The sequence below is a fragment of the Equus asinus genome, chromosome 17 (assembly GCF_041296235.1).
Source record: "Equus asinus isolate D_3611 breed Donkey chromosome 17, EquAss-T2T_v2, whole genome shotgun sequence".
Classification (NCBI taxonomy): Eukaryota; Metazoa; Chordata; class Mammalia; order Perissodactyla; family Equidae; genus Equus; species Equus asinus.
The window spans coordinates 14,610,539-14,682,627 of record NC_091806.1 but is presented as its reverse complement, the minus strand read 5'-3'; the positions used below and the strand labels follow the sequence as shown (position 1 = coordinate 14,682,627).

Sequence of the window (72,089 nt, the reverse complement as noted above, 5' to 3'; positions counted from 1 at the left end):
TGTTGTACCCCAAGCACTTAGAACAGTGCCTCAATAAATATTTCTAAAGGCTGAATTTTACAGCTACCAAGACTGGGGCACAGAGACATTAAATAACTGGTTCATGATCATTCTACTAGTTAAAGAACAAGTTCCCATTTTAACCCAGACAGTCTAACTCTAGAGTTCATATTTTTCATCACCACTCTATGATAGGACATTTTTCTACAAAATTATCCTACTATTATAATAGTTGAAAAATAGAGTTTATTATTGTATTAAAGAAAGTATTAAACAAATTACCAGGGGCTATCCAAAGTTCATGTTGCTGGCAGACATTCTGTAGAGCTGCTGATAGAGGACAGTGAGATTTGGGAATACTAGCTAAATGTTCTCAGACATACAGGTACAGTTTTATTTACAGGAATAATACTTATGTAAAAGAAGGCACCATTTATTATGTGATTGTATTCTTCTGGGGAGAGAATCTGTATTACTCAGAGTACAGACTGCCCCGGTGTAACAAAGGAATTCAGAAACTGAATGGCTCAACAAAGAAAAAAGTGTCCTTGGTCATAACCTTGCAGAGTTCAGCTGACTACCACTTGTGGATGGCTCTTTTTTACAAGGTAACCCAGGGAACTAGGTTTCTTCAAAGTTGTTCGTCTGTTATCTCCCAGATGTTGTCCTCTTCTGCATCATTGAAGAGTTCATCCAGCACTCTGGGCACATTCCAGGCTGAGAGAAAGGTGAGATTATCGCATTGGAAAACAATTCCCAAGTTTTTATTCATACAGATGGTTTTCAAGAAATAATTCAATTTATTTAACAGATAAAAGACTACTCATGTCATCCATTTCTTCTGATGTGAGCATCTTTAAGCAGATGCGTATTTCCTTTAAGTATCAAAATTATTAAAAAGAGTTGTTTATAACGTTGTATTATTATCCTTTTAATGTTTTTGGAGACCAAGCGATAGCCCTTCTTTTATTTCTGATATTGGTAATGTGGGTCTTCTCTCTTCTCAATGGTGACCATAGGAATTATAATACGCATGTATAATATGAATGTTAGTGTACAAGAGTAGACCTAAAATAATATGCAACATAACTGGTAATATAAGAGCCATATATTACATATAGTAACTATCTAATTCTTCTCTCCCATTCTTTGTGTTATTTTTGTTATATATTTACTTTTGTGTATGGTTTAAACTCATAATGCATCAGTAGAGGGTGACTTTAGTCATTTATTTTTTAAAGAAATTAAAATTAAAAATCCAATATTTGCTATACTTATTTTCGTTGTTACATTTTAGGTGTTATTTATTTCTTTGTATAGACCCATATTTCCTACTATCATACTCTTTTTACTAGAAAATTGTTGACGCATAAGTCTACTGACTAAAAATGATTTCAGTGTGTGTGCATGCACACACATGTATGTGATCAAAGCATGCACTTAAAAACAGAAAGATCAACAACAACAACAAATCAAAACAAAATTTATATTAACAACAGAGTATAACAACTCTCTAGGTGTAAATCTAAGAAAGATGCACAAGTACAACCCTACACCTGCATAAAAAAAATAATCTTTCCAAGTGTTTACACACGTATTTCATTTAAATATAAAGGAGAGAATAAGATTCCAAAGAAGCCCTAACTATTCAGAAATATTATGCAAAAAAATGAGAAATATCTTTTAAATCTTCATTGATAATAAAAGTATATCAGAAAAATATACCATAAAGCAAACAAATACATACTGATTAAGAAAAGTCTAAAATATATTAAGTGCACCTATGAAATATAGACAATATCAGAATGTCTATGTGTAAAAAATTGAGATTTCGCAAAAACAGTTGCTTGAACTCAATAAAGAATTGGGGACAAAATCATTGTAGAAATGAGCACTAAGAATTAACCCAAGAATGAATAGATGCTTCAATACTCTCTCTCCCATATTGCTAAATTTGATTTGCTAGCATTTTGTTTAGCATTTTTACATCGATAGTTATGAGTTATTAGTCTATTTACAATTGGATTTCTTTTCTTTTGGTGTCTTTGTCTGGTTTTATCAAGATAATACTGACATCATAAAATGAGTTGATGAGTGTTTCCTCTTCTATTTCCTGGAAGAGTTTGTGAAGGATTGATATTGATTCTTTTTAAATCTTAGGTTGAATTCACTAGGGAAACCATCTGGGTCTGAGCCCACTCCCCAGTGTCTACCCAAGATAATTTAAAGCAAATGTACACTTAAACTCTTGCATACAAATTTTCATAATTATGAATAATAGGCAAAGAATGACAACAACCCAAATGAACATCAACTGGTGAATGGATAAACAAATGTGGTATATCTATGCAATGGATTATAGTATGGCAATAAAAAGAAATCAAGTACTTATACATGCTACAATATACATGGATCTTAAAAACATTATTCTAAGGATTCCTATTATATTTCTCTTCTAATTCTTATTTCTAGGGAAATAAGTCAGTCACAAAGCACAACATATTGCATGATATGATTCATTTGAAATTTCCAGGATGGCAAATCTATAGAGACAAAAAATCTATAAAGACCGTCTAATTGTTCCTTGGTTTGGGGGTGGGAGAATTGGGAATGTGTGCTAGCTGCTACAAAGTTTCTTTTAGGCATGATGAAAATGCACAATCCTTTAAATTTATTAAACATAATGAGTTATGTATTTGAACAGGTGAAATTTATGGTATATAAATTATTTCTCAAGAAACTTCTTACCCTAATGTATCTGTAAGTATTATTTACACTAGATAAAGAAAAGGGTCTTGTGAAATTTAAAAAAAAAAAAATGGAATATATCCCATGAAAATACAGTAAGGAAAATAGAAGAAAGGAAGAAAATAAAGATAAAGAAGACAGAACTTGCGTATAATTTGATCCTTCAAGAGGAAATCCAAGTGAAAGAAACAGGAAAAATATCACAAACTATAATCCAGATGTTTTATTCTGTAATTAAAGAAGATTTGAAACTTTCTATTCAAAACATATGTGTTCTGAGTTAGTCGACAAAGAATGATAAAAGCTAAATTATATTTATTAAAGTTAATATTTCCTTATACAAAACCGGATGAAAAGATCTAGTTACTTTTAAGGGCTAGCACTACAGCTCTTAGGTTTTTCAATAGTGTTTCATGGCAGGATAAAATGGAAACAAGGAAATACAACCAAGGACAAATATGAATATAAGGTTAGAGTAAACAAACTCAACTAACTAATTGTGAAAACCAATATTTCTCCTAGTAGGAAACCAAGAGCTTGCACCTAAAAATGTAGAGACGATGGAGATAATATAGAGGGAATTATCAAAGCTAAATATATTACTTAAAAACAAAAACAATCTAAAAGTAAGTACATAATGGCACAGGGAGTGATGAAGACAGACCACAAAAGGAAAGGCTTTGCATATGTTTGTGTATGTGAATATGACTGTGTATATATGCACATTTGCATTCATAAATACATGTTTGTCTATGATATGTTTGTAACATGAACATTATGACAAAGCCACACTAAATACGTGTTTAGTGATGATTGTAAATGCTCCTAAAATATCTTTAAAAAGAAAAGGCTTTCAGTAAAGTTTTTTGAAAGCTAAATATATTACTAATTTTTTCAGAAAGGTGAAAAATAAAAGTATAGGCAGATATACTTTTAGGCAATACCCATGAAAAGAGCATGGGTTGTAATTTTAACGTCAAGAAATACAGAGTGCAGGAAGGGGAAGCAAAGTAAACAAAAAAGTAAATTTTGTCTTGATAAACTTTAATTCACAATGAAGACTTAAAAGTGTTATCTAGGCAAATAGTAATCTTGCAACAAATATTCTCAAGTTGAAAACTTGTCATACAGGTAATTCAAAGAGAGGAATGTAGAATCATACTAACATTAGGAAGACAATACATTTCTGTTAAACATTTTTAGTCAAGAAAACATCGAAAAGGACATAAAGACAAAGTATACATTCAAAAAGAATATTTTTACAGATAATTATGTATTAAGCTTGTTCACAAATAAGAGAAAATTCTCCTTCTTTTCATATGTTTATGCTGCCATATATTGGTGAAAAAAAGATCTCCATATAGAATATTGTAACATTTCATTCTGTTAAGAAACAAATAACAGAAAAATAAACTCTCTATTGCAGTTAGGCATTCTTAAATTGTTATTAAACTACTGTTAAGTTAAAGAGAAATAAGGAAAAAACAAGATATATTGATAATGAAAATATGACATATTTAAAAATGTGGGATGCTACTGACATTATGTTCATCAGAAAATCCATATCTAATGCAGAAAGCTATAAAAGAATAGCAAAATAGACTAATAGAAGGAAAAGGAAAAATTTTAAGAGGAAAGAACAAAGTAGATAATCCAAACGCCAACTAACATTTGCATGAAAAATACTGTCTCTGTTTTACATGTGTCCTTTAACTGAATTAAATAAAATGCTTTTCACAGTTTCTGATCTACGATATTCATTCATTAAGGGCATATTTGAGTAACAATATGTGTCAGACATTGTTCTAGACTCTGAAAAATAGATTAGAGAATAAACAACATGTAAATAAAAATTCATATCATGTAAAATAGTGAAAAGTGCAATGGGTACATTTAATAAACAAGGAATATGAGGAGATAAAAGTTGGTAAGTTGCATTATCATAATATAGCAAATGAGATCCTAAGACGAGACATTTAATGAAAGGAATCATGTGAATAACAGTGTGGAGAGCCTTTCAAACAGAAGAAAAGAAATACAGAAAAATTATGATTGGAATATATTGTGATTAGAGATGCTCCAAATATGTAATGTTGATGGATTATTTAAATTTAATAATCCCATTTTTGGAGGTGTCCATAGGTTATACTCTATGTTTTAAACAGATTGCTCTATTGTAACTAAAGGAATTTCAGATTAAAGAAAAATATTAATGAAAGGAAAGAAAAAACCAACTACATGTGATTAACTTTGAAGGACACATGTCCTTGCAATGAAAATGAGGTCAGCTGGAAGCAGGGCTAAACATGAGCGTAAGAGAGACTCTCTTTTCTACCCTGGTTCTTGGTCCTGGATACTGAGGAGAGGTGGCATCTTCAAGAACATCAATCACAGAAGGATAGGGGTCAAATGAAAACAGAGCCCAAGCTTAGTCAGGACCAGCCTGGTAGGGAAGACCACAAAGATTGCTGGGGCTAGTTCTAGGAAGAGCCCAATCTGCCAAAGCTGAACCTTATTCTCTGAATCGTGTTTGTCTTTTTTCATTCTTGAGTTTAAGTATAATCTTGATAAATGTTAATGCCTAGTCTCTGTATTCTTTGAGGAAATAAAGAATGGGTTCACTGTCCATGCTGTGGATGAATAATGAAATAATAAAATGGGAAGAAATGCACTCCCACTAAAAGCCTGGTAATGACACCAGGAATTTGAACACATTCTCCAAGGTCTCCTAACCAAAGGGTGTGATTAGATTGCTGCCAATGCCTAGATCTGAGGACAGAGCAGAGTGCTTTGAACTGGAATCTGATACCAATGATTCCATAGAAAGGGCTATGAGAATATGTCAGCTTAGTTTTGCTGTTGATTAGGTGGTATTTGGTTGAGATTGTCTGATATAATTATAAAGTACTTGTGATTGTAACCTAGGATCCTATCCAATTTGACTCATATTGAGATGAAAGTTAATATGATACATTTTAAAGAAAGGATTACATGTATATGTGACTCTCTCTGGGTGTAAATGTATATGTATATAACACATACTGATATTCATATATTGGAATCCTAACCCTTGTATCTCAGAATGTGACTATATTTGGAGATAAGTTCTTTCTGAAGGTAATTAAGTTAAAATGAAGTTTTTAGGGTGGACTCTTATCCAATATCACTGATATCACTATAAGAACAATATTAAGAAATAGACATTCAAAGAGAAAAGAACAGCTGAAGACACAGGGAAAAGACAAGGCCTCAGAAGAAACCAACCCTGCCTTTAACTTGATCTCAGATTTCTAGTTTCTAGAACAGTGAGAAGTAAATTTCTGTTGTTTAAGCCACTAATCTGTGATATTTTGTTATGGCAGCATTAACAAAATAACACAAGTATCAGCATACATGTACACATGTGGATATATACATATTTGTACATATGTATGTATGTGTGTGTATATCTGAGAATGACTTAGGTAAGAAGCAAAGAGATGACACAGTTTTTCTGCATGTGATGAAACCACACAGCTGGAGGTATGACTATAATCTTTATCTAAAAATGTCTAAGAAGAATAGAAAGACATTAATAAACTAAGGCAAAACATTTTTAGCGTAAATTCTTGTTACGGAGGAAAAGAACATCACTCTTAATTTTTTTCAATTTAATGGTTAGTGTGAAAAATATATTTTATTGATACACCCAATTTCACCAAACACTCTTTTCATTGCCTCTTTTACATCTTTGTTCCTTAAAATATAAATGATGGGATTCAGCATGGGAATCACAATCGTGTAAAATATTGACACTATCATGTCTTGGTCCAAAGAGTAGCTGGAACTCGGTCTCACATACATGGAGAAGATTGTTCCGTAATAAATTGACCCTCCAGTTAGGTGAGAGCCACATGTGGAAAGGACTTTTTGTCTCCCTTCAGCAGAATGCATCCTCAGAATGGCCAACAGAATGAAACCATAGGAGACCAGGACAATCAGGATAGTAATTATCTCAATAATGCCTGTAAAGTAGGAAACTAAAAGCTGGTTTGTGTGAGTGTCAGAACAAGAAATAGCAAGGACAGGAGGAATGTCACAAAAGACATGTCTAATTTCATTAGATGCACAGAAGCTTAGAGTAAATGCAGTCCCTGTTTGCACTGAAGCAGACAAAATGCCACCAACATAGGAAACAACGATGAGTGGCACATAGAGCCTCGGTGACATCTTAACTGAATACAACAGAGGGTTATAGATTGCTACATAGCGATCATATGCCATTGCAGCCAAGAGAAAGCATTCTGTGGTCCCAAATGTAACTATGAGAAACATCTGTTCTGCACATCCAAAAAATGAAATGACTTTATTCTTCGATAGAAAATTGACCAACCTTTTGGGAGTAACAACTGAGGAATAGCAGGCATCCAAGAATGACAACACACTGAGAAAATAGTACATGGGGTTGTGGAGCCGAGAATCCCCAATAACCAATACAACCAGTCCCAAATTTCCCATCAGAGTAAATAGGTAAATTGCCAGAAACAGGGAGAACAAGATGATTCGCAGTTCAAGCTTGTCTGTGAAGCCCTTCAGTACAAATATAGTAACTTCAGTGACATTCTTCATGTTGACACCTCATGGAACAAACGTGTAAAATTATACTTCATATTGCTATGATAATACTTAGCAATACTCTGTCTCAGGGAAAGTAACCTAGGTCCTCATATTTATTTCTTGGCAATGCATAATTTCCCAGCAGCATTTCAGGACACAGTAACAGATGATGGCTCAGACTTTGATGCCACTATCTACAGAATCAAGTTGAAGATTTGAGTTTTACTCACAAGCTCAACTCATGTGATTTTTAAAACCATCAAGTCAAATGGTTAATTTAACACTGAATTTTATTAGCTGTTTTGCTATTAAAAACCATTGAAACACAAAGTGAACAGCTAAAACATTTCCTTATATAATCATGACATTAATGTCTAGATCAAAACAATAGAATAATGATTGAAAGTCAAATTGTGTCAAAATTAGTTTTAAAAATAACTTAAAAATAGAATACTGTATTAGATTTGTTTGACAGTCTAAAAGCCTAGTGAATTGTAATATTTTATGAGTTAATCTCTCTCAAATTTTTCCAACTCCATTACATTATCCTGAAAAGAGCTAACTAAGACTTTTTTACGAAGATGGACTCTGATTGAATTTAAAATTATAGGACAACTTATGTTTCATTTAATTTGTTTTTCAAATACTTAGTATTTTGTCTGATGTGGGTAAATATTTGGTCATTGGTATCGTTTTTGGAATCTTAATTCTTGATAATCTATGTTTTTCCGCTTTCTCAAAACTCCATGGTAAAAATGAAGGAATTATAGGAAAAAATAACAAACATGATTTTTCTTTCAGAATATTACACTTGATTATATATTGTTGATTTTGGACTCAGTGAAATAACAGCTAAGTAACTATTATCTAAAAGCAACAGATAAATATTAGTAATCAAAAATACAACAATTAAAAAACAATATTTACATCTAGAAATAAAACAGCATTAAGAGTAAATAAATAGGAGCAAAATTAAAGTTAGAAGGCACAGAAGAAATCATTTCTGCATTGTCCCACTGATAATCAAATTAGTAGTCAAAGTGTTACCTGAACCTGAATTCAAATTTCCATTTTTAGTCCAAAGCATAGCACAAGCTGGAGAATAGATTTTCTTCAAGTTATTCACTATATCTATATTTTATTTTTATATATGCCCCCTTTGAAAATTTGAGTATGTCTTGAGGGCACATATCTGCTGGAAACAATTTTAAATAGTACATTACCTAAATTCAATACATTGACGTGGATCCCACCAGTAAGAGAAAGAGTCATTTGGATTAGAAATAGTGATGGAAGGAGAAGAAAGCACAATCAACAATCTTCTGGGAAAGATGAAGTCAGGATTCCTTAGAAGAATTGTCAATATCAGGAGAAATTTTTTTCATAGAAGTATTGGAAAGATTAAAAGCAGAGAAAATAAAAAATACTCATATGTGACATCATAAAAGGCAGAATTTAGGTTGAGTCTTACATATTGGATATAAAAGATACGTCAAAACAAATTAGGACACTCAAACCACTTATTCTTATTAACTGAATATTTTTGAGTGGCTATAATACTCTAAGATGCTTCTAAATATATCTTTTCATTAGAAAAATTCTTAACGAATTGACGGGAAACCCCACACTACATTTTTCTTATTTTAAAAAAGCCATGGGGACGGATGGCATGAATATCAACCAATGGGAGGTTCAGACAAGAGTTTATGTAGATAACGTAAAAATAGAAATAAAAGAAAAAAAGCAAACCTTACTGAATATACTGAAATCAATCTCTGTTTTAATGCATTTAGGAGTCAGAAGAAAAAATTCAATCCCAATACAATTCTTGCCATCAGTTCATTGATAACCTAGTACAAGGAAAATTACATAGGATTGATTGTGCTCTTTACTCAGCTTGCTAATTAAAAGCCACCTGTGAGATTATATTTTCCCTCCAAAATTTACTCCTCTTTCTAATAGCAATAAATTTAAATGACAAAGCAGACACAATAACACAACGCCAGGCAGACTAATTAAATATGTGAAACAATGAATTTTTAAAGCAATTTCCTTTAAATTTGTCAATTTGAGATATAGATTTAAGATGCTCATAAAATTTCACTTCTGTCATCACATCTATTTATTTTTATAAATTAGCAAATATTGGGCCACAACGCTAACATTATGACTTAATCATTGAAAAACATAGTTGATCAGAGCCTTGAACTAGATATTTCATTCTTTAGCTCATGTAATAAATATTTTGTGATTATTTATATGTACATTCTTCTACCAGATCAAAACAAATCAATTAAACTATGATTATGATTTTTCCTCTATGCACTCTTTAAGTGCCTGCATTAGATAATGAAGGAATTTTGTGAATTGTATGATCTGTTAATGAAAAAACAAAACAAAAAAACCACACACAGATCACCACAAACCCATTTGCCACACTGCAGTGGGGTTAATTTTGCATTGGATAAACAAGATAATGAAAAATTACAAGGTTGAACACTTCAATTAAATTTCTCTTAAAACCATCATTTCTGTTATATGGGCATGAATAAATCAATATTAATACATATTGAAACGACTCAGAATTACAACAGAAAATGACTATGATTCTTGAAGAATTTAATAATATGGAATTATCTTTTATAATTAATGTAAAGCCACTTCCAAAATTATAACCTCAATAGAAGGCAGGACACTCCAAAATATTTTGGGTTCAATACTGAAACACTAGGTTTGCAAAAGATGAGCAAAATAACAACCACTTATGGAGCTGTAGGAACAGACTTTTGCACACATTATTTTACTTCACCTTTATAGCAACTCTCACAGCTAATAAATACCAAAGCCAAGATTCCATCCTAGATCTCTCTTATGGTGCATGCACTTTTCACCGTTTTTACTGATACTTATTATAGCAAGACATCATTCTGCAACTTAATTCCCCAATCACTCCTCCACTGAAATAAAACAAAACACAATCTTTCACGTATTTGGATATTTTTTAAGCCATTAAGACTAGAGAAACATTACGAAATAAGCAGTAATCTGAAGTGGCTTCTACATCACATAGCTAGCAAAATAAACTTCAAAGAATTACTATTTTTCTCATTGTTTCAAAATATAAGCCCCCAGGTATTTGAATTGGTCAAATATTTTCTTGCCCTCTATTCATAAATATCCTGATTTAATTACTTTGATCTAGTCTGTCTTCTCCTATCAGGAAAAAGAAAACATACACTCTATTTGGTGCATTCTCATTACTTCTATAAACATAAATTCTCTGTTTTCTATTTTCTTTGTTTTAATTCAGAAATTATTTTTTTCAGTTCTTAGACTCTGCATAAATTGGATTGTGATGAATACATTCTATTCACCTATGCAACAGGCAAGAACTAAAGGGGTGAATGCTGAAGATTTCATAACCCATTCGACCTTGATATTTATGTCCCACCTCCTAAAATATTCTGCAAATGGTCTGAAATTTTCTCTTACCTGTGGAACAGCAAAGCCAGGTTTAAATACACTATGAGTATGATTAGTTTAATTTGTTTATATCCATGTACCCAAGTGTTGATAAAACCCAAAGGAGATGCCTCAAGAGGCCTATCCCCCAATTATTTTCTGGTTATAAGTAGCAACATGGTGATTTACTCAATAATTGAAAAGGAAATGGTTCTGGAATAATGTAATGCATTTTGATATTTATAAAATGAATTGAAAAAATCAATCAAGTTATTTGGTCTCTGGTGTAAAACAATGCCTTTAGAAAAAATATATGTTTTGACACTACATAAGAAATCTTAAGAGATGTGATGTACTTTTGTATTATAGCTCTGACATGGGCTTAGCACTAACTTCTCTGAAAATCAATGTCTTCATCCTGGCAATATCAGCTATTTTATATTGCAACGTCAGTAAATATGGTAAACTATAATAATGTAAAATCACAATATATGTCTTGCAGAATCTAGCGGATGGATTTATAGTCATTCAAATTCATTACACTTTTACTCTGTTCAAATTATGCAGTGTGTAGTTTAAATGAACAAAGCATACATTTGGACCTTATCAGAAATTCTTTTTCAAGGTAATGAGAAAAGTAAAAAAAGTCGTAGAAATGTGGAGAAGATATCAAAAATTTAAAGCTCTGTAGGACATTACAAGTCATGCAATTATATAAATTCTGAATACAATTGAGAATTTACTCAGATTAAATAAAACATATCTGTCAATCAATTGATTGACATACACACACACTTAAACACACACACACATACATGCCTCGGACTGAAATAGAGAAATTTAACATTGGTAGAAAAGGTAAGCCCAGTAGAATTTTTATTTTTCTTCAATTTTCCAGATACTCCTCAGCCCTACCAAGACTCAATCCAATGTCACAAGTGACTAAAATGGTGCTACAGACCACTGAAAATCTCAGAACTACGCAGCACATGCTCCCTTTGAAAAGTAGGGGGTCACCTAGAGGAGGAAAGTGCTGATAAGTATGTCAAATGTGTAGGGCAGATACAGTAGGAAGGAAAATTTCAACAGGTGGGTGTCTTCGGGAAGATGTGGGACTCAGAAAGTACTCTTTTAGCAACATATATTGTCTCAAGTGCAGAGTACTCCTTTGGAAAGTAAGATCTGTTTGGACCCGAGAAACAGTAGGTAGAAAGTTCTCTTGAAACAAGCTTTGCTCTGAGAGTTTAAGTAGCTAGATAATCATATTTTAAGGACATCTTAAAAACATGAGAGTGATTCACTCAGCATAAAACTGGAAAAGAGACCTTGATGTATCTTCAGCTTCAGAGGTACCTTCTTCTGATAGTCAAAATGTCCATCACATTTACACATTTAAGGAACAAAAAGATTGCTATTGAACTCCACATAATAGTATTTAAATTACCAAAAACACTCAAAATAATGTTCCAAATATTACTGAAATCAGAGCTTAAAATAAGACCATAAAGCAAGCAAAGGAATATCATAGTAAACATATTTTAAAATAATAGAAAGCAAACATTTTTTAAATGACTAAATCTTCAAAACTCAAATATGTGAGAAAAGAAATGACTAGACATAAGGAGGATGTGAAAAGATGATTCTGAGAACTCAAAATAATAAACCACAAAGTAAAAAATAAATAAATATTCAGAAATTGAGTTATTTATTAAAATACAAGAGAGAGTAGTCACTATAGTTAGTATACTTAAGGAAAGAGAAAGAAGATAGATACAGAAAAACCTGATTTCAAGTAAAGAAAGAAAATTGAGATTTGATAGAAACTGACATCCCTAAGGTACTAAATTATAATTTTCAAAATGATAAAAACTTAACTTGTACAAACATAAAATTAACACAGCAATAACTTATAACTATCTCATTAATGAGTCTATCAGTAAAATGACAGACCTCTATAAAGAACATTGAAGTAACAGGAGTTTATACAGTGTGTTAGATAACTTGCAACAAGATAAAATTTTGAATACTTTTCAATTTTACTGAAGAAACTATACATATAGAAAAGTACATATTTCATAAGTGTACATCTTTATGAATTTTCAACTGAACAGAACACTGTAAACAAGACCAAGACTCAAAAGTAGAACCTGGGCAAGACCCAGACCTCCCTTATTCAGTCGTTTCATTCCTATCTCCATTTTAAAGATTACCCTATTTGGAAGCAAAGATTAATTTAGGTAATAGATTTTTATAGACAGGGTTATTAAATTTTAGTATAGATACAGAAAATCTACCGTTTATAGGTACCAGTTATATGAATTTTAATAGACATGTACAATTGTGTAACCATAATCATAGTATAGAGCATGTCTATCATCCTAAGAAACTCCCCTCTTACCACTTAGTACTCTATCACCTCTCCTGACCCAGTTCTGGCAACAACAGATGTGTCAGATGTGTTCTCCATTGCTACAATTTTTCCTTGTCCAGAATGTGATATAGGTGGAATCACATTGCAGGTAATCTTTTCAGTTTGTCTTCTTCCAATTAGTAGGATGTATTTCAGATGCATCCTTCTACTTGAAAATATCAACATTTGTTCCTATTAATTGCTGAATAGCATTCCATCCTTAAAGATGTACCACAGTTAGTTTATCCACTTAAGAGTTGGAAGACGTATGGATTATTTCCAGTTTTGGAAATAGTGAATAGAGCTGTTACAAATACTGTCATACTGGTCTTTGTGTAGGCATATGCTTTCTTTTATCTGGGTCAATAACAGAGAGTGAGATTGCTGTGTCAGCTGCACCATTTTGCATTCCTATCAGCAATGGATGAGAGCTCCAGTTGCTCTGCATTTTTGTCACCACTTTGTATTGTCATATATTATTATATTTTTAATATTCTAGTCATTCTGATAGGTGTATGGGATTATATTGTGGTTTGAAAATTTTTTTTCCTAATTGCAAATTGTGTTGAACATTTTTATGTTATTAGTTGCAATCTGTTTATCTTCTCTGTTGAAGTGTCTGCTCAAGTTTCTTTCCATTTTGTATCCTGTATCATTCCTTTTGTTTTCATATTGTTGAGTTTTTGCAGCTCTTTTTATATTCTGGATGCATGTTCTTTGTTGAAAAGCTGTTTAGCAAATATTTTGTACATGTCTCTGGTTTGTTCATTCCCTCAACAGTGTCTTTCACAAAGGATATTTTAAATGTGATGAATTAAAATTTATTTTGTTTTGCTTCAATGGTTCATGTATTTTTTGTTTTCTACAAAAATTTGTGACTAACCCATGGTAACATAAATATCTTATTTTTTTCCTCTAGAAATCTTAGAGGATTAGGTTTTATATTAAGGCCTAAACATTCATTTTGAGACAACTTTTATCTATGATGTAAAGAATGAGTCAGTGTCACTTTTTTGTGAAATGAGGCTACTCAACATATTGATCTTCGTTAAAAAAAAAAAAAAAAAAAGACTATCCATCCTCCATGGATTTTCCTTAGCAACTTTCTCAAAACTCAATTGACTATCTTGTGTGAATCTATTGCTGAAAACTCTAATCTACTTTATTGATCTGGATGTGTATCTTTTCACCAGTGCCACACTCTTTTGGTTATTTCAGCTTTGTGGTAAATCTTGAAATCAAGTTATATGAGTCTTACTTTATTCTTTTTAAAAATTGCTTTAACTATCTTAGATCCTTTGCCTTTTTTGTAAATTGTATAATTGCCTCATTGATTTCTGCAAAAAAACACACAATTCTAATTAGTTTTGCATTAAATATATAGATAATTTGAGATTGCATTTAGTTTATAAATCCTTTGTTCACAATTGTGCTGCCTATCAATATTATCTTTCTTTCTTTCCTTCCTTCTTTTCTGCTGTCTTACTTTCTTTTAGAATTCATATTCCGTGACCAATGTTTTCTATGCACTAATTTAGAATTTTTGGGTGTAGAGCTTAAGCATCTACATATTTTTCACAATTTTTTGAACAATTTTTTAAGTACATAGTCTAGTACTAGTCTATATGTTAGTATATAGGGTCCCCAAGACAGAACAAGAACCTATACAACTCAAACTTGGATCTTTATCTCTGCCAGATCTGTAATAGTCTACTATTCCATTATATACGGTATTACAGTTATCATTATATTGTCCCATCTCTGCTGGAATGCTTCCAATCTATGTATTGGATCTTACCTCCTCCATTAAACTAAATACTCAATGAACTTAAATGTATCTCTCAGACCAGCCAGAAGTGCAGAGCATTAAAAGTTAAATAACCATAGTAATCTTTATTAAATGATTGTGAATTCTGTCATAGCTTATGCTTTCATGTTGTTTCATTATGTACATGTTTATAGAATTTTGAGAGAAGTAAATAGGTTATGTTCCTGGGAAGAGGAAATGGATTTCAAAGAATTTAACTCATCAAGCCAATGGCACATAGCTATTTAGTATCACAGCTAGGTCTATGTCTTGTATCGTTAGACTGTTTTTCCAGTCTGATCCATATTCTTTTCCCACTGAAGAATCATTTTAGAGCAGAAGCCAAAATGCCTCTGAATTAGTTAATTTGCAGGTTGCTTTGTAGATTACATAAGGTAATGTACACCAAATTTCTAACCTCTATTAGCCACTTGACAACGTCATGGCTGTTTTCTTAGCTTTCCTTCTTCTTAAGCTACGTGCCTGTAGTAGTGTTCTCAGCAATGTCTGATACTTTATGCTTTCCGAAAGTACGAGTTGAGGAATTGATTTGATTTTACTTTTCCAGAACAAAAACTAAATATAGTTGTTAAATTTTTAACAAAACACATGCTATTATTTTCTCCCAAAGTCACAATGCATTGACAGACATATATTTTTAAAGTGCTTAATACCATAGAATATTGGGATTCACTGGGTCTAATCTCATGAGAAAGATTTTCTAATATATTTTGTCTCATATAACAAACATATGTATAGCTAAAAGAAGGAATACTTAGCTTCTGGATGGTGCCCATTGATTACTCCGTGTTTTGATGAAAACTTGATTTTAAAACTCTATTCGAAAATCATATTTTATATGTATGCATCCATCACATATAATTAATGCAATTTAACTGTATAAGAAGTATTTTAATGCATCTCAAAAATAAGCACTCTGCAATCACACCTTGTTCATGTAGTTGAACAAGATATGCCTAAAGACTTCCTCAACCTTAGTTATTCTTTGGTTTAGAAGGATAAAGTGACTTTTCTAAGGTTACATTGTCGCTAGGGGCTATATCAGAGATTTTAATATAGGATATTAGAATCCAAATACAATATTCTTAATCTTCCACAATTGTATTATCTTAAAGACATCAGTAAAATAAAAGTTAGAATAGTAATGTCACTGAAATTTCTCCAGTGTATAATAGTCAACGTGTATTTTGTAATAGATTCCTTTATTTATTTATTGTATTGCAGTGACATTGGATTATAACATTCTATAGCTTTCAGATGTACATCCTGATATATTTCGAATTCTGTGTAGATTACATCATGTTCACCACCCCAAAATGAATTATAGTCTATCACCACACGTGAGCCTATTAACCTATTTTGCCATCCCCCATAACCCCTTCCCCTGTGATAACAATCCAATCTCTGTTGCTATTTGCTGTGTTGGTTTGTTTTTATCTTCTACTTATGAAGGAGATGATATGGTATTTGATTTTCTCTTTCTGACTTATTTCACTTACCATAATGTCCTGAAGGTCTAGCCATGTTGTCACAAATGGCCAGATTTCATCATTTCTTATGGGTGAATAGTATTACATTATGTATATATACCACATCTTCTTTATCCATTCGTCCCTTGATGGGAATCTAGGTTGCTTCTAAGTCTTGGCTGTTGTGAATAATGCTACAATGAACATAGGGGGGCATGTGTCTTTATGCCTTTGTGTTTTCAAGTTCTTTGGATAAGTACCCAGCAGTGGGATAGCTGGATCATATGGTAGATCTATTCTTAATTTTCTGAGGATACTCCCCACTGCTTTCCTTGGTGGCTGCACCAGTTTGAACTCCCACCAGCTGTGTACAAGGGTTCCCACCTCTCCACATCCTCTCCAATGCTTGTTGTTTCATGTCTTGTTAATTATAGCCATTCTGATTGGAGTGAGGTGATATCTCGTTGTAGTTTTGACTTGCAGTTCCCTGATAGTTAATGATGTTGAACATGTTTGCATGTACGTGTTGGCCATCCATATATCTTCTTTGGAGAAATGTCTGTTCAGATCTTCTGCCCATTTTTTAATTGGGTTGTGGGTTTTTTTGTTGTTGAGATGTATGAGTTCTTTGTATAATTTAGATATTAACCCCTCATCTGATGTATGGTTTGCAAATATCATCTCTCAATTGTTAGGTTGTCTTTTCATTTTGTTAATAATTTCCTTTGCTGTGAAGAAAACTTTTAGTTTGATATAGTCCCATTTGTTCATTTTTTTTTTCTTTTGTTTCCTTTGCCTGGTTAGACATGGGACTTGAAAATATGCTGCTAAGAAGAATGTCAAAGAGCGTACTGCCTCTGTTTTCTTCTAGAAGTCTCATGTTTTTGTGTCTTACATTCAAGTCTTTAATCCATTTTGAGTTGATTTTTGTGCATGTGTAAGGTAATGGTCTGCTTTCATTCTTTTGCATGTGGCTGTCCAGTTTTACCAACACCATTTATTGAAGAGACACTCCTTTCTCCGTTGTATGCTCTTGGCTCCCTTGCTGAATATCAGCTGTCCATAAACATGTGGGTTTACTTCTGGGCTCTCAATTTTGTTCCATTGATCTGTGTGTCTGTTTTTGTGCCAGTACCATGCTGTTTTGGTTACTATGGCTTTGTAGTATGTTTTGAAATCAGGGAGTGTGATACCTCCAGCTTTGTTCTTTTTACTCAGGAATGCTTGGCTATTCGGGGTCTTTTGTTGTTCCATATAAATTTTAGGATTCTTTGTTGCATGTCTGTGAAAAATGTTGTTGGAACTTTGAGAGGGATTGCGTTGAATCTATAGATAGCTTTAGGAAATATGGACATTTTAGCGATGTTAATTCTTCCAATCCAAGAGCACAGACTATCTTTCGATTTATTTCTGTCTTCTTTGATTTTTTTCAACAATGTTTTATCGTTTTTGGTGTGGAGATCTTGAAAGATCTCCATCTCTTTGGTTAAGTTTATTTATAGGTATTTCATTCTTTTGTTGCAAGTGTAAATGGGATTGTATTCTTTATTTCTCTTTCTGTAACTTCGCTGTTAGTGTACAGAAACACAACCGATTTTTATATGTTGATTTTGTATCCTGCAAATGACTGTATTCATTTATAATTTCTAAAAGTTTTTTGGTGGATTCTTTAGCGTTTTCTATATATAAAATCATGTCATCTGCAAAGAGTGACAGTTTCACTTATTCTTTTCCAATATGGATCCCTTTTATTTCTTTTTCATGCCTGATTTCTCTGGCTAGGACTTCCAATACTATGTTAAATAAGAGTGGTGACAGTGGGCATCCTTGTATGGTTCCTGTTCTTAGAGGGATAGCTTTCAGTTTCTCTCCATTGAAATGATGTTTGCTGTGGGTTTGTCATGTATGGTCTTTATTATGTTGAGGTATTTTACTTCTATACCCATTTTATTTAGAGTTTATATCATAAATGGATGCTCTATCTTGTGAAATGCTTTCTCTGCATCTATTGAGATGATCATATGATTTTTATTTTTCATTTTGTTAATGTGGTGTATCATGTTGATAGATTTGCTGATGTTGAACCATGACTGCGTGCCTGGAATGAAACCAACTTGATCATGATAATGATGTTTTTAATGTATTGTTGTATTCGATTTGCTAGTATTTTGTTGATTTTCTTAGCATTGATGTTCATCAGTGATATTAGCCTGTAATTTTCTTTTGTTGCATTGTCCTTGTCTGGTTTTGTTATAAGATAATTTTGGCTTCATGGAATGAGCTAGGAAACCTCCTTTCCTCCTCAATTTTTTGGAAGAGTTTGAGAAGGTTGGCTGTTTCCTTTGAATGTTTGGTAGAATTCACCAGGGAAGCCATCTGGTCCTGGACTTTTATTTTTGGGAGGTTTTTGATCACTGTTTCGATCTCCATTCTGGTGATTGGTCTATTCAAATTTTCTACTTCTTCTTCGTCCAGTTTTGGAAGGTCGTATGTTTCTAAGAATTTATCAATTTCTTCTAGGTTATCTAATTTGTTGGAGTATAGCTTTTCATAGTATTTTCTTTTTATTTCTGAGACGTTTGTTGTAATTTCTCCTCTTTCATTTCAGCTTATATTTATTTAAGCCTTCCTCTCTCTTTTTTTCCTGGTAAGTCTAGCTAAGGGTTTATTTATTTATTTTTTTTATCTTTTCAAAGAACCAACTCTGGTTTCATTAATTTTTTCTATTTTTTTGTCTCTATTTCATTTATTTCTGCTTTGATTTTTATTATTTCCTTACTTCTGCTGATTTTGGGCTTTGTTTATAATTCTTTTTCCAGTACTTTTAGATGTACTGTTAGATTGTTTATTTAGGATTTTTCATCTTTGGTGAGGTAGGCTTGAATTGCTATAAACTTCCCTCTTAGAACCGCTTTTGCTATATCCCATAGATTTTGGCATGTTGTATATTCATTTTCATTGTTCTCCAGGAATTTTTTTATTTCTCCTTTGACTTATTCATTGACTTAGTCATTTTTCAGTGGCATTTTATTTAATCTCCATATTTTTCTGGCTTTTCTAGTTTCCCTCCAGTGGAGTTGATTTCTAGTTTCATACCTTTGTGGTCAGAAAAGATGGATGGTATTATTTTGATGTTTTTAAATTATTGAGACATTTTGTCACCTAATATGTGATCAATCCTGCAGAATATTCCATGTGAATTTGAAAGGAATGTGTATTCTCTTGTTTTTGGATAGAATGTTCCATCTGTATCCACCAAGTCCATCTTTTCAAATGTGACCTCCATGGCCAGTGTTTCCTTATTGATCTTCTATTTAGATGATCTACCTATTGGTGTAAGTGGAGTGTTAAAGTCGCCCATTATTATTATATTACTGTCTCTTTCTCATTTTATGTCTGTTAATAATTGCTTTATATATCTAGGTGCTCCTATGTTGGGTGCATAGATATTTACAAGTGTTATATTTTCTTGTTGGAATATTCCCTTTATCATTATGTAGTGCCCTTTTTTGTCTCTTGTTACAGCTTTTGTTTTAAAGCCTATTTTGTCTGATATAAGTATTGCTACCCCCAGCCTTCTTTTCTTGACCATTTGCATGGAATATCTTTTTCCATCCTTTCACTTTCAGTTTGTGAGTGTCTTTAGGTCTGAAGTGTGTCTCTTGTAAGCAGCATACGCATGGGTCTTGTGTTTTTATCCAATTAGCCACCCCATGGTTTTTGATTGGGGCATTTAGTCTATTGACATTTAAAGTAGCTATTGATAAATATGCATTTATTGTCATTTTGTTACTTTTTTCTGTGTGTTTTATTAGTTCTTCTCTGTTGCTTTCTTTTTCTCTTGCTCTCTTCTCTTGTGGTTTCATGGCTTTCTTTAGTAATATGTTTGCTTTCTTTCGTCTTACATATTTGCTTACTTATCATAGGTTTCTGATTTATGATGACCATGAGGATCCTAGCTAAAATTCTACATATACAGTAGTCTAGATTATGTTGATAGACTCTTTAGCTTTACCTTTTTCTAAATGCTCTACATATTCACTCTCCTCCTCTCACATTTCATGTTTTTAAAATCTTCTCTAATCTCTTGTTTTGTATGGGTGTATCCATTACCCTCTTATCATTGAAATAGATAATTTTATTACTTTTGTCTTTTAACCTTCTTATTATCCTCATGGGTAGTTGATCTGCTACCTTTACTGTATTTTTACCTGCATCAATGGTTTTATTGCCTGGTTTTATTTGGGGAGGGGAGGTTGATAATTTTTTATCCCTGTTTGTGATTATCTCTTTCCTACTTAAATAAGTTCCTTTAGCATTTCTTGTAGAACTGATTTCTTGATGATAAACTCCATTAATTTTTGCTTGTCTTGGAAACTCTTTATCTTTCCTTCCATTCTGAATTACAACCTTGATGGCTAGAGTATTCTTCTCTGCAGCTTTCTCCTTTAGCACTTTAAATATGTCATTGCATTCCTTCTCACCTATAGGTTTTCTGCTGAGAAGTCTACTGATAGGCTTATGGACTTTCCCTTGTGTGTCACTTGTTGTCTTTCTTTTGCTGCTTTTAGGATTCTCTCTTTATCTTTAATTTTGGACATTTTAATTATATTGTGCCTTGGTGTGTGTCTCTTTAGGCTCATCTTGTTTGTGGTTCTCTGTCCTTCCTGGACTTGGATGTCTGTTTCCTTCCTTAGGTTAGGAAAATTTTCAGCTATTATTTCTTGAAATAGATTTTTGGCCCCTTTATCTCTCTCTTCTCTTTCTGTGACAATTATCATATGAATGTTAGTGTGCTTGACATTGTCGCAGAGTTTCCTTAGACTGTTCTCATTCTGTCTAATTCTTTTTTTCTGTTCAGCTTGGGTGATTTCCTCTAGTCTTTCGTCTAACTCGCTGCTCTGTTCTTTTGTATCCTTAATTGTACTATAGAGCCCCTCTAGTGAATTTTTCATTTCCAGTATTATATTCTTCATTTCTAATTGGTTCTTTTTTATATTTTCCATTTTTTTGTTCATGAGCTCATTGTGTTCACCCAGTGTTCTCCCCATATCTGTGAACATCCTTATGAGTTTTTGTTGGAGCTCTCTGTTTGGCAGGTTGCTTATTTCTGTTTCATTTAGTCCTTTTTATGGGGCTTTGTCTTGTTCCCTTGTTGGAATATATTCTTTTGTCTCCTCATTATGCTTCCTTCTCTGTCCTTATATCTATGTATTAAGTGAGTTGGATATGTCTCCTGATCCAGGTCAGTGGCCTTATGTAAGAGATGCCTTTTGAGGCCCAGCAGTGAGCTTCCCACTTGTCACCAGTCCAAATGATCCAGGAGTGATAGCTCTGTGGGCTACTTGTGTCCTTCTGCTGTGGCAGGGCTATTCTTAATGCAAGTATCCAGGGAGTGTAGTCTTTCTTTCCCTGACCAGCTGTTTGTAAATCTAGTTTGTGGAGCCTCAGCACCGTTGGCTACAAGGTCTAACAGCACACTCCTGTTGCAGTTTTACTGTTAATTGAGTAGGTACCTAGTGTAACTGGTTGCTGGGCTCAGGGACTTACAGTTGTTATAAGTCGCAGGTGTACAAGTCTGTTATCAGTTCTCTTAGGAGTGAAGTTGGGTGTGGCTGGTCCTTCGCACAGGAACACTCAGTTTTTTCAGGCTTTGGAAGGTGAGGCTGATCATTTTTATGGCTATTTGTGAAGCACAGGTCTTCTGCCACTGATAATCCTCATCCTGCACACAGGATTAAACACCCCATCAACACAGTCCTGGCGCATGCACACTTCCCAAAACCTTGGAGCATATCCTGATGCCCCACTGCAGAGGCCCCGACCCCTCCACAAATGCCCCCCACAGTTCACCTTATCCTCACACAGGCCCTGCCACACAGAGGTGGGCACAACTGCCTGTCTGTAGAGGATCAAGTCACCCAGTCAATGCAGGCCAACAAGTAGCCTAAGAACTTGCTGTTGAGGGGGCCGTTCCCTAGGGCAGGCTGCCTGCCCTGGCTGAACTAGATTAAGTGTGGCAGACCCATGGGCTTAAGGGAAGAACTTCAATAGAGTTTCCCTGTCTGATTCAGCTTGCCTGGATTAGATGACAACAATGACCACCAGCAATATCTTAGTCTCTGGAGAGGTCTTTCCTCTCACCAAGATGCACCGAGAGCCTACCACGTGAGTCTCTTTTCACCAAAGAACTGTCATCTTTCTTTCTGGTGATTTTAGGTTGATGAGACAGGTGAGTTTCTCTGGGCCCTTTAAGACCCAGGTCTTTTCGGCTTTCCTGATAAGTTTTCTGTGAGTATGCCCACTGCAGTTAGTAGCCAGCAAAGCTAGATAATAAGACCCTCATCTCAGTTGTGTTGAGTCTGAGGATGCTTATAGAAGTATCAGGTCCCCATTCAGAATCTGACTCCTCCAGGGAGGGCTGTGTACCTTAGGGTGGCTCCCACCTGGCTGGCTGAGAAACGCTGCTGCTCCTGAAGGTGACTTTTTTTCTCTCCAGTAGGAATTTCTGCCTCTTCTGCCTGAGTCAGCACAGTACCTTGTTGTGGGAGTTCTTTTTATCCAGTTTTCAGTTTTCTATCCAGGGTAATTTTTCCCAAAATAGTTGTAACCTGTTTGTGTTCATGGGAGGAGATGAGTTCAGAGTCTGCCTATGATGCCATCTTGAAGAGATCTCTCTGATGGATTCTGTAGGGTTCACTATATATACGATCATGTCATCTGGAAACAGTTAGAGTTTCACTCCTTCACTCCCTCATTGGATTCCTTTTATTCCTTTCTCTCGCCTAATCACTCCGGTCAAAACCTCCAGTACTATGTTGAATAAGAATGGTGATAGTGGGCATCCTTGTCTTGCTCTTGTTCTCTGAGGGATGGCATTCAGTTTTTCCCTACTTAATATGATGTTGGCTCTGTGTTTGCCATATATGGCCTCTACTATGTTGAGGTAATTTCCTTCCATTCCCATTTTGTTAAGCGTTTTTATCATAAATTTCTGTTGGATCTTGTCAATTGATTTCTCTGCATCTATTGAGATGATCATGTGGTTTTTATTCCTGAAATTGTTAATGTGGTGTATCACATTGATTGATTTGCACATGTTGAACCATCCCTGTGTCCCTAGTATAAATCCCACTTGATCATGATATATGACCTCTTTGTTGTATTCCTGTATTCATGTTGCCAAAATTTTGTTGAGGATTTTTCCATCTGTGTTCATCAGTGACATTGGCCTGTAGCTTTCCTTTTTTGTGTTGTCTTTGTCAGGCTTTGTTATCAGAGTGATGTTGAGCTTGTAGGATGTGTGAAAGCATTCTATCTTCCCTAATTTTTTGGAACAGTTTGAGAGAGATAGGTATTACATCCTCTCTGAATGTTTGGTAGAATTCCCCAGGTAAGCCATCTTCCCTGAAAGAGATGTTTCCATCTCTTTCCTTGTGACTGGTCTATTCAGATTATCTGTTTCTTGTTGATTCAGATTTGGAATTTGTAAGGGTTTAACAATTTATCCATTTCCTCTAAATTAATCATTTTTTTGGCATACAGTTTTAAGTAGAAATCTCTTATAATCCGTTGTATTTCTGTGGTATCCATTGTTATTTCTCCTCTTTCATTTCTAATTATACTTACCTGAGCTTTCTCTCTCTTGTCTTTGTAAGTCTGGCTAGGGGGTTGTCAATTTTATTTATCTTCTCAAGAACTAGCTCTTTGTTTCATTGATCCTTTCTACTGCCTTTTTTTGTTTCAATAGCATTTATTTCTGCTCTGATTTTTATTATTTCTCTCCTTCTGCTGACTTTGGGCTTTGTTTGTTCTTCTTTCTCTAATTCAGTTATGTGTAGTTTGAGATTGCTTACTCAGGTTTTTTCTTGTTTGTTAAGGTGAGCCTGTATTGTGATGAATTTCCCTGTTAATATGGCTGTTGTTGCATCCCATATGAGTTGGTATGGTATGTTATCATTATCATTTTTCTCCAGATATTTTTTGATTTCTCCTTTAATTTCTTCAATGATCCATTGAATGGTCAATACCTGTTGCTTACTCTCCACATCTTTGTCCTATTCTCAGCTGCTTTCTTGTAATTAATTTCTAGCTTTATAGCATTGTGATCAGAAAAGATGCTTCTTATTATTTCAATCTTCTTAAATTTATTGAGGCTTCCCTTGTGTCCCAACATATGGTCTATTCTTGAGAATGTTCTATGTGCCCTTGAGAACAATGTGTATTCTGCTGCTTTTGGATGGAGTGTTGTATATACGTCTATTAAGTCCAACTGTTTTAGCTTTTTCTTTAATTCCTCTGTTTCCTTGTTGATTTCCTGTCTACATAATCTATCCATTGATGTGAGGGGAATGTTGAGGTCCCTTACTATTATTGTGTTATTAATATCTTCTTTTAGGTTTCTTAGTAGTTGTTTTATGTACTTTGGTTCTCCTGTGTTGGGTGCATAGATGTTTATAAGTGTTATCTCTTCTTGATGGAATGTCTCTTTGATCATTATAAACTGCCTCTCTTTGCCTCTTGTTACCTGTCTTATCTTGATGTCTAATTTGTCTGATATAAGTATTGCAACAGCTGCTTTCTTTTGTTTGGCATTAGATAGGAGTATCATGTTCCATCCCGTCACTCTGAGCCTGTGTTTGTCATTGGAATTGAGATGTGTTTCCTGGAGGCAGCATACTTTTGGGTCTTGTTCTTTAATCCATCTTGCCCCTCTGTGCCTTTTTATTGGAGAATTAAATCCATTTATATTTAAGGTGATTATCGATATATGAGGGCATAATGTTGCCATTTTATCACTCATTTTTCAGTTCTCCTGCATTTCCTTTGTTTCTCATCCTGGGTATTTTGGTCTACCGATCAAGTTACATAGTTTTTTATGTTGTGTTTCTTCATTTTCACCTTATTATTTGTGTCTATGTTTTGCTTTTTTGTTTAGTGGTTATCCTGTGGTTTGTATTCAAAATCTCATGGATAAGACAGTCCCTCTTCTGATAGCCTCTATCTTCCTTATACTATCCTGCTCTGATTCTGTCTACCTATTCAGTGCTTCATAACTCCTTTATCCCTTGGTTTTTTTTTTTTTTGTTTTTCAGGTAACTGGGCCTTCTTGAGGATTTCCTGTAAGGAGTATCTCATGGCTATGAACCCCGTTAGGTCATGTTTGTCTGGGAATTGTTTTTTCTTTTTTTAGAGGAAGATTAGCCCTGAGCTTACTGCTGCCAATCCTCCTCTTTTTTGCTGAGGAAGACTGACCCTAAGCTAATATCCATGCCCATCTTCCTCTACTTTATATGTGGGACACCTACCACAGTAAGGCCATTGGGTGGGGGTCAAGAGCCACGTATTCTAAGCTCTCTGTCTTCAGCTGAAATACAAGGGGCTGGAGCCATGCTGAGCGGGTGGGGAGAGGGGTGATTTATCCTGCATGCTCTCAGAGTTTTCTCCCTCTGCTCTCACTATCTGCTCTCCTGGGGTGTTGGCTTGATAGTCATCTTCCACAAAAGCTTTTGCCTTGGTAGAAGGCTTCCCTCCAAGCTGCAAGGGCCCTTGGGAGCCCTTGTTGTTCCTATGGATAGACTTCCCTTCCCCCATTCCTTGCCTCTCAGAGACCTATTGCAGTCCTCATCTCAGTCTTTAGGAGAGGGAGTGAATCTTTCTCTTACTCTGTTCCACCTCCTCCAAGGAGGGATACAGCCTCTCTTCTCTCCATTGTACAGTTGCATGTGTCTTTCTGACATTTTTTGTGTTGTGTTTGGGTGTCCTCTGTTGAAGTATGAATGACCTTTTTGTTGCATATTAGAGGGGAAACATTACTGAAAATATTCTCTCTGCTATGATGCTGAAGTCACTCCTCCACAACTTGTTTAATTTTATGAGCCTCAATTTTATCATCTTCAAAATGTGGATAATGACACTATGCTAAATCAGTTAATATTTAGTGTGAGCATCTTAAATGAAGCATGCCTTTGCAATTTCTGAAAAGAAATCTTACACTTAGTTAAAGAGTCCACAATATCAGCTTTCTTCCACTTTGACTTTTTGATGCCATTGATCTCCAAGAAAATAGGATCATTCCAAGTTTGTAGATGTTTTTGCAGTGTAAATTTGGAAAGCTATTTTTAAAAGGGACTTTTATTCTTGACTTCTTTTAATTTCAGACTTTTCATTCAGTCTGGGATTCACAATTCTATCCATTTCTAATCCATCACTATATAATCTTCATTTTCCCCTGTTCTTCTAACTCCATGTGGTTGTTTCTGACTCTGTTTTGCCATATTGTGTCTGTGATTGTGGGAAAGGCAGTTAGGGGAAAATTAAAAAAGGGAAATCTTCACAATATAACTCCTTCTTCATTTCCACTGTTATCAACTATCTACTCATCTGGATATAAAATTTCCTACTATGCTGCCAATCTGCAGGTCAATCTATAACATTAACTTTTGTTGGTTCACACAGCCTGGAATGCAATAGTGCAGGTGTTTTGGAAGGCATTTTGTGCTAAATGAGTCAAAGTGAAACTCATTGGCCTGGTTTCCCTATATCTCCAGGAACTATATAACCACATCCTTTCATCACTACAGTACTGCTGCATTCACAGCAGTGTTTGAAATCTTTATTTTACGAAAACAAGTCATGTATATCTTCTAATATTCCACTATTTATGCCTCTGAAATGGCACCTCTACCCTTGTTCTTCTACACTGTGTCATCACTTCGTGTGTTACTACCTTACTCTTCCAAGAAAATATAGCTGGCTAATCTAAATGTCTTTTCTCTTAGTCTACTTTCTTTCCACTCATCTTATCACAACATGTACACAACACCTGGAATAATTTGCTGTTTTTATGTATATGTATTTGTATGTGTCTTTTGGATTTTTCCCTGAAGAATATCACTTCTTTTGGACAAGACTTACATTTAAAATTCCTTCCATAAACACCTAATAAAAGTTAAAGACATATTTTCAAGTTTAGGACAATGATCATGGGAATAATAAAAGTAGAATTTAGCCTGTTGGTTATAACCATAAACTAAGGAGATATCACTCTTTCTCAGCTGATGTAGGTTTTCCTTGTCAATAATTTGTTAGATTTCAATATCCCTCACATCACAATGAAAAGATGATCCTAGGTGGAATCAATTCACCAAAAGACAGATATTCCTGATGTACCTTTATTGAAGACTTCCTTGCTAGTGTTAATAGCTGCATACACATTCTATCTCAGAATTAAAATTTTTGTTTAAATTGTTCCAGCCTTTTAATTAGACAGGATGAATCTTGCAAAACATAATTCAATAACGATACCAGGAAATGTCATTTCTGGAACTGTCAATAAATTTCAGAAGAAGCATAGAGATGTTCTTGAGGAATACACAGACCTGGAAATTATATTCCATGATCATGCTGTTTGTTTTATATCTAACGACCTCAACTTTGGGACAGAGGCGCTGGAGAATCTTTACATCATTTCTTATCACAAGCTACACACAAAACTATTAGAGGAGATTTCTTCTAAAACTTACAATATAATTTGTTCTAAATCATTAATGTGGTGATATTTATGTCTTAAAAAATTTACATCTGCATAGGGGCTATACTACTTAAAATCATGAAAAAATTATAGTCATGTCTATTACAATGACCCCCACATGACTATAGTTGACACGAAACACTTTTTTAGTCTCTTTATTTTGCTCATGCACTGGTACATGTTTTTATATGGAAACACATTTAAAATTTTACTGTATGTACTTTTACTTTCAACTGTTTAGGATTATTGTTTGTTTTATCCTAAATATATATGCCTTCAGTTTGGGTTTGGAAGAGTGGTGACGTGTAATTTATCTCTATCTTGGCTATCGATCCAGCTATAATCTTCAGTTCAGCCATAAAGGTCAGACTGCTCTTTTTCTAAATCCATCTATGTGATTCTTGCACCTACTCCTCTAAGACACAAATCAGAAAGACAGTAGTGGTAAATATTGACCTCTCATGCCACAGGTCTTCAAGGAAGAAAAGGTCAAATTTATACCTACTACATTCAAAATTTTAGAAGAAGAGTAGCATATAAATCCATTGGTAGAAAAAAAAGCCTGTACTCATTACTTAATGCAACCATTAGTGAAGCAACATATTATCTAACATGCATGTAACTTCGTAGTTAAAATACCTATTTTCAGGCTGAAAGTACAACCTGAGAATTTTGGGGAAAACATGTTGCTTTACATTTGTCTAAATGAACTGCACATTCGAGTATTTACCAAAATAAAAGAACATCTTGTTCTAAAAGGCTTTTGCAACTATTCGCTCTTTCCTTTTTGCTTTTGTTTTATTTTCAACTAAAAGACACAAAACTAGAGTACCAAATTATATTACATAATTTCAAAATCAATATTTTAAAATAATGTATTCTAATTTTTTTTTTTTGAGGAAGATTTGCCCAGAGCTAACTGCTGCCAATCCTCCTCTTTTTGCTGAGGAAGACTTGCCCTGAGCTAACATATATGCCCATCTTCCCCTACTTTATATGTGGGACGGCTGCCACAGCATGGTGTACCAAGTGGTGCCACGTCTGCACCCGGGATCCAAACCGGCGAATCCCAGGCCACCGAAGCGGAACCTGCACACTCAACCGCTGTGCCACCAGGCCGGCCCCTGTTTTATAATTTTTATCCTAGAAAATTTACTGATCATACCAAATATTCCATGAAACATGGTCAAATTTCCTCAATCCTTTTTGTGTCCTCAAAAGATTTTTATTAAACTATGCATACATACACACACACACTTTCAAAGTGCTTGATAGGACCATTTACTTATGACTCTTGGTTGATACACAATTAAAAATTAAATTCAATGCATTGTTACTATCGTGACACATTATCATGATACATTATGAGTATTGCCAATTTTCTTCTACATCCCTAAACAGTAAGTTACATAAGACACATGATTTGAGATAAAGCATTCTGATAAAGAGCATTCAGTTTCCATATGGAAATGAAATTCTAAATCATGGGACAAAACACATAACACTTATTTTCTCGAATTAGAACCACAACACATGGATATCTCTCTACTCTCCACTTGTAAACCTTCATTATGATTAGTAAGACACAAGTAGAAAAGGCAAAGTCTTATATTTAATCTCAACTAGTCATTTGCTTAAAGCAGACAATTACCTGTCAATTATTAAAAAACTTTGTTAAAACTGGTCCCAGTCAGGGTTTATCTGTTATCTGCCATAGAGTTATCTGTTATTATCAAAGAAGAATATGTTTGATGAGGTAAATGTTTTCATCAATCTTTGCATGATATTGAGCCAAATTCTACACCTTCCCTAAACCCATGAGCTTTGAATTGCAACGTTATAGTTCTATAAGTGGCAGGTAACTTTCTCACACTGACTGTGGGCTTATCCCTATGTTTTGCTTTGACTCTTAAAATGTTAGCAGGTGAGACCCAACAGGAGCTTGATATATGCTTTTGTTGTTGGGCGTACTTCACTGCTACTCAGGATTCAACATAGACCACTAACCAAATGGTCCAATGAAGATGATATACATAGAGATGGGAAGATTGAATGTTAGCAGTCTTGGCACTCAAGGGACCCAGCTGGTATTAGCAGAGTCACTTCAGTTGAGTCATTAATGTAAAGGATTGTTATTGTTGTATCCCGCTGGAGTTCATGATTGTTTTTCATCAATAAATAACTGATGCCTGAATAAGATTGAGTATTTTATTATCAATGTTCTGGTGGCTATATTGTCCTATCATGGGGGAAAGTGGGTAAAAGATATTACGATTTCTGTGTGTTATTTATTAAAACTTAAAATGAATCTAAAATTTTCTCAATGAATTTTCCAAAAAATAAGTAAATAAGTAAAATGTACAGTCACATTGACATAATGGAGAAAAACTAGAGTGACGGGCACATATTTCCAAAATGTGTATCATTCTCTTGTGCCAATACATAGAGAAAATCATATTTTGTATTTGGTTATACTACCAATTGCAATTTAATTACACCATATTCTGGACTTTTTTTTTTTAAAAAAAAAGATTGTCCCTGAGCTAACATTGTTGTCAATCTTCCTCTGTTTTTTTTTGTTTTCTTCTCCAAGTCCCAGTACTTTGCCGTATATTATTGTTGTAGATACCTCTAGTTTTTCTACATAAGCTGCCACCACAGCATCACTCTTGACAGATGAGTAGTGTCATCCCAGGACCAGGAATCAATACTGGGCCATCAAAGTGTAATGCACCAAACTTTAACCACTAGGCCATCAGGGCTGGATCTATTGCAGTTTTGAAGGGAGACATATTTCTTATTTATTTTTGTTTGTCTGGGAATCTGCAGATGATAAGATGGATCTTATGTAATTGAAAATATGGATTTTTAAGAGATTTAATTTTACGTTGAACAGCTCTTAATGTACTATTTTTATATTAAGAAGTAAACTTTCTCATTGTATGCTATAATCCTTCAGATCATACCAAAAATCCTACACTTCACATGACTTAAATTGACTGAAATTTGACCTTGGCAATCATATGGTCATCTGTACTAACACAGAGGTCTTTACATTCCAATTTTTGAATCAAAAATGTAGGTTAAGTAGTCTGAGCTTTCATCCCTAACAGTATTTGTAATGTTAAGATTATTTTACTAAAAATTAGGGGGAAACGATATTGGACTGTCAATTGCAAGGTTACCATAGATTCATGTACTGCTTTGCTACTGAATAACTCTTACTAATACTCTCAAAAATAAATAATTAATGTTTCTAGGTTTACATTTTATTAAAGAACAATCTAGCAGCGATTAACTTCTTGACTGTCTCTTTCACGTCTTTGTTCCTAAGGCTGTAAATCAGTGGGTTCAACATGGGGATGACAACTGTATAAAAGATAGAGGCCACCTTGACCATGAGCCATGAACTCTTGGAGTTAGGAACACAGTAGAGAAAAAGGATGGTCCCATGGAAAATGGTAATGGCAGTCAGGTGGGAGGCACATGTGGAGAAGGCTTTGCGGCGCCCTCCAGTTGAAGGCATCTTCATGACAGTGATAAAGATGAAAACATATGAAGTAAGAACAATTATGAGGCTGCTTAATTCATTGAATGTGGCAGAGACTAAAATGATCTGCTGGCTAATGTAGGGATCAGAGCAGGAAACAGCAACAAGGGCAGCATGCTCACAGACAAAGTTATTTATGAAGTTAGTCCCACAAAAGGATAAGGTCAGCAAAAAACATGTGAATATTAAAGAACACACTATACTCCAAGAATATGATGCCCCCACTAACAGGGAACAAATCTTCTGAGACATTACAACTGTGTAGAGAAGAGGGTTACAAACTGCCACAAAGCGGTCATATGCCATTGCTGCCAACATGAATGTTTCTGTCACCACAAATATGCATGCTAAGAAGAATTGCATGATGCATCCTGTGAAGGAGATGGTTCTATCTTCCACAACCAAGTTTTCTAATAGTTTGGGTGTAACTACTGTGGAGTAACAGAAGTCAACAAAGGATAAGTGGCTGAGAAAAAAGTACATGGGGGTGTGGAGTTTGGGATTCATCTTGATAATCACGATCATGCCCAGGTTCCCCAACACAGTGACTGTGTAGATGAACAGAAATACTAGAAACAGAGGCAACTGGGTTTTCGGATATTCTGAGAAGCCCAAAAGAACAAAAGTGACTCCACCACTGTGATTTTCTTGGTTCCTGTGGACAAAATAAGAAAGTTGATCAAGAGTAGTAAGAACCAAAACTCGAAATAGGTAAGAGAATAGAAGAAATGTCGAGAGGTTCAATGGGTGTCTTTACGAGTGTTGCTGAAAATGATAGATTTTCACTGTTATATGTTTTCAAAAGTTAATATTCACTTATATAAAAATTACACAGTGAATAAGAATTCTGTGTGAGTGGAATAACCAAAAACAAGACTAGGAGAAGAAAAAACAGGAAGAACAAAAAACTGAGTAGACCCTGCTCTATTTTACATAATAAATCTCAGGGTAATCTTAGACAGCTGACTTCACGTGAAGGTCTGCTCTAACTCTTCTGAATCTGAACTTAGTAAAAATCGTCGCACTGGAGGAAATACATACAAGTTTCTATAGTTTCTTCCCTGCTTCACCTCTTAAGCTGTAAGACAATGAACTTATATCTACCAAAATTTTTTTAACATTTTTGTTTAAATCTCTAACATCCCTACAAAATCATGAATTTAATATTTATTTGGTTCGCTCACGTTGAACTAATTTTGAAAATAAATGTTATTATCCATGGCATGTTATATTATTCATCAAGAGGTGATCACAGTAAAATATGTACTGTGTCTTCAGTGATAATAGTAAAAACAATATTTAACAAAAAGTCCTTCTTTTTTCAATGTAGTAAATTTTGGAAGTAGGGTAGTGACAAACAATAAGAACTATGAAAGCCCTGGTCAATGGATATAAATTTCAGGCTGTAAGGAAAATACATTCTGTCCTTTTGTATTAAGTTTAAAGCTTTTCCAAAGACTGGTGTCAGGGTATAAACCCATCTCAAATAGGACACTATAATATTTCTTGAATATTACTTGATACCAGTAAGCATTTCTTCAACAGTGAAATGAGAATATTAATAATATAAAATTTAAATCACTAGAAAGAAAATGGATACTTTAATATTGAATTTAAAAGACATACAACATGTATGACACATGGTAGATATTCAGCTTTCTTGGTTACTGTAATTATAAATAATTGGTATGATTTCAAAAACCTTATTTGGTTGTGAAATTCAGGCCTGAACATGGACAGCAATCAAATGGTGGGGACATTTGGGAATACAATGTAGAAGTTCTTTCCTACAGAAACCACACAGTAGAAATACTGTAGGATTTCTCTGAGTATTTCAATGAAGTTGGATAATAAATATTCCCGATTCTCCTATAGGTTTTTTCTTTAGACTATAGCTTTCTCTGACTCCTACATGCTTCTGTCTGTAGGAGAAATATCTTTCAAAAACTAACCCACAACACATCCTCTATAAAATCTTTTACATGGTCTTTGTACTGCAAAGCTAGATTATGGCCATTTTTCCCAGGAACATTCCTTCAATTTGCAATATTCTATGCAACATGGAGAGAATAATTTTCCATGATTGCTTTAACCTGACCACCAATTACTTTAAAGATTCCAAATACTTTTTATTAGTGAATGCATAAAATTTATATTGTTCAGTTTGGCTTTACCAAGAATCCTTGCCTCTATAAATTAGACCTCTTTACCACTTAACATATATATTTTTTTAGTCATGATGGATTTATCAAGCTGTATTCCATAGCACCTGCTCATTTACATATAGTTTATTTTATCATTGTATTCTCATTTACATATAGTTTATTTTATCATTGTATTCTCATTCTTATAACGTCTCATTGTGCCACTGAATATTACCATCCAGTTAGGGTTAGAGTTAGGGTTAGGGTTAGACAACCCTGTCCTTGAGCTTGCATGAACAATGTGTCTAGGCAGCAATATTCAGGAAAGACAGAACATTGTTTCTTCTCCTTTGTATACACATAAACATTAAAATTATAACTTACAATTACTGTATGCTGTATCCTATAATCTACAAATATGGTTATTATTGTCATTTACTTCCTCAGAGATTATAGAAAGTGTGAAGACAAGGCCAATTTTTGTTATTTTCTATTTGCCGTAACGTTTACTTCATTGTTGGTACAATGTGGCTATCCAATGAGAAAACCAGAATGAATATCATTTTAAAGAGATAAGAAATCAGATTATAATACTATAAGCCCTCTCCTAGCCAAACTAAGTGGATTTGTGGGAACTTTGTTCTACACATGTGTTTGTCTACTCCAAAGGTCACTGGAACTCCATATTTTCCTTCTAAAGTAAAACAAAAGACTGAATGAACTCACCTAAATAAGGTAGCTCTTGAGTGATTCATTTCCTGAAGAATTCTTTGCTAAGATTAATGAACTCCAGGAGGCTCCTGCTTGACATCTAATTGATAGAAACCAATTGATAAGAAAAGTAGAAGTTCACGGAATATTTGATTAAATATTTCGTATAAGGAACATTTTTTCAGCCTATGAATAAAACTCCAAAGTATCAGAAATAAGATCATATCTGAAAACTAAATCTTAGTATCAAACTGTGTTACAAATATATGGCATCAAGACTTTAGGGATGTGGAGACCAGAACACATCACTGAGGTATTGCCTTAAAGATTGTAATTCAAGAAATTAGATGTAACACTGTCCCGTGTGATATCTTGCCGTATATTATTTTCCTAAAGCCCTGGGGCATTATTATCACCTGTACTCAATTAATCTTAAGAAAAATAAGCAAGACTGTTTATATTTTAACTTTACTTCGATGTAGAAAACAGAAATATGCAAGGGAAAAATTATCTATAAGACAATGGTAGAGATAGCTATTATTAATCCATGTTGAGTTTATTTTTTCTAATTTCCCTTGAAGGTATATTTATCTTCCCATGTTTCTAAATATAGAATTGCCTAAGTTACAATTTACATTGCTTATTTTTCCTTTGTTAGTAATACGTTGTAAACTTCATTTTCTATTCACGTTATTGGTATTGTTAGAAATTTGCTTTGGCCTTTTAAATATAAGTACAGTGCCCTCAGATGTTCATATTTACTATTGAATCTGAAAAACATTTTTCGGTAATATGTTTCCTAAAAATATCAGTTTATGAAAAAGATGATATATTCATTAATCTTGGTAACTCTATCCACCATGCCATTAAAGACACAGATGAAATTTACCAGTGACTTGATGCAGTAGATGATTATTTCTCATTAGAACATGGTCAAAAATACATTCTTTAACACTGAGTAGCTCTACTGCACATGGTAATATAGGGTCACAGGTTTCTTCAAATTTGTGGCTCACCGTCATTATAGTGCTTCTAAGGTTATGGTTCTCTTTTGTAAATGAAGAATCGATCATGGAACAATTCTGTAAATATATATATATGTATATTTTTTCCTGTGGAAGATTAACCGTGAGCTAACATCTGTTGCCAATCTCCCTGTTTTTATGTGAGCCATCACTATAGCATGGCCACCGACAGACAAGAGGTGTGATTCCATGACCCGGAACCAAACCTGGGTCAGGGAAGCAGAGCATGCTGAACTTTAACCAGTAGGTCGGCCCTGTAAATACAACTTTAGAAAAGCTCAATCTCATTGAAGCTGACCTCACACAGCACATAGCAAAATCAAGATCAGGAGATAGCAGTCCCAGAAACAATACACCTGAGGAACTACAGATTTAAAGTGATATGAATCTGTTAATTAAGGACATTGGCCTGTGCTTTTCTTGTAGTGTCTTCATCTAGCTTTGGTATCAGGGAAATTCTGGGTTCATAAAATTAGTTTGGAAGTTTTCCCTCTACTTTTTAGAAGAGTTTAAGAAGAATTGATGTTAGAGCTTCTTTAAATATTTGGTAGAATCCTCAACAAAAGATTAGTAAATAGAATCCAACAACATGCTAAAAGGATTATATAACATGACCTGGTGAGATTTTTCCAGGAATACAAGTGTGGCTTAAGACAACCAGTCAGTTCAATACACAGCATAAATAGAATAGAGAAATAAAACCACATGATCATCTCAATTAACACGGAGAAAGCATTTGACAAATTCAAACCCACTTTCATGATGAAAACACTCAGTAAACTAGGGATATTAGGGAAATTTCTCAACCAAATAAATGTTATAATGAAAGGAAAAAGGGCTATTTATGAAAAATCCACAGATAACATATTAAATGGTTAAAGATTGAAACTTTTCCACTAAGATAAGGACGACAAGGATGTAGCTTTCACCACTGCTGGTCTTTTTGTACTGGAAGTTCTAGCCAGAGTAATTAGACTATAAAAATAAATAAAAGGCATCCAAGTTGGAAAGAAGAAGTTAAACTATCTCTATTCATAGGCTTTATATATATATATACTTAATCTCAGCCTCAGTCTCTGAAGTAATTGATTTAAATTGATCAAAAGAAAAAAGCTTGTCCTCCTCTTAACTAAAATTCCATTGCTTCAGTCTTCGGTGCTACTGATAACTCATTATACAGAAAGAAGGAAGTAATTGAGTTCTTCACTTTATACGCTCTATCACTTCTAGTCCTAGTTTGCTCAGCATTTCCTCATGAATAGTTGTTTAATTACATTAACTCTCCTCTACGTCTGTTGTGACTATATGTATTTCTACTTTCTTTTGTTAATGTCGTGATTTACATTGCTGGATTATAAATGATAAGCCAAACTTGTATTCCTGAATTAAATCCCTCTTGGATATGATGTATTATCTTTTTTATATACTAATGAATTTATTTGTTCTTTTAAGTATTTGTTGATGTATATTTACGGTAAATTGCTCTGTAATTTATGTACCTGGTGATGCTGGCATCATCAAATGAACCGGAAAGTGTTTCCTTCTTATTCTTGTTCAGGTAAATTTAAGTAATATTGGAATTATATCTTTTTTAATTGGGGATAAGGGTATAGTTTTTATAAGGCTTTCCTGGAATTTTGATGATAGCATTAGGGAAATAAACACCAAATATAACTAGAAAATCACTCCTAGGTGTTGCTTCTCTCAGATCCACAAGCTCAGGACTACTTTCATACACTTTCTATTGGGCTTTATTCTTGTGCCTAGAATGCAACTTTTCTCATCAACAAGACTGTCCTTGAGCTTGCATGAACAATGTGTCTAGGCAGCAATATTCAGGAAAGACAGAGCATTGATGTAGCAGCTCACAATTCCTTCCCCTAACTGCCCATCTAAATTTCCTTTATCTTTCTCAGGGTCAGTCTTTTTATAAGATGATGAATAGTTGGGAAGACCAGTTATATGGTAAAAAGATCACCTACCACCCATGTAAAACTCATATCTTAAGATAATTGTCCAGCATTAGCAAATTCCCTGAAGTCTTGTTTATTACTAAACATGATATGAAAATTAATATTTACAAAATGCAGTCTATGTTCAACTTATAAAATTTTCTCCATTAAGTGACTATTAATTATATGCATTCTTTCTTTAAATCTTGTGAATATCTTCACCAAAAATCTTGACACAGCTCCTAAGAACTGAAACAGAAAGGCTGTACCAATCCAAACCACCAACAATAAATTAAATTAAGAAGAGTATGACTCATGCATAGGAATGAAGAGCCCATCATAGTACTTTGTCAAATCCTCGATGGAATCATTTACATAAACAAACGTGTACTCACTTCTTCATAAAATGTGTACATTCAGACTAAAGTTGTAATTTTAAAATTCTTGGAGAATATCTGTGTTACATTTGCATAAATACATGTCCTTTCAGAAGTATTTTCCAGGATAACCCAACAATCTATTGTAAAGAAGCTTGCAGGTATCCAGAGTTTTCTTTTTCTTTCTAATTTGTTTTGTTTTCCCCTGCAAGACAGAAATCTAATTACAGTTTCAAAATTATAATTAACCCAATTTCTATCATCTATGTTTATTTTTAAGATTAGGATCTTAAATCCAAGCATATGTCAAATATAGTTCACTCTATCCTGTGTTCACACCACCTAAATACATTTATTCTGTCATTAAAATATTTTATTAACGTACATACATGCCTATTGAAGTACTTCTTGGCTGGAACACTTAGTTGAGTATGCATGACATCTGGTTGACAGAGAATTAAAAGTTAAATAAATCACAGGACTGGCCCGTGGCACAAGTGTTGAGTTCACGAATCCACTTTGGCGGCCCAGGGTTTGCTGGTTCAGATCCCGGGTGCTGACCTACTGTACCGCTTGTCAAACCATGCTGTGGTGGGCATTCCACATATAAAATAGAGGATGATGGGCATGGATGTTAGCTCAAGGCTGATCTTCCTCAGCAAAAAGAGGAGGATTGCCAGTGGATGTTTGCTCAGGGTTAATCTTCCTCAAAAAGAAAAAATAAATAAATCAATCACATAATTCTATAATTAGATAGCCTGGATTGTTGAAGATATTGTTAGATATTGTTAAACAAGCAAATAAACAGGGTAGGTTACAAAGTTGGATAGCAAATCTTTATGGTAATGTAAATTAAACTTTTTACTTGGAAATAAAAACTTGATGATTTGGGCAAAGCCAGTAACATAATTCACAGTCTACATTGGGACTGAAACCATGATATGCCAAATTCTATAAGTCTTTTGGTGAATAATCCTTTCCATTCCAAAGCAGGGACAATTTTCCTTAGTCATCAGACCATAGCATTCTGAACATTTCCCCTCATTATTAAGTCTAAAAGCTGTAAGGCAGGTGGGCCTAGATCTTGAGAAAAGTACTTAGTTTTTTGTGAAGACTCTGACACTAGTGAGGCCTCTATATGTTCTGCAGGGAAAGGAAGACTGGAGTCTTCCAGCAAGGGGGAGAGGCCACCTCTGCAGGGCAGAGGCTTTAGAGGAACTCCAATATCTGAAACACATCCACACAGATGTGCTAAATGTAATTTTCACTGTCAGACTCTTTCCATATCAGAGTCTTGACTTTTGTACAGGAGAGTTGCTGTGGAGGTCAATGCAGCTTCTTTATTATTATCTTTTTTTCCTCACTGTCAAATTCTTGGTTTAAGTTTTTATGCTATCTTGTCACTAATTGTAGGAGATGAGGATCTTTTTCAGTGCTGCCTCTCTGACATCAACATCATATCCTGAATTGGAAATTGTCTGATCTGAGTCCACTATCTTCATCCTTTAGTTTTTAATGGCATTCAACAATAACAACTTCATAGTGTAATGGTTACCATCGCTTCCCATATCTCTTACCTGCTAGATAATTGCATAAGTAAATGCACATTTTTCACCTCTACCCCATTCCACTCCACTGCAGGTGATTGTTAGTAATTACAATGCTAGGGCACCCTAGTGGTTGATGGACACCCCATCCCAGCAGCAACGGGCTCTTGTTGCCATTTGTCCAGTAGTGATCTGATTCCAGAATCTCATGCCAGAAATTTGCTTCCAAAGGAACACTTCTTGTACCAGATATCTTAGCTTGAGTTCCCCTAGAACCAAATCCTGAGCTAAGGATTGAAGTTCAAGAAGCGTATTTGGGAGGCAAAGGAAGTACTAGTAGAGGAGTCAGGAAATGAGACAGTGAATGGGAATAAATATTCTCTGATCTGAGTTTCCTATTTTGTTTTTGGAGTGGTGGTGTAAGGTTATGTATTCTTTCTGATAATTTGGAAACAAGTCGTTTTTTTCTCTTTTCTAGTGGTTACTTTTAGGATTAAATGCAGCAAACTTCTATTTCTTGAATTATTACTTTAAAGAGTTCATGAGCAGATTGCTATGGTTGGCAACTGAGTGCTAATCCTACTAGAGATCTTTAGGTTTGAGTGTGGAAAAAACACCATCAGAGTAATACCACTTGAGGGGCAATGAAGCCAGGGAATGTGCACATGAGCCAGTCTCTGGTGGAGAGCTGTTCCTGCGGAGTGCTCATTTTCTAGCACTTCAGCTGGCTGGGCAGGTAGAAGAGCAGAAGGAAGAGATATTTTCAATGAAGAAATGCAGATGCTGGTGGTTGAAGTTTGGCCTGATGTGCACTGAAACGATAAGGATGTGGCACTGAGTCTGCTATATTAACAATATAACAAGTGGAAACAGCTCCTAGTTCACCCTTTCCCTAGGGCCTGATGTGTAGCCAAGAGCTGAATTTAAAACTTCCTTCTTCCTAGGTAGTAGTTGGAGGAACCTTTGCATAATGCCCTAGTCATACCCAGTGAATAAGTGACCATGTCTCCTTTTGAATGACTGTGTCTAATTTTAAGACAATTTACGTATCTGATTTAAATAAACTATTGGGAATATTGAGATCAGATATTTTAAACCCATATATCACCTCACTGGCAGCCGCTTCTTAGCTGCATTTCAAAATTTAGATTCTGGACCCTTCTCTGAGCAGAGAAGTGAAGGGCATGTTGACAGTCAAAGCCACCACAATTTAGGACCATAAATAACTTTTGTCTTAGCTGTGCCACTTCATTTTTGAAGCTTTCTGCTTCCACTACTTCTTTTAAAAAACACTTTACTTCACGCTATGACTTTTTCATGTTTGAGACATGAGTAAAGTATGTATACTTCTCCTGATGATTTGAAAATCATATAATTAATTTATACCTTTTGATGTTAACCATTAGCATTGTATATAAGAAACCTCTATTTCTTGAATTATTACCTTAAAATGATATCACTACGAAAAATTTTAATATTAATATATTTATATTTTTTCTCATTTTCCTTCCATAGCCTGATTTTGACAAATTATATTATTGTCCCTAATACTCCTAGTGGCAAATTTTCTGTCTTAGGATATATTTGCTTATAAAATACTGTATTTATCACATTTAAACAGTATTTAATAACTCCCTACACTGGAAGGAGGAGATTGATAGGCTAAAAGTGTGTTTAAAACTCACTCCTCTTTCATTTCAAGTTTGTGTTGATTACATCACTGTATTCTTAGTTGTAGTATTAGTATCCTTGCTGATTATATTCATATTGTCATATCACCATTTCCTATAATGCCCACAGTTTTTCAGTCATGGTTCATCTATAAGAGTATTAACTGTAATGGATGTAGTGTGGAATAATATTTTGTAGAATTTTTAAAACAATTTGAGTTTTTTCCTCTTCAGTTAAGAAAAAAAATGAAGTCCTGACACTTTACCAGAATAAACTGTGAGCTTATTGTTTTATATTTTTCCTTAAGACGTAATTGTATTCTTTAATTCCATTGGCAAAGATCTTCTGATGTTTTAGATAGTATTTTATACATTAAATCTCTCTTCTTCAGAGATACCAATTATTTGTTTGCTACCTCTTCCTTTCTGCCTGATCATTTTCTCTCTAAACACTTTGAAGTTTTAATTTATTTTTAAATTTTATTCTTTAAAATTTTCTCAAACGTCTTCCATGATGGTTTTACACAAGATTTATACTCTTCTGTTTTGTTTAGTGTGACTGACAATTCTCAGATCATTTTCTATCCTGGGCTCAGCCAGCTTACTTCCCATAACTTGATATAATTTTCTTACTTTTTCCAACTCTGCTATTCTACAGAATGGATATTTTCTTTTAAAAGTGTAATAAGGAAGAATTTTCCCGGTTAACTGCTCACTTTTTTCCTACTATTTTCCATATTACTTTTTACTTTTTAGGTTTAATGAATGCCATTTTGTTTTTTGTTTATTCTGTTTTTGTTGTTATCCTAATTGGTTTTAAGAAGAATAACAGATAGACATACTTTTTCCCTGACATCTTTAATCAAAAGTATACAATATAATCTTTTTTTATTTTTGAGGAAAATTAGCCCTGAGCTAACTACTGCCAGTCCTCCTCTTTTTGCTGAGGAAGACTGGCCCTGAGCTAACATCCATGCCCATCTTCCTCTATTTATACATGGGATGCCTACCACAGCATGGCGTGCCAAGCTGTGCCATGTCTGCACCCGGGATCCGAACCAGTGAACCCTGGGCCGCCAAGAAGCAGAACGTGCCAACTTAACCACTGCGCCACTGGGCCGGCCCCACAATATAATCTTAATCGCTAAATATAAGCCATTGTGAACTACAGATTTTTGGAGTTTATTTTCCACTAATTCAACAAATACTCACAGAACACCAATTATTGACAACCTTCTGAGATAGATACTTTGAACTATCAGCCACCTACCAGTAAAATGTTATGTAGGTTGATAAAATGAGATATCAACTCTTCTTGGGATAAACCATAAGGCTCCCAGAGAAGGTGATGACTGAGATACTTCAACCTGTGTCATCAGACTCTACACTTTCTTCTCTCTCCTGTGATCCTTACATGCCAAACAACTTCCTTTCCTCTCCTCCCGCTCCCCTGCTTCTGTTGATCTCCTTAGCACTGCCTGGACTGCCCTTCCTCTTAACTTCAATTTATTTGAATTTTGCTTTTCTTTCCAGACCAATTCCTTCTCTGAACATTTTCGCATCTTTGTCAGCTGACAGTGATTTGGCCTTCCTTGAGTGTCCAGTGACTGTTTCTTTAAAATTTTGCCTAAAGTTAAGAAAACTCTTTTCAGCAGCTCTTTTCAACTGCTGTTTTATTTTTATCTCTAGGTTTTGTCTCCCCAACTATGCAATAGAAATCTAAATGACATTAAGGAGCACTGATTCTGTGCTGGACACTCTACGAAGTACTTTAAATGTATTACTTCATTAAACCTTTCTAACATTTCTGTGAGCTAGAAATCATTTTTCTTTATTCTATAGATTAAGAGAACGAGGCACAGAGAGATTAAAAAACTTCCTCAAAGTGACACAGCCAGTAAGCTGTGGAATTGAGATTTATATTTAGGCAATGTCTCTCCAGAATCCAGGTAGGAAACTACTTCATCCCAGCTCATGCTTGCTGCGTAGTGCATTACTCACCACTGACAGAAAAGAGGGCTCTCTTTTGGCAAAGGATGATCCCAAGAGGGGAAACAGCCAGACTATTTTCTTAGGAATCCTCTTTATTAGAAAAGACACAATTAGGAAATAATACGCAGTCCAAATGCTACCAAGATTGTGTTAGTTTTGTCTCTTTAGGTGTAAACTCTTGAGGTTTTAGTTCTTTGGAGACCTGTCTGTAAATTATTGAAAACTCTCAAGAAAACGTCCCTTATTCTGTGTGGTATGTGAACCAATGTGCAGGTCAAATAGCATCTCTACTCCCAAGCTCTTCAAGATGGGGGATTTGTCTTCTTCACCAAGTATCTGGAAAGTCATGCACCTCAGGAAAGGTTACTACCATGAAAGGAAGTGAATGTTCTATCCCTCCATCTAGAAAGTGATCATTTCCTTTGAAGCAGTAAAGGAGCTATATGAAGGATATCCTTAAAGTGAATGCATTGCATTGGATAATATGAAGCTTTTGATGTATGGTGAAGAATCATCAGGATGAGTTTCAACTTCAGGAATACAATCTCCCCGCCCCAATTTCTCTAAAGAGAAGAGACTTTGGTATTTTGTTCACATCCTTATAAGACAAAACTACTGGTTTATGTGACTTTTCTGAACTGACTTTCCTGTTTATTTGTTTATAATATAGAGATACTGCAGTGTCCATGAGGAATTCTAAAGTCATAGAATGTTTGATATGAAGGGGTATAGAGATCATCCTCCTCATTTTATAGAGGACTCTAATTAACATATATTCAAATAAATAAAAGAAATAAAAGAGAGAAGGAAAGAAAGGATGATTGGTTGGACCAAAACTAAGAGCCGTCTGTATCACTCTTACCCCCACACACCTATACTGGCATATTTGGAAGGGCATAAACAGAACCATTCATGCAACGGATAAAGCTCCTAATAAGCCTATAATAGTCTTTGTGACTGCTGAAGATGTATTCCACATAGCACTATGAAAACTTTTAAGATAATGGTAAGATGATCATAAATTTAACAGATATGGTCACTATTTATATCATTTATCAAGCTCCACCTATTAATTATTATTTAATTCAAGAGTAGTATATAGTTTTCATTTTATTTAAGGAGGACGTTATTTGAAATGATAACAAATATTATTTAAAACCATATTTTTTCCAATAAATTATCCTAGTTATTGATCTTTCCCTAGGAATTTTAAAGATTGATTTTTTTCTGCCTTGACTAATGAGTTAGAAAGTAATATTTTCTTGAACATGTTCCCTGCATAAAGTATTATGCATTTGACATTTTACATATATTATTATTATAATTGATATTGTCTAACAGATTTCAGGATAAGTTCCTTAGAACAAGTTCATATAAAATAGGGAAAATCACATAAAATAATTTTATGCTATTTTGGTGCAACAGATGCTTCATTTCTGCACAATTTTTATGACGAGTTGCTGCGGAACATTTACCAGATCACTTGATCTCAAAGACAGTGCCTTTCCCATGGCATCATATTCTTTTATTGGAGTTGTGTGGTTGGGAGTAATTTCTACCCCCATCTTTTGCTTTGAATCTTTCATTTTATATTCTTGGTTCTTGGTACCTCTTCTGTCTTCAAATCTGTCGTAGGTTAAATCTATGCTTTGTTTCATGGTAACTCTTTATGAATATGAACAGCTATCATTTATTTCTACTAATCTTCAGAATGAATAACCTGTTTATCAATTGTGTACATTATCATTCTCACATCCCATTATAAGTGGGACTAGAGGACAGACTAATAAACACATATATGAATTATATCTTAATAATATTAGAATGGTACTGATCATTCAATAAGAAAAGCAACTCCCCTCTTAGTCTTTCCCAGATGTCTAATGTCAGCACCTGATTATATTATTGGTTTCTACACTATTCCCAGTACAGATATTCCTAAGTGGTTAGATGAAACATGGAGAGTAATTCTTATTATTAAAAAACTTTCTAACTTGAGGGAGTTGTAGATGATGTAGTTGGACACCTCTTCTTACAGGAGAGAGTAGTAAATCCAAAGAGATCAAGGGTGAACTGCCTAAGTTTACACAGGATCTCGGTACAACTTCCAGACCTAATGTCCAGGAATATTGTTTTCCAGTTCAACATTTCAATAACTGTTTGTTATAGACCTTTTAAAATAATATGTTAGTAGCTTAAAATATTATTTTGTAGCTGCTAATAATTGATTTTTATGATAAAAATTCTTTTTCTTTGTTGTAATCAATTACAACAGACAAATGGAAGCTAAGAATCAGACGACAGTGACTGAATTTCTTTTCTTGGAGTTCACAGATCATCTCCCTCAGTAGTTTGTTCTCTTTGTTGTGCTTCTCCTTGTCTATCTTGTGACATTGGGGGGTAGCTTGTGGATGGTTACTCTCATGTGGACTGATCCCAGACTCCACACTACTATGTACTTTTTCCTCAGCCACTTATCATTTATAGACATTTGTTCCTCCTCTTCCATTGCCTCCAAGATGATGTGTGATATCCTTGTGTAGAAAAAAGGCATCTCTTTCATGCATTCTGCTGCACAGATGTGGTTCTCTGGTCTCTTTGTGGCAAATGAGTGTCTCCTGGATTCCATGGCATATGATCAGTATACGGCCATCTGTAAGCCCTTGTTGTATATACTCATTATGACCCAGAGGGTCTGTGTGAAGCTTGTGGAAAACATTATGCCATGGCTCTTACAAGCACAATGACTCATACAATTCTCATTTTTTGCTTATCCTTCTGTGGTCCAAATGTTATCAGTCACTTTTTCTATGAAATTTAACAACTGCTTTCCCTTGCATGTGCAGACACCTGGATTAATAAATTAGTGCTTTTGATCTTGGCTGAAGCTATAAGAGTACTCAGCGGCCTGATCCTCATGGTCTCCTATGTTTGCCTCCTGGTGGCCATCTTGAAGATTCTGAGAGCTGGTAGGAGGTGGAAAGCTTTCTCCACTTGTTCTTCTCACTTGACAGCCATCTCCATCCTTTGGTGGGACTCTTTTCATTATCTATGTTTCTCCTGGCTCTAGTTCCTCCTTCAATATCAATAAAGCAATTTCTCATTTTTATACTATGGTGACCTCAACATTGACCCCTCTCATCTACAGCTTGAGGAAGAGGAATTAAAAGATACATTCAGGAGGAAGTTAGAAAGGAAATATTCTCTGATAGGTGGGTAAAAAAGAACTCTATTTGTGTTGCACCATAGATGTTGGTGCAAAATATACAGCAAAAAAGAACACTGAACTGAAATCAGAATCTGTATGTGAGTTCTGGCTCTGCCAATTCACAGATTTCTTAAAATGAAATAGCGTCTAAATATTTTCCTGTCTTAGTCTCGTTCTCTGTGACGTGATGGGGTTTCAAAATAATATTGAGATGTATTGAGAATACAAATGTGAAAACATACTTAGAAGAAAACTTGGATGCATATTTGTGCAATCATGGGTATGTGAATACTGTTTAATCCAGACAGGAAAATTAAACGGAAAGAACAAAGCACTGTAGCAATATTAAAAGACAAACAATAAAATGAGAGAAAATATTTATGTACATGTGCCAAACAATGAGAAGATATCCCCAATATTCAAAGAATAGTCCAAAATTTACAATCAAAAAGAAAAACTACAGATAAATGGACAAATGAACAGGCTACTCACCAATACAGGAATGCAAATTGTTGAAAATATAGGAAAAATGTTGAACATCATTAGTGATCAAGTAATTAAAATGAACTTAAATGTCATTGAAGTGCCTTTCAATGCTAACGAAACATCATGATGAGGTTTCTATTTGGTTACGTACACTCATTATTTCTTGCTGAGAGTATGAATCACTCCATCTCCAAAAAATGATTTGATAGTTTCCATTAAAATGATGAATTTATATGGCATTCGACCTTGAAAACTCTTTCAGAAATCTAGACTACAGAAATACAAATGCCAATGCATAAGATTATATATATTTCAGCATTAAATGCAGTGGCAAAGAAAAATAAAGGAAATAACTAGAATATCCATTATTACTAGAAAAGTATATTTTTTTCTGTGTAATGTGCAACAAATGAAGAGACTAAATTAGGTAATCATGGACTGACATGATCACTATTATGTGAAAAAAAATCAACTTGAAGATCAACGTGCAGCAGTGAACATTAAGAAAAAGAGTGAAACCTAAATAATGAATAAGACGTACACGTATGCAGGTGCATTAACATAGGGATACCTATAAAGGATACACAACAATCTGTTGACATTGATTACTTCAGGAGGAGCTGCATTGAAAGCAGGAAAGTAGATGTTTTATTCATACACATTTGAATCGCAGTTTATACGTGCCCTCTGGTTCTACTTGAGCTTGAACCAAATGTATCATTTTCATCCTATGATAGATTCCTTCTGCACCTGTCTGACTTTATTTATTGGAGGATCTTAGAGGATCAGCTCATTATAGAAGGTCTGGATGCATACTCACATGATGCCCCTTGTGAAATGTTCTTCCTGTCAGTAGTCTATATTTCTAAAAGAAAAATAGACCAAGTGCTGTTTCTCAAAAGTCATAAGATTCTTTGTTCCAAATGAGAAGGATTTGCTCCTAAAGTTCTGGACATGGATGCATGACACTTAATGCTGGCTGTCTTCTGTGGCATTTGATAAATTGATTGAAGAAATATTCCCCGCTGTGTAATTCGTTGTCTCTGAAATCCAAAGAAGCCTACCAGGACACTATGGTTCATTCTTCATGAATTTTACATTGGAGGGGGTGTTCCAGTATGCTTCTAATCACTTGATCTGTAAAAACTTCCCCAAAGTATCAAGTTCTTGAATATTAGTAGTTTATCTTCCACCTGCTAGAACACATGTGTTTTACCAAGGCTTCCAATGTTCTAGCAGTTGATTGTGGAACATTCTCTTCCAGTATGATTTTAACAATGAAGTGTGGGAAGTGGTGGTTAATGTTTTAAGGGCTCCAGCAGCAATGGGCTCTTGTTGCCATCTGTTTCTAAAGGACCACTTCTTATACCAGCTGTCTTAGCTTGAGTTTTCCCAGAAGAAAACCCTGTGATAAAAATTCAAGTGCAAACAGCTTATTTGGGAAGCAAAGGAAGTACTAGCTGAGGAGTTAGGAAATGAGACAGTGAATGGGAAAAACTACTCTCTGGTATGAGTTCCCTATTTTTATTTTGGGCTTGGTGGTATAAGGACATGTATTACTTTCTAACGTGTTTTTTATCTTTTCTAGTGGATACCTTTGGGATTATATATAGCAAACTTCTATGTCTTGAAGTATTACTTTAGTGTGTTCATGAGCAGATTGCTGCAGTAGGCAACTGAGCGTTAATCCTGCTAGAGATCTCTGGGTGCCAGTGTGAAAAAAAACATGCATTGGATTAATGCCACTTGAGGTGCAGGGAGCCAGGGAATGTCTACATAGGCCAGTCTTTGGTGGAGAGCTCCTCCTGAGAAGTGCTAATTTCCTGTCACTTTTGGCTTGCCAGGCAGGTGGAAGAGCATCAGGAAGATAAAACATCAAGAGAAGAAATGCAGATGTTGGTGGTTGAAGCTTGCGCTGATGTGCACTGAGATGATAAGGATGAGGCATAAACAGAATCTGCTGTATCATTCGGTGTAACCGATGGAAACAGCTTGTAGTTCACACTTTTCCTATTGCCTGATGTCTAGGCAAGAGCTGATTTTAAAACTTCCTTCTTCCTAGGAAGTAATTGGAGAGACAATTTCATCACGCACTGGCCATGCCCAATGAATAAGTGACCATGTCTCCTTTGAATGACTATGTCTATTTAGAAATCTGATTCAAATAAACTTTTGGGGATACTGAGATCAGATATTATAAATCCAGATATCACCTCACTAGCAGCTGCTTCTTAGTTATATTTCACAATTTAGATTCTGGACCCAAAAAGAGTTACTGAGCAGATAAGCGAGGAAGACAATGAGAATCAAAGGGACCAGAAGCTAGGACCACCCTATGGTGCCTAGATATTCCTGTTGTGATTCACATCCTTGGCTAGAAGGAATAAATCTCTCCTTGGTTAGTAGGATTGGCTGGGGAGTAGTATTATTACTTTTTTTGGCAAAATAATGGTAGTAAAATGTAATTACGTGTCTTGAGGGGAAAACTTTAATAAAATTGAAGATTTAAAGCTAATTCTTGAGTCTTTCTGTGAATAAATACACTTTATATACTGTTTTGTATTCTATTCTCTGTCAAATGCTGTATTGTAAATATCTTTCATTTGGTTAAAGGCATGTGTAGGCTTTTAAAATTACACAAATGAAAGCTTATTATAGGGGCCGGCATTGTGGTGCAGCAAAGTGGGCACGTTCCACTTCTTGGCGGCCCGGGGTTGGCTGGTTTGGATCCCCAGTGCAGACATGGCACTGTTTGGCACTCCATGCTGTGGTAGGCATCCCACATACAAAGTAGAGGAAGATGGGCACGGATGTTAGCTCAGGGCCAGTCTTCGTCAGCAAACAGAGGAGGATTGCCAGCAGTTAACTCAGGGCTAATCTTCCTCAAAAAAAAAGTGTTAAGCATTTTACATAGTTTATTAATAAGATAGAAATTACCTGTCAGAATTTACGCCTTCAAAAATTTCATAAACATTATGGAAAATTAGGGAAAATAATTTTATTATGCTGATCAACAAAATATATTTATACATTCATAGATGTGATAGGTAAAAATTATCTGGAGACAAAATCGCTCAGTTTACAGTGGCTACTTATTTTTCTACATGATTTCTATGGAAAGTTGTTGTGCAATATTTTACGGATTAATTAACCTCAGAGGAAGGACAGGTTAATACGTTCCAAAGCATTATATTATTTTATTTGCATTACATAGCTGGTGGAATTTTCTTCACTTCATTTAACACCAATCTTGAATCCTCTGTTCTTATTTCTTTGTGCCTCTTCTGTTTTCAGGATGATCAAAGAGTAAACAAATTTAGTCTCTTGTTTACAGCGCAGTCCCTTATAAGCATAAGTATGACTATCATGTGTTACTACATAATCTCCATGCTAAATATCTTTCTGACATTTGTATTCATTTCCCTTTTTAAACCGTTCATAAGGGGAATAGATTAGTATAAACAGATATGAATGTTGTTCTGACATCCTAATGGTTACATCTGTCCCATCAGGACAGGAACAGAAAGAGCTTTATTTCTATTTTGTTTAGCCTATCTCAAATGTCTATCATCGGGATCTGAATTTCTCATCATTTCTTACAATATCACTGGGAACCATATTCCTGGGTGGGTATTATTATACAGTCAAGCAATAAGATGAAATACAAGACTGAATCTCATTTCAATTTTAGAAGTCAAGGGAGTTTAAGATCTTATAGTTGGACTCCTTTGTGGGTGGCAGGGAGTACTGAATCCAAAAACATCAAGTTTACATGAAATCTGTGCATAACTGACAGAAACTAGTACCCAGAAAACTGTTGACCAGACCAATATTATTTCCTAACAGATAAAAACACTTATAAGTAGTTTAAAAGACTATTTTGTAAATGCCAATTAATTTCTAAAAAATAAAATTATTTTCAGGCCAGCCTGGTGGTGTAGTGGCGAACTTTGCGAACTCCACTCTGGTGACCCAGGGCTTGCTGATTTGGATCCTGGGTGCGGACCTATGCACCACCTATCAAGCCATGCTGTGGCAGGTGTCCCACATATAAAGTAGAGGAAGATGGGCACAGATGTTAGCTCAGAGCCAATCTTCCAAAAAATAAATAAATAAATAAAGTTATTTTTTATTTCCTGTAGCAGATTACAACAGAACAATGGAACATAAGAATCAGACAATAGTGTCTGAATTTCTTTTCTTGAGCCTCATAGATCATTTCCCTCAGCAGATTGTTGTTTTTGTCACTCTTCTCCTTGTCTATCTTGCCACACTTTGGGGGGTAATTAGGCGATGATCACTCTCATGTAGGTTCATCCCAGACTTCACATTCCTATGTACTTTTTCCTTAGCCACTTTGTAGATATTTGTTCCTCCTCTTCCATTACCCTCAAGAATGTGTGCTATTTTTGTGGGTGAAAAAATGCTTCTATTTCATGGGTTGTGCTGCACAGATGTGGTTCTCTGGTCTCTTTGTGGCAACTGAGTGTTTCTTCCTGGCTTCCATGGCATATGATCAGCAGTTTACATCTGTAAACTGATGTTGTATCCCAAATGGTCTGTAAACTGTAATCTGTAAACTGATGTTATATCCCAAATGGTCTATGTGCAGCTGGTGGTAGGACCTTATGCCATGGCTCTTAAATGCATCATGATTTTTATGTCATTGACTTTTTGCTTACCCTTCTGTGGTCCAAATATCATTAATCACTTTTTCTGTGATATTTCACCACTACTTACTCTTGCATGTGCAGACACCTTGATGATTAAATTTATGCTTTTCTTTTGGGTCTGGATCTGTAGTGTTCTGATCACTATGTTCTCCTAGGCTTTTACCCTCGTGACCATCTTGAAAGTCAAGAAAGCTGATGGGAGGTGGAAAGCTTCCTTCACTTGTTCTTCTCACCTGGTCACAGTCTCCATCCTATATGGGACTGCTTTCTTTATCCATGTTCAGCTTTGCTCAGGTTTGTCCCTGGGTATCAATAAAGTGATTTCTCTATTTTATACGACGGTAATCCTGATGTTGAACACTCCCACCCATAGCTTGAGGAACCAGGAGGTGAAAAATGCATTTAAGAGTAAGTTTGAAAGGAAAAAATTTTATAGAGGGCAGATAAAATAGAATTGTAAGTGTGCTGCACCACAGATGTTGATTCAGAAATCTGTGGTAAAAAGAATACTGGACAGGAGGCCGGTCCTGTGGCCCAGTGGTTAAGTTAGTGTGCTCCGCTGCGGGGGCCCAGAGTTTCCCTGGTTCAGATGCTGGGTGTGGACATGGCATTGCTCCTCAGGCCACGTTGAGGTGGTGTCCCACATGCCACAACTAGAAGGACCAGCTACTAAGATGTATAACTATGTACTGGGGGGATTTGGGGAAATAAAGCAAAAAAAAAAAAAAATTGGCAACAGTTGTTAGCTCAGGTGTCAATCTTAAAAAAAAAAAAAAGAATACTGGACAGACAATTTGAAACTCTGTTTAATTCCTGGGTATGCCATTTACCAGGTCACTGATATACTGGAAGTTTTGTTTGCAGTATATAATACATGGAAACTTCATTTATGACAAGAGTGACACTACAGGGTAGTGGAGAAAGAAAGGATTTTAAAAAATGTTGTTGGATCCATTGGATATGTACTGGAAAAAGACATGGAATTTTACCCCCATCTCACTATACACACTAAAATCATTTCCAGATGATTTTGAGATGAGGACGAAAAAGACAAGGAATTAAAACATCTAGAAGATAATATAGGAGAATATCTTTATGACACATTGTTGAAACTTTTTAAAATATAGGGTACAAAAATACAAAACATGAAGGGAAGTATTGATTTCCTGAACTACGTTAAAATGGAGAACTTTAGATTTACCCTTAAGAGCATAAGGAGGTAAGGGACAGCTAGGGAAAATGTATTTACAATGCATATAACCGACATATCTGGAATATACGAATAACTATGGTAATTTTTAAAAAAAGACAAACAATCCAGTGAAAAAATGTGGGTAGGAGACTTGAGTATGCAATTCAGAAAAGTGGTAACGCAAATGGTCTGTAAATACTTTGTTTGTTCAATCTCACCAGAAATCAGGGAAATGGCAGTAAAGGCACAATGGGATGTCATTATATACTTACCAAGATGGCTAAAATGACAAATATTGAGTCATTCACTTATGGAAGTCTAAGTTATGGGTTTTGGAAAATGTCCTGAGTTATCCATTAACAGAAACATATATGTACACTTTAACGAAGAAATTTTACTATCAGATATTTCCCAAGAAAAAAGCATGCTCATAAACACTGAAAGGCATGGAGTTCTTTGAAGGTTCATTGATGAAAAATTCACAGAAGTTAAAAACTGGTAACAACTCAAATGCCCACCAACAAAGGAATGGATAAATCATTTGTGGAATATCAATATAATGGAATACTAACAGCAATAAAATATATGAACTAGAGATTTATTCAACAAAAGATTCATTTCACAAACATAATATGGATGGTGGAGACATTCTATTTCCTTACTTGCATCGTGGTTTACTTTGTCATAATTCACTGAGTGGTACACTTAAGATTTGCGCACTTTTCTGTGCACAAATAAATAAAATCAATAAAAGTTTAAAAATGTAGCATCAATAAAAGCTTAAAAGTGTAGCACCGGACTTGCATTTGTCAGTGAAACCTCTCTCAAATTTCATGCAAAAACCTGTATGAATATTATGGAAATTCTTCACACATTCTGACTCAGTGATTTTCTTGTCAGTATTAGAAAAAGAAGACAAACTATCACAATTCCAAATAGGCTATGCTTCTGGCAGATCCTCTACTATAATGTACTTTACCTGAGCAGTTGCCAAAATTTTGTGGTACTTCTTGTGGGGAAAACTCAGCAGTTGTAACATTTTCGCACTAAAGTTTACTCTTTAAATATTTCTTTGTTGAGAAGAAGGTAAGAAATAAAGAATTTACCCAGTCAAATGCAGAAAACAAGCAAGTTGATCCCAGTGGATTTTTAAAGTGTTCAAAGACCGCAAGAACATTTTAATTTACTTACCTCCCAACAATAACATTCCCGAAGTATCACATACGTTAGGGACATGAATTTTCCCAGGAAAAAAAAAATGATGTAACTACTTCTTGAAACTTTAATGCACATGAAAATAATAATTTATTTCAGAGTGGAATCTTACTAGCTCCTTGGAAAGAAAACTAAGAATAAAACCAAGTGAGTCCTAGAAAGCAGAGGCACACACAGGTAGGGGTGGGAAGATGGAGATGCTGAAAAAGAGTACAATTTATACACCATTTTAGTTTTAATTCTCTAAAGAAGGAAATAATTCATTGGAATATAAGTTTAGATCATTTTTTATCTATTTCTGCCCCTGTGTTTACTCTTTAAGAAGTTCAAAATGAGTTAAATGGATTTATGGGAAGATGAAAATGACTGGCATTTAAGATGTGTTTATTTGGTACACAGAGTAATAACAACTGTCAGATCATAACTGGTTAGAATGCTTCACCAATCTAATGTAAAACCTTGTTGACTATGCCCTGAACAGGAGAGAAGCTGGGCCACTCACTCCAGTTTTAGTGCCATCTGTATAGCATGTTGCATTGGGTTATGGGCATCACGCTCAAAGCATAGGATATGAAGATTAATGAGGGAATTATAAATGAGAGCACAATTTGCAGATGTTTGAAAGCCCTTGTACTTGCCTAAACTTGGACTCTATTCAGGATTTCTCTGGAAATTCATTACTATCTTTGTAATCAAGTCCTTAACTGTTAAATTTCATTTGGAATTTGACTGATTCTGTATTCCAGAAACAGCATGCAGGATTGGCTGGGACATGGAAAGGTCTAAGCTTCCCTCTTGGGAGAGTGACATTGTTGAACGGATAGAGACTCTGTAGTCAGACAAGGAAGTGTCTTACTCTTGAATAACCTTTAGGAGATGCTAGCTCTGGGACTTTAGACACCACCTTTCACATTTACAGTCTCAGTTGCCTGCTCTGTCAAGTGGAGATGACAAAATGTTTCTTACCTAGGCTTGGGTGGAAAACGGATGGGCTGACATTTGCAAAGCACTTGGGGCAGAGTCTGGTAAATCTCAAATACTCTACAGATGCTTTTCCTTGTCCAATTTTCATTGTGGCCTCAAATGTATCATATCATGAAACCAATCATGCACTTTAACGCTGCATGGCAGAAAGTGGTTGCGTATTTTCCATCATCTCCGTGGTCTTGTGGTCAGATATCTTGGAAGCTGAGTTTTCTTATTTATAAAAAGTGAAGTAGGGTCTAGAGTTCATTCAGTTTCTTAGAACTTTAGAAATCTACAACTCCAAATGCATAACTTACAGTTGTTTCTCACTTACTCCCTACTAGTCTTCACACATCTCTTACCTCTTGTTCCTATTCCAGATTGCTTGTAATTATTTTCTTTTCTTCTCTCTGTTTTTTATTTGCTGAAATACCTTAAGGAATCGCTTAAGATTATTGTTACTTTTTGTTTTATTTTAGATTATTTTTAATTATAAAGGTAATTTATGTATACTTTCTCCTTGTAACAAATACTTATATTTGCAGGTAAAATTAGGGTCTTATTTGATTACCCACCCACACACCAGCTCCCTCCCTCTCTGTTCTCAGAGATGACGACTGCTAATTTGGTATATATTCTTCCAGATTCTGTTATTTTATTTACACACACACACACTTAAATAATTATAATTAAAGAAAATATTGAGGTTTAAAAAATATTCCTAATATCATACTGTACACATTATTTTGTGACTTGTTTCTCCTACATATATCTTGGAAAATTAACCATGTTTGTACATATACAACTACCTAATTTTTAAACTTCTGTACAGCATTCCAATAGAATGGCTATACCAAAGTGTATTCTGCTGTTATTCTTTCAGAGAATATCCCTGTGGGTTCCAGTTTTTTGTCATTTTAAACAATACTGTACTGGACATCATTGTTTTTTCCTTGTGTGTTTCCTCGGGGTAGATACTAAGTAATGGAATTTCTGGGTCACCAGGTATGTACTTTTTAAAAAAAATTCAAGAGAGCGAAAAATTGCCGTCCAGGGCCCAGCCCCCTGTGGTATGAGTGATCACCATGTTCTCTCACCGCCTAATTGGTATTTTATATTTTCACAGTTCTCAATATTTTGTCAGTTTGATGGGTGAAAATAGTATATCATGTTTCAATTTGATTGCCATGAATATTAGGGAGATTAAGCATTTTCTCCTTTATTGGGACATTGAATGCATTTTCTTGTAGCATGCCATTATAAACCTTCTTCCTATTATTACAATGATATTTGCTAGTTTAATTGATGATTTCTGGTAGTTCTTTGTGTGTCTTGCTTTTAATCTTTGTAATATATGTTCTAATACTTTTCCCAATCTGTGTGCTTTATTGTACTCAGAGTGTATGTTCATTAAAATCACATAGTAAAATTTATCAACATTTTCTTCATGTGATTTTTTTTTTTCAGGAAGATTAGCCCTGAGCTAACTATCTCTTAGCCTTTTTCCTATTCCAGTCTTCACTTTTTGCTGAGGAACACTAGTCCTGAGCTAACATCCATGCCCCATCTTCCTCTATTTTATAAGTAGGATGCCTACCACAGCATGGCTTTTTGCCAAGCAGTGTCCTGTCCGCACCCAGGATCCGAACCAGCGGACCCTGGGCTGTGGAGAAACGGAGCATGCGCACTTAACTGCTGTGCCACCAAGCCGGCCCCTCTTAATGTGATTTTTATGTTCTGTTTAAGAAGATTATCCATATTACAAAATCACAATACTATTTTCTTGTCATATATTTACAGTTAGGATGTCTTTTAGTTAAAGTGATATGGGGTAGAATTTTAGTACTATTTATTTTTTCAAATGGTCATCCAAATATTGTATCACTTTTTTAATGAGTGATTCATATTTACTTTCCTGATTTGAAATAAAACATTTATTCATACTCAATTGACATGTATACCTAGATCTGCTTATGTTTTTCTAGGTTTTCTGTTCTTTTCTATTCACTTCTTTGTCTACTTCAGTAACACCATTCTGTTTTAATTGTGATAGCTTTATATCAGTGTTGATACGTGGGATAGCACCTCCCTTTTCTTTGTTTTTCTTTTTGAAAATTGTCTTGGCTACTTTTGAATATTTTTCTCTTCCATAAATTTTAAATCAGATTGTTTCATTGAAAATTTTTTAGATATCGGTTGGAATTTCATTAAATTCACCAACAAAATTAGTGAGTGCCCTAGCCCAATCAGCCTTAGGTAACCTGTAGCAAGTGTAAGTCTGACCAATCAGCTATATTGATTCATTGCAATGAGGGAGACTACAAACCCCAGGAACAATGGGGATCTCATAGAACAAAGGAAAAATAGAGTTATTAGAGGACTTTGAGAAAGACAGAGTTTAGGTGAAATTTAAGTCAAGAAAAATTTTGATAAAGTCAAAGCAAAGCAAGGCTGTATGTAAAGGGGCAACATCATGGCAAGTCTAAACTATAAAGCAGGCAAAGAGTCATTTCCTTGGAAACTACCAAGTTAAAATAGATGTGGAATGTTGTATTTGGAAATTCCTCATGTGGAGCTCTGTACCTATATTGGAAATGAGACTGCTTCATTATGTCAAAATGGCTTAGATCTTCCAGGCCAGAGTGGGCTGTTATCTTGCTCATATAATTTCAAACAAAAATTTTAGATAGCGTATAACTTCATAAAATAAAGTTTCTTGTTGAGTAAAAAAGCTGTTACTCAAAGGAAGGTCTGTGACATCACTTAAGGCTGCAACTTATCTGTGGGAGGAATATTGTTTCCTGTTCAGTTCACAGTTGGCTTATCTGTGTCTGCTATTGCAAAGTGAAGAATGGACACACAGGTTCTTACTCCCCAAGTCTGACCTAAGTTTTACTTTCTCAGGAGGAAATGAATCTTTGTAATTATGTATTTTGACTCAATTATACATAAAAACACACAAATTATATTTTTCTCTGATTTAGGCATTTATTCCTTTGCCTCAGTAGACTTCCATAACACATTTTTCTTTACGAAAATCTTGATAATTCCTTGTTAGGCTTATTTATGGTTATTTTATCAATTTTTGTTAATGAATATGAGTTTTTTCATTATAATTTGTGATTGTTATTGATTTTTTACATTGATCTTCTATTCTATAACTTTGTTGAACACTTTCATTTTTTCTAAAAAATTATCTTATCAATTGACTCTTGTCCATTTTGTTTGTCTGTTTCAATGTATGTATGTTTGCCTACAATGAGAGTATTTTCTTCCCTCTTTTTTCTATAATTCTTATATCTTTTTTTTTTATGTTCTAGTTCTTTGGCTGTGCTCTCCAGTATAATGTTAACCAATATAAATTATAAGCATCTCAATATAGTTTCTGCTTACAGTGTGAATGTGTCTAGTGATTTACACTGCACACATATATTCTTTGGAAAGGTCAGGAAGGTGTTTTGTTTGTTTCTTTGTTTTTGATGTTTTTTGTTTTTTTTTTTTACCAAGTTAAATAGCTCCTTTATATCTTCAGTTTGGAAAGTTTTTTCTTTTGTTTTTGAAAGCAGCATTTTATCAAATTCTTTTAAAAATTCTCTTGAAATAATAATAATGTTTTGAATTTTAATCTGTAAATGTGGTAGATAATTTTATAGGTTTTCTAATGTTCATCAATTTGTCAGTAAATCCTAATTTTCTCTTTAAAACATTTAAGCCATATTGCTGTTTAGAATTGTATTATATTTGATTAGCATTTTATTTAGGCTTTCTTTTTACACCAATGTTCCTAAATTGAACCTGTAGTTTCATCGTTTGTGTACTATGTTTTCCTTTTAAGAAATGTAAAGTTGTATGCACTACCAATTTTCAGGTTTTCTCACTATCGAGACCCAAACCAACCAATGGCTGATGAAAACTATACAAGGATCACAGAGTTTATTTTCAAAGGCTTAAAGTACCATCCTCAGATGCAAGTCTTTCTTTTCTTGCTCTTTCTGCTTTTTCACCTTGTTACCATGACAGGAAACTTGGGCATGATTATTCTCATCTGGATCGATTCCCGCCTTCACACTCCTATGTACTTTTTCCTCAGTCACCTGTCCTTTGTGGACATCTGCTTTTCATCACTTGTGAGCCCCAAGATGCTCACTGACTTCTTTGCTGAAAGGAAAGCCATCTCTTTCCTGGGATGTGCCTTGCAGCAGTGGTTCTTCGGGTTCTTTGAGGCTATTGAGTGCCTCCTCCTGGCATTCGTGGCCTATGACTGCTACATGGCCATCTGTAAACCATTATTGTATTCAATTGCCATGTCCCAGAGACTCTGCATAGAGCTGGTGGCTGGACCCTATACCTTTGGGTTCCTAAACACCATGACTCACACAATGGTTGCTTTTCAACTTCCCTTTTGTCACTCCAACATTATCAATCATTTCTTCTATGACATTATCTCTCTTCTTTCTCTAGTATGTGCTGACATCTGGATCAATAAAATGTTAGTTTTCACTGTGGCTGGTGCTGTACTAATCATTAGTAGCCTGACCATTATTATCTCCTATTTTTACATCCTTACTGTCATCCTGAGGATCTGCTCTACTGATGGGAGGCACAAAGCCTTTTCCACCTGCTCTTCTGATCTCACAGTTGTTTCTATCTCATATGGGATTCTCTCCTTTATCTATGTGAGGCCAGGTTCAATTTTTTCTCTGGACATCAATAAAATTTTGTTAGTGTTCTACACAGCTGTAATCCCCATGTTGAATCCTCTCATCTATAGTTTGAGAAATAAAGAAGTAAAAGCTGCCATACACAGGGCAGTCACCAAGAGGCAGTTTTGCATCAGAAGTTAAATTCCCATCTAAAGTAAATAGATAAAAAGAAAAGCTTCCAGACATGGCTAGACTACCTGGTCATCATCCAAAGATGCTAAATAATTGGCAGAATTTGGGGAATGGCATATATCCGTCCTTCTATAAGATTTTTACTTTAGAACATACTTTTTTTAAAAAGCTGCATTTCATCATGTCCCTATAGAGGATAAAAATTCCCAGTCACCCACAGAGTAAGAGAAATTCTGCTTCCTCATACACCTTCATTACTGGAAATATGATACAATCCAATAAATGTTTGAACTACCTAGCGACTATCAGCCAGTTGTACCACAGTAAATGTCCAGACCACGTGAGGTACATTGGAACAAGATAAATGTTCCCTGAACTCCTAAATACAGAATTAAAAATACCAAACAGGCCAATTACTTGGCTTAGAAATGACTTTTTGTGTAACCATGTGAGGAAGATTGGCTCTAAGCTATCTATGACAATCTTCCTCTATTTTATGTGGGATACCATCACAGTACGGCTTGCTGAGTAGTGCTAGGTCCACATCAGAGATCCGAACCATGAATCCTGGGCCACTGAAGTGGAGCACGTGAACTTAATCACTATGCCACTGTGATGGCCCCAGAAATGATTTTTTTTTAACTAAAGGAATCTCCCATATCATGTTTCTTTTAATATTGTTTATACCTATTTTCCTTATTCTTGTCTTCTAAAAATATGATGCCATGATAGTCACAGAAAAGAAGAATATGGACAAGCAAATGAAGAACATTAACAAAAGAATGCCATATTTTTATTTTTCCACTAAATGACAAACCCTGCTAATAATTTCCAGATGCCTTTCAACATGTTTGACTCTTAAGTTGTTCCAACTATTACATGATTAATTGATATTCAATTTTTCCCAATTTTTTCAGATAAAAATATATATGGATAGCTTACCACAGAAATTAGAAATGAAATGCAAATCTGAATTAGGAATGACAAAACTTCTAAAATGTTAGACAACAGGCCATGCCTATAAACTAAAATGGAGAAAATTTATATCATATTTTCATTAGTCTTTTCCAAATTAAAAAAGTAATAAAACAGAGTAATGTTAAAAAATATTTCAACACCTTTTTGCCCCTCAGAAAACATTTTGAAGAATTCAACCGGAATTATAATTATCTTCAGAGAAGATCAAATGATTTTTGAAAAGCATTTATTTGCTACAAAATAGAGTCTGTAGGCATTTTAGTTCTGATAGCTGGTCATGACCTAAAAATGTAGAATTTATCTCTATATTGTAGAAACATCTACACCTGAGTAGAAAAAGGACAGTGGGACATGCTTGAGGAGTGACACAGGGAGATACTAGGGTGTATACCTAGAGGCTCAAGCTTCTGCACAAATAAATTTCACCATGGGTTTGCTGGATGAGGAAATGCTTTCTTGGTAGATATTGATGGAATGACATTGTCACAATCATGCCTCCTTACTCCAGGGATAGTTGAACCTGCTTTGAATAGTGCAATTATTCTAAGTCTAGTACATTACAGGGACTGATCATAGAGTGGTTTGAGTTCAGACGAAGCTAGCAGGCTGTGAAGGGAAGTGGATACCACAACATGGAGATGGTATATAGGCTGGGGATAGTCACGGTTTCAATGATGAAATTCTCTTAAACAGAAAGAGTCATGGTCTAGAAAGCCAGAGATAGAAATAGTGCCAATAGGATGTTATTAAGAGGATTCAGATGTTAGTTCAGAATTTCTTTCTATTTAATTTTTATCAATTATTTATTGTGGAAACAATTAATTAGATGGAGGATGGGATGAACAATTTCAGATGTGTGTGTATTTGCAGCTAATAGTAAAATAAGATGACTTCTCTTTCTCTTCCTGAAAGGAAAACTGTCAAAGTTTTGGGCTCTGCTTTACAGCAGAGGTTCTTTGGATTTCAGTGGCTGATAAGTGGTTCTCTTGTCATCCATGATAGATACATGTCTTCTGGAATCCAGAACTCTATTTAGTTGCCATGTTACACAGACTCTGCACAGGATAGTGACACCATTAGTATATGTCATGACAGTTGTTGATTTCCAATTCTTCTTCAGTATCATTAAGAGACACCTCCTTACTATTTGCTATCAAATATTCTGACCGCTCATCCAAAACATTTTTACTTTAAAATAGTTTTATTATGGAATTTTTAAATGCATTGAATAGTAGGCTAGTATAATGAACACTCACATTCCAAACATTCAGATTGTTACTCTTTAATTGTGTCTAGAGTTATAGCACACTTTGTGGCCTAACCATCTGGATATTCTCTATTTACTTCTTGCTTGCTCTCTGAGAATCCATTCCACTGTTGGAGGGCATATAATTCTCCTCTTGCTTCTATCATAAATGACCTCTAGGCTGGATGGGAATAGCTTCTATATCTGTTTCTTAGTCCTGAAAGTTTTCCTGGATTTACCTAAAGGAATGAAGCCTCTGACACTAAGTCTCATCAAGTCTAAGAGAATCCCTAGAAAGGGATTTTTTGTCAAGGCTTAAATTCATACTCAGTCTAGGCAATGGAAAAATGAAAGAAATTCCATGCAAAGCAAACACACAGGTAATGTTCCTATGATTCTAGGCCACTTTGTAATGTTTCTGAATGAACGGGCAAACAAATGACCTCCTGATCAGGATTTACGTTTCTACCATTTTGGATACCATTTTTGTTCCCTCCTTTGACTGGAAAAGAGAAATAAAAGTTCAAACCTCATGCTCAGCAAGTCAAATTCTGCTTCCAGGAGATGGTCTTTGTCTTGACTTTGACCCACATACATCCCCTCGAGGTCCCATTATTGGATCTCCTCACCCAAAGAAGGCTCTTGAACAATCCCCTTGTTTTTTCTTCCCTCTCGTTGAGTTTTTTGGAAGTGAAGGTTCTAATTTCTAACTTTAATGCTATAGGGTACAATCATAAATCTGATCTCTTTATCTATGATTTTTGACTAGGAAAAATATGTAACATTAAAAACAAAGCCCCAAACCAAAAAACCTTTTTCACTCAAGTTATTGCGATCCAGATAGCTTGGGTTCAGCCTGGGGCCCAGAGGGAGCTTTGTGAGCCCATGTTCTCTCTGGGATGAGTCAGTGACACTAGGCACATCAGACAAAATCTGGCAGAAGAAAAGTTATGCAGGGGTGTGGCCAGGGAATTCATTCACAGTCATCCAGTGGCCACTCTGAGTCTCAACAATAATTGATTCAAATCACAGTCCAGCATCTCCCTTCTATTCTCCATTCGATCAAATTGACCCTTGAAGCCCTTGGGAGCTGTTACTAATGAGAGAAATAATGTTGGTCACACAGTCTTACATTTTGCTCATCTTGAAATATTGGGAAATACCATCAGGATAAGGTATACATTATTTTAAGTCTCACTCTAAGAAGGAAAGATTTATACGCAACTTAAGAAAGAGTTACTGGTCAAGAAAGGGAATTGAGAATTGACTATAAGCCCCTGTACATCTAAAATCTCTCTTTTTGAAACTTATTTTATAGAGGTCATATTGGTTTATAACAGTCTGTAATTTCAGTTGTACATTATTATATACCAATTTCTGTATAGGCTGCATCTTGCTCACTCATAATAGTCCAGTTTTTATCCATCATCATATGTATGTGGTCCTTTACTCCTTTTGCTCTCCATCTCTACCCCATTCCCCTCTGGTAACCAATAATCTGTTCTTTTTATCCATGTTTGTTTATCTTCCACATATGAGTGAAATTATGTGGTCTTTGTTTTTCTCTGTCTTGCTTATTTAGCTTAGCATAATACCCTCAAGGTGCATCCATGTTGTTGCAAATAGGAAAATTTTGTCTTTTTATTGCAGAGTAGTATTCCATTGTACATATATAACACATCTTCTTTATCCATTCATCAATTGATGGGTGCTTGGCTTATCCACATCTTGGCTATTATAAATAATGCTACAATAGACATAGGGGTGCATAAATCTCTCTGTATTGTTGATTTCAACCTCTTTGGGAAAATACCACGTAGTGGGATAGCTGGGTCATAGGATATTTCTGTCTTTAATTTTTTGAGAAATCTCCATGCTGTTTTCCATAGTGGTTGCACAGGTTTGCATTCCTATCAGCAGTGTGTGAAGGTTCCTTTTCCTCCACATCCTCTCCAACATCTGTTATTTTTTTTCTTAATTATAACCACTCTGATGAGTGTAGGGTGATAGCTCATCATATTTTTTATTTCAATTTCCCTAACAGTTTGGGACCCTGAACATCTTTTCCTGTGCCTGTGGCCATTTGTATATCTTCTTTGGAAAACTGTCTGTTCAGATCCTCTGGACATTTTTTGATTTGGGTTGTTTTTTTTGTTGTTAAGTTGTATGAGTTGTTTATATATTTTGGAAATTAATCCCCTGTCAAATATATGATTTGCAAATACTTTCTCCCACTTGATGGGTTGTCTTTTTATTTTGTTCATGGCTTCCTTTACCTTGCAGCTTTTTAGTCTGATTTAGCCCCATTTATTTATTTTTCCTTCTGTTTCCCTTGCCTGAGTAGACATGATATTTGCTAAGACTGATGTCAAAGACTGTACTGCCTATATTTTCTTCCAGAAATTTTATCATTTCAGGTCTTACGTTTAACTCTTTAATGCCTTTTGAGTTACTTTTTATGTATGATGTAAGATAATGGTCTACTGTCATTCTTTTGCACGTGGTTGTCCAGTTTTCCCCAAACCATTTATTGAAGAGATTTTCCTTTCTTGATTGTGTGTTCTTGGCTCCTTGTCAAAGATTAGCTGTCTGTAGGTGTCTGGTTTTGTTTCTGAGCTTTCAATTCTATTCCATTGATCACTGTGTCTGTTTTTCTGCTAGTACTACTGCAATCTCCTTGACTCTCACAAGCACTCCCAACGTCAGATATAATAGGGTTAAAGGCAAATCTCATGATGCTGATGAAGCAGACTTCTCTGTAATCTATTGAGACATCTCACTGAGTGTAATGCGAGGCATGTGTCTTCCTACAGATTCTAGAATACACTTTCTTCATCCATGGTTTCTAACTCTTTTTCTTCAATTATGAGGCAAATGTTTTTTAATTTGAAGATGTTTCAATTTACTTAGGATATTCTATAATTTAATATATAAATTGAATCACCAAATCTTTTAGCTAGTGAGAATATAATACATAGATGCCTAAATTCTTAAAATCATTTTTATTGTTGCCTAGGCCAAGCAACAAAAACATATTTTTGGGAAACAAATTCAACGTAGAATATTTAGAAAGTAGATCACAGAGAAGATAGAAATCATATGTAATTCCACTAATCATGTATAGAAACTGTGGCTATTTTGATATATTTATTTCAGATACCTTCCTATATACGTAAATTTGCATAGTATGTATTGAATTGAAAAATATATAAATGTATGTATTTTATAAGACAATGAGATCTTGAAAAACATATTTTTGTAATATGATTTTGTTAGTACAGATAATATGTGTTAAACTTTATATTCTTCCAGTAATTTCTGTATATATAATTTTGCAAGATTTCTTGTTAAATATTTTAGCCCATTTTCAACTCTCATAAATCATAAATATTTTCAAACAAAGGATTTTGTATTAAATATTCTTCTCAACAGGATTTTTAATTACCAAAACAATTTATTGAATTAACAAATTCATACATGGTGACTCCTAATTGGTAGGCATTATCTCACTTTCTGAGCATACAGCAGTGAACATGACAGGCAAACTCCCTTCCTTCATGGACCTTACACTCCATTAGAGGGAGAGAGGCTTGCAAATAAAAGCAAACCAGCTAGAGATCAGCACTTCTACAAAAACAGAAGAGCATAGTAGGACGGAGTATATCTTGGGATGGAGGCAGCATCATGCAGTTAGTGCGTAGTGAGGTTGGGATTCTAACTGAGATCCCCAGACAGCGAAACTTATGCTTTTAGCTCTTACACTAATGCCATCACTGTAGTAAGATCATCTAGGAAAAAGAATTGCTGAGAAGAAAAGAAGTCAGATTCCAGTTACCTCTGCAGCAGAACTACTAAAGAGGCATTCCATCTTTAATTCTCGCTATCTTTAATAGATGCCCTATTTTTAGCTAGGCACATTAAAACCAATATAAAAAGATTGTGTTTTCCAAATCTTTTTTTTTGAGGAAGATTAGCCCTGAGCTAACTGCTGCCAATCCTCCTCTTTTTGCTGAGGAAGACTGCCCTGAGCTAACATCCATGCCCATCTTCCTCTACTTTATATGTGGGATGCCTACCACAGCATGGCCTGCCAAGCAGTGCCATGTCCGCACCCGGGATCTGAACCAGTGAACCCCAAGCTGCTGAAGTGGAATGTGCAAACTTAACCACTGTGCCACCAGGCTGGCCCCTCCAATTTCTTTTTTAGGTGGGTGTTGACATGTGATGAAGTCCTGACACATAAGTGGCAGATTTGTGAGGTGGTTCTGGGAAGTCTCCTTAGATTTTCAGTAGTTCCCTTTCTCTCATCTGTTTCTTTCTTGTGAACTGGAATGCATATTTAATTGCTGGACCTTGAGCAGTCATCTTGCACCATGAGAAAATGTTTGGCACTTTATATCAGCCGTATCAACCCTATATTGTATACCTCTAAATTTGTTTGATGACAGTGAAAATAAATCCCTTTAAGTCATTTTTAAAATTACTGTTAACTTTGAGCTTTCTATATGTGATCAATACTAATTCCTACTGACACAAATCCCACTTTGGAGACAGAGCGGGGTCAGAACAGCCACACCACACCTTGGTTGATTACTGGCTTGTCTTTCAGGCTTCAGTGCATATAAAGAGAATAAAGTTGAGAGAAGATGGGTGGAAAAGGTTTCCAGTCATTTTCTCTCTCCCCTTTTGACACCCTTTAAGAGAAACAGATACTGTGCATTTGGCCCAGTTCCTGCTTACTGATCTAGTGTCTGTGTCCAGAATGTTGAGGTTTCCTAACTGACTTCGACCTGGATCAAGTGCTTATCTCTGGGTTTGGGAAAGGCAGGATCTCCTGATTGACAGCTCTGTCAGGTGTGGGATGGACAAGTTATCTACAATGAAGGAGTGGCTCTGTTGCCAAAAGAGGACAATAAGGACATCTGGTTGGGCAGACAAACTTATTTGAAATGGAACTTTGAGGAAAGAAAATGGTTTAAGGAATATATTTTGGGGAGAGAAAAAGAGAAAGATGCACCATTTTGACACTTCCCTATCCCCTACAAATGTGAGAAACAACCTGGAAAAGAAATTCTTTTTAATACATTGAGATTCCTGTGTGTGTGTGTGAGAGAGAGAGAGAGAGACAGAAAGAAGAAATTTGAATGGAAATGGCTCAGTTATATTCAGGTTACACAAGTGAGGCTACATATTGCAAAACTCAAAACAGAAGCAATATTTAATATTTCAATAACTTAAACAAAAAATAATTCTTAATATACTCACCTATGAAATGGTGATAATATTATGTCTGGCGTTATATTATTATAAAATTAAGTAAGCTATTATGGATAATTTCTCAGAAAGTGGTGACGTATTTCTATTTTTATTATTATTATTGATATTATTTAGGTTAATAAAAATTCCGTATTATCATTTTTATAGATGTTAGAAAGGCATAGAATACCATCGGCTCCTGATTAAATTTAATAAAATTTTAGTAGCTTAGAAAAGAAGGAAATCTTTTTTATCATATGTCCTGGGGAAATACTACATCTTTATCACTAGAGTCTAGCACAATATCTGACACAGAATAGTTATTCAGTAGAAGTTTGTTAAATCTGAGGTCATTTTGAAAAGGAATGTGATGAAGCATCATTGACACTTAAGGTTGATATTAGCCCTTCTCTGATTTTGTGTTTATAAAGATTCTTTCCAAATGACCTAATACCCTGAAGTCTTAAAACCCTGGTTTTGAATATTCAGTGTTATTTTAGAACAAGAGGGTCAAAGTTTGTTTTACAGAATGTGCTTTCAGGACCACGACATACACAATTTTACATTCTTCATGAGGTACTTTTTCTTTCCCCTCATTTTGCTCTTTAGATATTTCGTATGAACATGGTCTCAGTGAATGTAGGATGTGTTCATATGAACCTTTGGCAGCATTCTTAGTGAAATAACTCTGTGGTAGTTCCTTCTTAAAATGTTGTTAAACTTTGCCACTAGATGGAAGCATTAGCTTATCAATCACAATAAAATTGTCTACTAAGATATCTTAAATAATTATTTCAGCATTACTAAGATAGTAGGCTTCAAAAAGCTTTCAAAAATCTTTCTATGGTGTATATATATGCAATGGAATACTACTCAGCCATAAAAAGACAAAACTGTCCCATTCACAGCCACATTGATGGACGTTGAGGGCATCATGTTAAGCAAAATAAGCCACACAGAGAAGGACAAACACCATATGATTTCACTCATTTGTGTAATATAAACAAACTTACAGACAAAGAGAATAATGTAGTGGTTACCAGGGGGAAGAGGGTGAGGTGGGCAGAAGGGGTGCAGGGACACATTTATATGCTGTTTGACAAATATTAATGCACAACTGAAATTTCATAGTGTTATAAACTATTTAGACCAATATAACAAATATGAAAGTACTGATATTTTAAAAAAAAGACTAAAATGATGTCTTGCTATGTAATGAGCACTAATTGTTTGCTATTATTATTGGTGTTTATATGAGACAGAGTCCTCCAGAGAGACAGAACCAATAGGATGTATGTGTATATGTAGAATGAGATTTAAGGAATTGACTCCTATGATTATGGAGGCTGGCAAGTCCAAAACCTGCTTGGGGAGCTGGCAGGCTGGAGGCGCTGGAAAGAGTGGATGTTATAGTTCATGTCCAAACACCATTGGGCTGAAGATCCAGGAAAAGCCAATGTTTTAGTTCAAGTCTGAAGGCAGTCTGCTGCAGAATTTTATCTTGCTCAGGGGAAGTCAATCTTTTATTCTCTTCAAGACTTCAACTGATTGGATGAGGCCAACCCTCATTATGGAGGACAATCTACTTAAAGTTCACTGATTTTAATGTTAATCTCATTCAAAAACACTCTCATGGAAACACAAAAATTATGGTTGACCACATATCTGAGCATCATGGCCCAGTCAAGTTGATCCATAAAATTAACCATCACAGGGGCCAGCCTGGTGGCGTAGTGAAGTTCATGTGCTCTACTTTGGCAGCAGACTGAGTTTCCTAGGTTAAGATCCTGGGTGTGGACCTGGCACTTCTCGTCAAGCCACACTGTGGCAGCATCCCATATAAAACAGAGGAAGATTGGCACAGATGTTAGCTTAGCAACAATCTTCCTCAAGCAAAAAGAGGAAGATTGGCAACAGATGTTAGCTCAGTGCCAAACTTTCTCACAAAATCAAAGAAAAAAGTTAAGAAAAGATTAACCATCACAGTGCTCAACTTTTCTTTATATCATGGTAAAGTAAAGAAAAATGAGGGGGCAGTGTCAAGATGGCAGTGTAGGCAGACGCTTAACTCACATCCTCCCATGGACACAAGGAATGTGCAACTACTGTTGGAACAATTATCCTTGATAGAGAACTTCAAACTGGATAAAAAGGACCCCTTCAATAAGGGACAGTGCTGACTGAGGTGGAAGAGGTAGAAATTCCTTTCTGGATAGAAAAAAAAGCCAACTTTGTGAGCCATGGTACTTCATGGCTGGTGGGGAGCAATCCTACGTTTGAAGCCTTCCCTGAAGGTGTGAGGGATCTGAACAGGGGAATTTTTCCACAATAAGCAGCTTTTGGACTCAGCACAACTGGGTGAATGTCATAATATTTGGCTTTTCTGCCTACTAACAACAATAGGGAGTGCCTCCAGAAAAGCTACAACACATAAGGAAAAAAAGCCTACTCTTAATGGGCCCACAGACACATTCACCTCCTTTGGAAAGCAACCTAAAATCACCAGAAAGAAAAGTGCACAGTCGTTGGGTGAAAAGTGGCTCATTTGATAGGCTTTGGAACCTCCCCAGGGACTGAGAGACATTGGTGAAAAGATACTGCAAAGACTGATGTCAGGAGTGTACTCTCTCTATTTTCTTCTCAGAGTTTTATGATTACAGGTCTTGCATTCAAATCCTTAATCCATTTTGAGTTAATTTTGTGTATGGTCTATGATAATGTTCTACTTTCATTCTTTTGTATGTGGCTGTCCAGTTTTGCCAACACCGTTTATTGAAGAGACACTCCTTTCTCCATTGTATTTTCTTGGCTCCTTTGTCAAAGATTAGCTGTCGTAGATATAAGCTTTTACTTTTGGGTCTCTATTCTGTCTCACTGATCTCTGTATTTGTTTTCTGCTGTTACTATCATGTTTTGATTACTATAGATTTGTAGTATAATTTGAATTCAGGGAGTGCAATACCTCCAACTTTGTTCTTTTTCTTAGAATTCTTTTGGCCGGTTGGGGTCTTTTGTTGTTCCACATAAATTCTAGGATTCTTTATTCTATTTCTATGAAGAATGTCATTTGGATTCTGATTGGGATGACAATGGATCTGTATATTACTTTAGGTAATATGGACATTTTAGCTATGTATATTCTTCTAATCTATGAGTATGAAATATTTCCCATTTCTTTATGTATCCTTTGATTTCTTTCAATAGTGTCTTATAGTTTTCAGTGTATAGGTCTTTCACCTCCTTGGTTAAATTTATTCCTAGGATTTTATTCTTTGTGTTGTGATTTTAGACCAGATTGTATTCTTGACTTTACTTTCTGCTATTTCATTATTAGAGAATAGAAATGCAACTGATTTTCATATGTTGATATTGTATCCTGCAAGCTTATTGTATTTATTCATTATTTCTAAAACACTTTTGGAGTTCTCTTCAGGGTTTTCTATATATATAGAATCATGTCATCACAAACAGTGAAAATTTCACTTCTTCCTTTCAAATTTGGATTACTTTTTGAATAATAATCTCCAAATAGATAAACGACATATTGTTTACTCATACATAAATTGATGGACATTTTGTTGTTCTGCTTCTTGACAGCTGTTATGAGTATTCTTGTACTAGTTTTGTATCGACATATGTTTTCATTTATGTTCAGTAGATATGTAAGATAGAATTTCTGAGTCACATGTTGAATCTCTATGTAACATCTAGTGGAACTGCCCAAGTGTCTTCCAAATTAGCTGTAACACTTTTCAGCCCCACCAACAAGGAATGAGAGTTCTAATTTTTCCTTATCCTTACCAACACAAGTTATTTCCTGTCTTTTTGATTGTAACAATCCTAGTGGGTGTGAAGTGGTATAATATTGTGGTGTTGATCCACATTTTCCTAATGACTAATGATGTTGAGTATCTTTTCATGTACTTATTAGTTATTTGTTTGTCTTCTTTGGAGAAATATCTATTCAAATGCTTGGATCATCTTTTAATTAGGTTTTTTGTCTTCTTATTTTTGAACTGCAAGTATTATTATATATTCTGTATACAAGCCCCTTATCAGATATTTGACTTGCAAATATTTTCTCCAATCATCTGTCTTGTCTTTTTCATTTTCTTCAAGGTCTCCATTGATGTACAAAAATATTTAGATTTGAAAAAGTCCAATTTATCTATGTTTATTTTTTTGCTTGCTTTTGTGTCTTATCTACGAAACCACTGCCTAACCCAAAGCCGCAAATATTTGCTCTGTTTTCTTCTAATATTTTTATGGCTTTAGCACTTACAACTGGTCAGTGATCCATTTTCAGTTTATTTTTGTATGCGGAATGAGATAAGGATCCAACTTTATTCTTTTGCATATGACTATCTAGTTGTCCCAACACCATTTGTTGAAAAGACTATTCTTTCCCCCACCAAATTGTCTTGGCATCCTTGTCAAAAATCAGTTGACCATTGCTTTAGTTTCCCCTTGTCTATGTATCAAATTGCTTCATGTTTAATGGCTTACAACAAAACAACTGTACTATATTACAGTTCTGTAAATTAGAAGTCCAACATGTGTCCAACTGGACTGAAATCACAATGTTGCCCCAGCTTTGTTCCTTTCTGGAGGCTCTAAGGGACAATACATTTCTTGCTTCTAGAGGTTACCCACATCCCTTAGTTCATGGTCACTCTTTTTCATCTTCAAAGCCAGCATGTTGTATACCTATGACCATTCATCCATAGTCACATCTCCCTCTGACCCTGAACTCTTCTGCCTCTATTTTCAATGCTAAAAACACTTTTGCATTGGGTCCAGGAGATAATTCAGGGTAATCTATTTTAAATTTTGCTAAAGAGCAACCTTAACTGCCACTCTTCATGTAACCTAACATATTCACATGTTCCAGAGATTAGAGCATAGACGTTTTGGGGAGCCATTATCCTACCTACCGAAAATATGCTTCTAAGGGTTTATTTCTGGGCTCTCCATTCTATTTCATTGATCTTTGTATCTATACAATGATCTTTATGTTTAT

General features: G+C 34.9%; 3 protein-coding genes and 1 pseudogene across 3 annotated transcripts; 2 read left to right on the top strand and 2 right to left on the bottom strand.

The window, feature by feature from the left end:
* Positions 1-6,405: 6,405 nt before the first annotated feature.
* Positions 6,406-7,356, bottom strand: LOC139040887 (olfactory receptor 5T2-like). The gene has a single exon (XM_070488606.1). It carries the CDS (start codon positions 7,354-7,356, stop codon positions 6,406-6,408), a length of 951 nt encoding a protein of 316 aa, XP_070344707.1.
* Positions 7,357-31,308: 23,952 nt separating this feature from the next.
* LOC106844061 (olfactory receptor 5D13-like) lies at positions 31,309-34,495 on the bottom strand. Its single transcript, XM_044750298.1, has 2 exons — positions 34,467-34,495; positions 31,309-32,251 (listed from the first exon to the last, which is right to left on the bottom strand). The coding sequence occupies exons 1-2, from the start codon at positions 34,493-34,495 to the stop codon at positions 31,309-31,311; spliced, it is 972 nt and encodes a 323-aa protein (XP_044606233.1).
* A 10,798-nt stretch (positions 34,496-45,293) lies between these two features.
* Positions 45,294-46,234, top strand: LOC139040886 (olfactory receptor 5G3-like; annotated as a pseudogene).
* A 12,419-nt stretch (positions 46,235-58,653) lies between these two features.
* On the top strand, positions 58,654-59,598 carry LOC139040885 (olfactory receptor 5G9-like). Its single transcript, XM_070488605.1, has one exon. The coding sequence runs from the start codon at positions 58,654-58,656 to the stop codon at positions 59,596-59,598; it is 945 nt and encodes a 314-aa protein (XP_070344706.1).
* Positions 59,599-72,089: the final 12,491 nt, after the last annotated feature.

What these genes read in the sequence shown, in the direction of transcription:
- LOC139040887 (XM_070488606.1), bottom strand. Translation starts at nt 7,356, where the DNA reads ATGAAGAATGTCACTGAAGTTACTATATTTGTACTGAAGGGCTTCACA.
- LOC139040885 (XM_070488605.1), top strand. Translation starts at nt 58,654, where the DNA reads ATGGCTGATGAAAACTATACAAGGATCACAGAGTTTATTTTCAAAGGC.
- LOC106844061 (XM_044750298.1), bottom strand. Translation starts at nt 34,495, where the DNA reads ATGAATCACTCAAGAGCTACCTTATTTAG. An exon ending in TCAAGAGCTACCTTATTTAG is followed by an intron (nt 32,252 to 34,466) that starts GTGAGTTCATTC and finishes TTTTGTCCACAG; the next exon opens with GAACCAAGAAAATCACAGTG.